This window comes from Gorilla gorilla, chromosome 16 (genome assembly GCF_029281585.2).
Source record: "Gorilla gorilla gorilla isolate KB3781 chromosome 16, NHGRI_mGorGor1-v2.1_pri, whole genome shotgun sequence".
NCBI lineage: Eukaryota > Metazoa > Chordata > Mammalia > Primates > Hominidae > Gorilla > Gorilla gorilla.
Genome location: NC_073240.2, coordinates 15,895,016 through 15,956,201, shown reverse-complemented (window position 1 = coordinate 15,956,201; position 61,186 = coordinate 15,895,016). Strand labels below are relative to the sequence as shown.

Below are 61,186 nucleotides of genomic sequence, written 5' to 3'. Positions count from 1 at the left end.
ACCTGTAATCCCAGCTACTTGGGGGGCTGAGGCAGCAGAATTGCTTGAACCCAGGAGGAGGCAGAGGTTGCAGTGAGCTGAGATCACACCACTGCACTTCTGCCTGGGCAACAGAGTGTGACTCTGTCTCAAAAAACAGAAAAAAACTAAAGACACAAATAAATATAACGATATCCCCAAGTTTGTGGATTGGAAGAATATTGTTAAAATGTCCATACTATCCAAAGTGATCTACAGATTCAATGCAATCCCTATCAAATTTCCAAAGGCATTTTTCACAAAAATAGAAAACACAATTCTAAAATTTGTATTAAATCATAAAAGACGCTGAATAGCCAAAAGAATCTTGAGAAAGAAAAACAAAGTAGGAGGTATCACACTACCTGATTTCAACTTATATTACAAAGTGATAGTTATCAAAACAGTATGGTACTGGCACAAAAACAGACACATGGAACAATGGAACTGAATACAGAGCCCAAAAATAAACCCAAGCATATATTATGAGCTAATTTTTGACAAGTCCAACAAGATACAATAGGGAAAAGATGGTGTCTTCAATAAGTAGTGGTAAGAAAACTAGATATCTATATGCAAAAGAATGAAACTGGACCTGATGCCTATCTTACACATCATACATAAAAAGCAACTCAAAATAGATTAAATACCTAACACCTGAAACCATAAACCTCCTTGAAGGAAATTTAGGAGAAAAATTTCTTAATATCCTCCTTGACAATGATTTTTTGGATATCCCATCAAAAGCTCAGGTAGCAAAAGCAAAAATAAGCAAGTGGGACTACATCAAGCAAATAAGCTTCTGCATAGCAGTAAAAAAAAAAAAAAACAAAACAGGGGTAAAAAGGTAGCACAGGGATTAGGGGAAAATATTGGCAAACCACACATCTGATAAGGGGTTAAAATCCAAAACATATAAGGAACTCACACAACTCAGTAGCAAAAAAAAAAAAAAAACCCAAATAACTGGATTTTAAAATAGGCAAGGACCTGAATAGCCATTTTTCCAAAGTCACACTAATGGTCAAATGGTATATGAAAAGATGCTCAACATCATAATCATGAGGAAAATGAAAATTAAAACCACAATAGATATCATCTCATGTCTCTTAGAATGACTATTATCAAAAAGGCAAAGACATAAGTGTTGGTGAGGATGTGTAGAAAACGAAACCTTTGTACATGGTTGATAGGAATGTAAATTAGTATAGCCATTATTGAAAACAGTATAGAGTTTCCTTCAAAAAAATACAACTACCATAAGATCCAACAATGCCTCTGTTGGGCATATATTCAAAGGTAATAAAATCAGCATCTGAGAGAGACATCTGCACTCCCACGTTTATGGCGGCATTACTTCCAATAGCCAAGATATGGAAACAAACTAAGTGTCCTGATGGACAATTTACTTACCCATTCAAGGACAGATGAATGGATAAAGAAATTGTGACGTTTGTATATACATATATTAAGTCCTCCCTTAATGTCATCAATAGGTTCTTGGGAACTGAGACGTTAAGCTAAATGAACATACAGCAGCTCCTCAAGTAACACTGTTTCCTTCAATCTAATTTTGGCATAATGCAAAATGAAAAAAAAAATCAGTTTTGTCATACTTTTTTTCCCCTCTTAACCACAGTTTCTAAGAACTTACTGATGACAATGAGGACTTTATACAATGGAATAGTTAGCTTTAAGAAAGGAGATACTGCCATTTGTGACAACATGGATGAACCGGGAGGAAAGTATACTAAATAAAGTAAGCCAGACACAGAAAAATACTGTATGATCTCACTGAAGAAGCAGAATGGGAGGCAGCGGGGTGAGAAGCTGAACGTATAGAGAGTAGAATGGTGGTTTTCAAGGGTCTGGAGGTAGGGGATGGGTGGGATGGGCAGAAGTAGGTCGGAGGGTACAAATCTGCAGTTAGGTAAGATGAATAATTCTAGAGATCAAATTAATACACAGCATGAGAACCATAGTTAATAATATTGTGTACAGAAAATTTGCTGAAAGAGATTTTAGGTGTACACACACAGAAACTATGGAAGGTGAAGGATACAGACATTTGTTTGACCATAGTAATCATTTCACTATGTATACAAAGCATGTTGTATGCCTCAGATATGTATAATAAAAAAATGAAAAAAAAACAAAAAACTGTATCCTACCTTCCAAAACCAGTTTCATATGCATTATGTCTTTGGATTTAGCAAGGAATTCACCTTTGCAGGCCCACTTACATACAACATTATAAATATACCAGGTGATTCATTGTACTATTCACAGTAAAAGATTGAAAGAAAGCCGGGCACGGTGGCTCACGCCTGTAATCCCAGCACTTTGGGAGGCCGAAGCAGGCAGATCATGAGGTCAGGAGATCGAGACCATCCTGACTAACATGGTGAAACCCCGTCTCTACTAAAAATACAAAAAAATTAGGCGGGCATGGTGGCGGGCGCCTGTAGTCCCAGCTACTCAGGAGGCTGAGGCAGGAGAATGGCGTGAACCCAGGAGGTGGAGCTTGCAGTGAGCGAAGATCGTGCCACTGCACTCCAGCCTGGGTGACAGAGCAAGACTCTGTCTCAAAAAAAAAAAAAAAAAAAGATTGAAAGACACCCAAAGGTCTATCAACAGGGGAAAGAACATGTAAATTAAATTGCTTATATTTCCATACAAAGGAATATTTGCAGCCATAAAAAAATGAAGGACAGTAAAAAGTAGTAAGACAAAAGGAATAAAATATATATATACACACACACACAAAAATATATATATATATATATATATACACACACATTTCCTTGTACATGCATAAAACACATCTGGAAGGTTACACGAGAAACCTCTGAGGTTTCTGGAGATGTAAACTGGGGGCATGAAGGCATGGGAAAGGGAGAGACTTCACTGTTTACCTTTTTATTATTTTCCAATTTTAAATCATTTGAATGTATAACTTGTCTAAAAATCAAATTTTAAAAGTTGAGGGAATTAACATTACAGAAAGTAACAAACCTCAAGGAAGCAGCCACCTTCACCAGATGGACAGTCTACCTCACTCTTCCCACGCTCCAGTAGTTACTGAATGCCACTCCCCTCCCTCCATTCAGTCTGCCCCACCTGCTGGCCTTCTAGAGCCTCAGTGCAGTCCTATTCCCACACCTCCAAACACATCCATACACTGTGATGGTCGATCTGGGACCACCAGTTGAGAGGAAATGTGTTGTGTTTCCACTCTTGAGACAAACAGAGTGTTATTTTATTGAGGTTTGGGATTTTTTTCTTGCATTAACAGGGTTTCTAGATCCCAGTAGGTGAATGAGAATGAAGTATGCTTTTATTGCATAAGGAATTTGTTTCTGATACACCAAAGTGATGATGTATGACTTTTCTTAAAGAAGTGGTTATTAGAAGAGTTAAAAATCAATAGAAACAAAAAGTCATAGGTATTGTTCCAACACTCCAGGAACATCACAATTTGGATTCTGTAGATGTGTGTAATATAATGTGTAATATTACATTCTGACAACCTCAAGTTGAAAACTGCACAGCTGAAGATCACTTATAGTCAGTAACACTTTTCAAACTTTAATTTTAAATTCATCAAGTCTCTCCCTAATATATCACACTTTTTAATAAAGGAAACTGTCAGATACGCTATAATACAGAGGAAAACGTTTATATACTCTTTCATTATAATTTTTCCACAACTTCCAAAATGAAGAAAAAGACATGGAAACATTAAGTTCAGAGAATAATTGTGGCAGACAATTCCCTCCTCCTGAAAGTTCAATTACCCCAACACAGGCATAATTTCTTACTAACTCAAAAGGAACTGAATTCACATATAAAGACAAACGTGGGATTCTGTTGAGTTCTGTTGGACAGAGAACACAATTGCTCAAGCACTGGTTGGGCACTTGTATTCTAATAGCTCATGGTTACTGAGCACTCCATGTTTGGGAAGAGCCAGTGCTGGGTGCCTGGCATGCATCCTTGCACCTCATCAGCACAACTATCCTATGGGCTCATCCTGGTTAACCTATTTTATAAATGAGAACACTAGCATCAGAGAAGTTAAAAAATTTGCCTAAAAACATCCAGAGTAGGTTTCATCGTTGCCCACTACTTTATAATGCTTTCCCAAGGGTACTGAGACGTTATCAAAACATGTTAGTGAAACAGTCTAAAACATCACAAATTGTAGGTTAATAAAAAATACCCAGAAAAGGGCAGCGTTATTAGAAATCTCAGCATAACGTAATAATAAGAACTTATGATGATTGTATTCTTTTCCTATTTTTTCTCCCATACAGGCATATGAAATACCATAAAATTTATTTTAGGGGTGTGTGTGTACATGTAGTTTCAGGATAATATAGTAATCTAAAACATTTTTAATATGGCAAAGTGTGGCAATACTAAATTTTTAAAAAGGATTTTTATTTAGCAAACAGAAAGCAAAAATGTTGTCCAAGTAACATGCATTTATTTTATCCCTAGGAATGTACCTTTCCTTCTGCAAAGGATGTGAGATCCTGGCATGTAAATGAACATGAGGGACTAGTCATGAAAATACTGTATATTCAATTCCTTAAATTCTAAAATTGTCGTAGCATTTAACATCCAACACACTAAACAATCTTTTTTCATATTCAATAAAAATAAGGACAAATTCAGTAAACTCAGATGGGCTATTTTATCACGTAAATTTTAAAAAAGCAAGGGCAATTTTTCAACTGATTTTCTTTTACCCTGATATGAGTCAATGAGAAAATATGAAATTGAAACATATCACCATTTCTCAGTGTTTACAAGTGGTAAGTCACAAGGAAAACCTTCCAAGGTCTTCTGTGTTGTTTTAAAAAGGTATTATAATCACATAATTTGGGAAACAATGTGTACTATTATCAAGAAACCTTTCATATTTTGTGAAATGGAGCACTTCCCAAATTTAAGAGACTATGGAAACCTTTTTCAGACATTTTTTAACATCCTCAGAAATGGAAATTCTTGTTAATGCTGATCTGATCAATTCCTCCAAGTATATGGACTACTTCTTTGCAAACTCCAAGCCCCCAAATCAAATTACCTGTTCAACTGTATCTGAAAATCAGTTACATACAAGCATCAGAAAGTGTTTCTCCCAGCAACATAGACCCAAAACACACTAAAAAACAAAAATTATCAAGAACATACAAAAGACATATCTTTTCATGTATTTATTTATTTTTTGAGATGGAGTCTCACTCTGTCACCAGGCTGGAGTGCAGTGGCTCGATCTTGGCTCACTGCAACTTCTGCCTCCTGGGTTCAAGCAATCCTCTGCCTCTGCCTCCCAAATAGCTGGGATTACAGGTGTCTGCCACCACGCCCAGCTAATTTTTGTATTTTTAGTAAAGACAAGGTTTCACCATGTTGGCCAGGATGGTCTTGATCTCCTGACCTCAGGTGATCCACCTGTCTTGGCCTCCCAAAGTGCTGGGATTACAGGCATGAGCCACCGAGCCCGGCCACAAAAGACATACCTTTTCAAAGCCACAATTACCTCTCACCTGGACCATTGTTTCTCACTGATCTACCTGTCATAACTCTTGCACCTAATCATCTACTTATATCATAGGAGAGTGTTCCTCTTAAAATATAAATAAGATCATGGTGTTCTTTTCAGGAACATTCAGTGGCCTCCTATTCCATTGCTATTAAGCACAAACTACTGACACATCACCTTATGGTTGTGTGAGATATACTGAGCCGTCCTTCTTGTCCTCACATCTCTAATCTTCTCACCTTCTGACTGTCCCCTCTGCTCACTCTGTTGGTCTCCACAACACTCTTCAAACATGCTCAGCACACTCTCACCCAGAGACTTTACACTGGCTTCCTCACTGTCTGGGATGCTCTTCTCTCAGGTAATCAAGTGGCTCACTCACTCACCTCTTTAAAATCTGTGCTCAAATACTGCTTTCTGTTCATATGGACCCTAAACACCTGTCTGTACTTCCAATTCCTGTTTTTTTTTTTTTTTTTTTTTTTTTTTTTTTTGGAGACGGAGTCTTGCTCTGTTACCCACGCTGGAGTGCAGTGGTGCAATCTCGGCTCACTGTAACCTCCGCCTCCCAGGTTCAAGCAATTCTCCTGCCTTGGCCTCCCAAGTAGCTGTGATTACAGGTGCATGCCACTGAGCCTGGCTAATTTTTGTATTTTTAGCAGAGAACGGGTTTCACCATGTTGGCCAGTCTGGTCTCGAACTCCTGACCTCAAGTGATCTACCTACCTTGGCCTCCCAAAGTGCTGAGATTACAGGCATAAGCCACTGTGCCTGGCCAGGCAATTCCTCTTTATCAAACTTAATTTTTACCATGGGACTTGCCAAACACATTATAATTAACTGATTTTTTTTAAGAGTTGAGTTACCTAACATTAAAATATAAACTCTATGCAGAGAATTCTACCTGTTTTGTACACTGATATGATTTCCAACATCTGACATACAGTAGGTATTCAATAAATTCTATTGTCTCAAAGCCGGCTGCAGTGGCACATGCCTATAGTACCTGCTACTTGAGAGGCTGAGGCAGGAGGATCACTTGAGCCCAGGAGTTGGAAACCAGCCTGGGCAATGTAACAAGACACTGCCCCTTAAAAAAAAAAAAAAACTATGAAATAAAATGTAATGGAACAGAAATAATTATCGCTTCAATTCTGAATCAGTTGAAAATAAATAACCACCCCAAAAATGAGGAAACCTACAGTAATCGTCTTTAATTCATATTGGATTTTAGGTTACTATTAAAATATTTTGCTATCTCAAGAATTCAGCAGGCTGAGCAGAGCAGATGGCTTGAGCCCAGGAGTTCAAGACCAGTCTTGGCAAAATGGCAAAACCCCATCTCTACAAAAAAATACAAAAATTAGCCAGGCGTGGTGGCCCGCATCCATGGTCCCAGCTACTCAGGAGGCTGAGGTAGGAGGGTCGCATGAACCCAGTAGGCAGAGGTTGTAGTAAGCCAAGATCATGCCACTGCACTCTAACCTGGGCAACAGAGCAAGACCCTGTCTCCCAACCAAAAAAAAAAAAAAAAAAGAATTCAGCTAGAAAAACCTTATATTTACTTTGATTAAGAAAATGTTTATAAACCAATACTTTATGATGCACACTGGTGAATATGAAGTTATACCTGAAGTAATATTAAATGACAGCTTTTCCATTTCTAGAATGTATGCATCAACTACCTTCACTTAAACATGGTATTATCCAAGCTCACAGTATCTGAGAAGGTTTGTGTCGTTATCTAGCAAACTAAAGTCAAGTCCTCTGTATTTCCCCACCTGTGATCTTCAAAGATATGGTGCTCCTTGAGATTGCTGTAAGGTAGGTCTGTTCTAAAACGTGTGAAAGGAAGAGAACCTGAAAAGGCAAGGTCTAAGAAGATCACTCATTTGGAGATGGCAAGGGTCACATCGGGGTTATCTAAGTCAGTGTGATTTACCCTTTGGTAAATCATACACATATTTCAAAAGTTACTTTATATGCTGTAATTCTTGCACACATATTTCATGGAAAATAAATTAGTATTACCTTGACTATCATCCATATCACCATCCCTTGAATGTTCTGATTGGATGTCTGGAGGGGTCTGAAGGATGGCCACGCTATTCTGATTTATAATCTTCAATTTCAGTTTTGGTTTTGACAGTTTTCTTCTTGGAACTGCAACTGTGAGGCTCTGTAACTGAGTCATCCCTGATTCAGTCAAACACACACCATCCTGGGTCTTGGGTGGGTCTAAAATTACAAAATCCCAAGAATACAAATTTAAACTTTCATTTTAAATTTGACTGATTACTGATTACTGATTACTGATACCCATGTCAAGGGAATGTGACTGTAGTTCTAGAAAGCAATTACGTATCTATGAAATGCATGAATAATTAACTTCATGAAACCCAATAAAAACTAGGAAAAATAGGTCAAACTTCCTTGGATTATAGGCAGAAATGTTACATGTTTTTAAAAAATGGTCTTCCTGGGCCGGGTGCGGGGGCTCATGCCTGTAATCCCAGCACTCTGGGAGGCCGAGGCGGCAGGCAGATCACGAGGTCAGGAGATTGAGACCATCCTGGCTAACACAGTGAAACCCTGTCTCTTCTAAAAATACAAAAAATTAGCCGGGCGTGGTGGCGGGCACCTGTAATCCCAGCTATGCGGGAGGCTGAGGCAGGAGAATCGCTTCAACCCGGGAGGCGGAGGTTGCAGTGAGCCGAGATCATGCCACTGCACTCCAGCCTGGGTGACAGGGCGAGACTCCGTCTCAAAAAAGTCTTCCTGGCATTTCTGTTTTCATGTCCCAATAAAAAGAGTTAGAAGCACTGCAAAGAAATGCAATGCTCAGCTAATCCACTATGAGCTTTTTCCTGGAAAAGATCAAAAGGCAGGGATCTATTTACACAAGAAAAGAGAGAATACTCCAGAAGCTCATCTGGAAAAATCAGAGTATCAACATAATTACTAATAGGGAGAAGTAATAAATAAGTACAAATCCTGCAGATTTAATTTTAAATGTACAAAACTGTTGTTCCTTAGAACAATTCCTGTACTATCCAAATGTTTTTGTATCAGGTGCTATTAAATACAAGTATTCAAAAGAATGACTGTTTAATAAGAATATCATATTAATCAGCATACTAGGCTTATTAATTATTTTAAAAAATTAAGAGATTGAATTAATTCTAAAAGAAATCTGCTTGCTAACTAGGCCGTATTTTCTGCTAACTGATAATTAAGCACAGTAATATATCAATGAAACCAAAGTAAGTATGGCATTAATGGTTATTCTAAGAGCTGTTATTTTTGTTGCCAACTTGCTGAAATTTATAGGAATACTGCCCCAGTAAAGCTGGATGACATTTTATATATCATTGTGGAAATGATTACCAACATTATGGAATTTGGATAGAACACCCATATGATTGAAGCAGATTTTACAAGTGGTAAGCCAATTATGTAAAAATTAAGCAAAGTAAATTAATTAAATTAAGTAAAGCATTTCAAATTTTACCTAGCTCTTTTACTTTTGTGACAATTTGTGCTACAAGTGAAGATCCACAGCAGTCTGAGGAAGGCACTGAAATGAAAAAAAAAAAATCCAGGTAATTCTTTTCAGAAAAGGTAAAGTGTATTTACATACTTATATATGATTAAATTTTCTGTTTCTATACTCATTTTATTAAAATAAATGTTTGAACACTAAAGTTAAAAGCACTTTTTAAAGCAACAACAAAACAAGAAGTGATGAAGGAAATACTCAAGTCATGGAGGAAAACCTGGCTAAGAAAGAATCAACACATTGGATTTTGACATATTGTCAATAACTACAAGATCATGTTCCTTGGAAGCAAAATTATAGTTTACATCTAAAGTATGTGCTTTTTATTGTTTCATGTAAATTGTTTTATAACAAGTTGTGATAAGTCATGTATAACCAACAATAATATTTTTCATAAAATACTTGTCAAAGTAAGTTTCACAAAGATAAAATAGAGTAGAGCTAAGCTAATTCATTGGTTATGGACAGTAAGGTGCAAATGAGTGGTACAAGAGTGCAGACTCACAGTTTAAATTATTCTCTTACCATTAGACGCAGGCATATAGGGTCTGCACATGTTACAATCAAAACCAATGTCTGCTACATTTTCCACTTCTTCCTCAGTATTTAAGTTCTGACGAACTGCATGCATCCATCTAAAAAGACCATATTTGTACATTTTTTAAAAAAATGGAATATACTGAGAACTGCTACCTTTTAAACCTGTAACACTGAGTCTTCAAACTTAAAAGCCCTAAGCCTCACATGCTCCTCCTACCTTGCCCTTTTCTCCTAACTATCCCTATTAACAGAAAAACTTTCATAGAGCTAAGGAGGAAATAAAAAGGAATGAGAACAACTATTAGAGAGGAAGCAAAGCACATTACATAAGGAAGCTAATTATTTTATAATCATATATTAAATATTTCAAAGACAGCAAGAAAGCTAGTTAGGGCAAACACAAAGGTATTCAGAAAACTGCAAATGGCAGTGCTAGCGTATATGGGCTCCAGGCAATGCATCTAACTTGAAGTAGACATATCTCATGGAAAGCGATGTTGAATGGTAATTGGGAAATAAAGCAAAAAGTTGTCTTGCAATGGAACAGATAATTAGTAGCCAGAATCCCAAGAATACTGTACTACTGATAAAATAATACTATCAATATATGTTCACTGCTTAACTTCTGAAGAGTACAACAATATACCAATGAAAGCAAGGAAACATTCTTGATTTTGAAATTCCACATAATTATGTAGGGAGGGCAGAAGGTGCTATCTACTACCTAGATATCTAGTATCTAGAGCTTTAAGAGAAAGTGGTTTAAGGAGAACAGAAAGCGTTAGATATTTTTTACAATCTATTAAAAGATTCAGAAACCCTTCATAAGAAACGGCATAGATGAAGGCAATAATTCTCCATCTAATTTCAAGGGATTCCTAAACCCTCAAAAAGGCCTAAATTAAAAATCTTTAGTCTTGGGTGGACACAGTGGCTCACGCCTATAATCATAAAACTTTGGGAGGCTGAGGTGGGCAGATCACAAGGTCAAAAGATGGAGACCATCCTGGCCAACATGGTGAAACCGTCTCTACTAAAAATACAAAAATTAGCTGGGCGTGGTGGCATGCACCTGTAGTCCCAGCTACTCCGGAGGCTGAGGCAGGAGAATCGCTTGAACCCAGGAGGCGGAGGTGGAGTTTGCAGTGAGCCAAGATAGCGCCCCTGCACTCCAGCCTGGCGACAGAGCAAGACTCTGTCTCTAAATTTAAAAACAAAACAAAACAAAACTTTAGTCTGGAGTTGAGAATTCAAAACAGGAAATCAATTCTGTAAGTTTCTAGGTGACTAAAAATCTACAAGGCAAAAAGTTCTGTACCTAAAACTTGTGATTAAGGAAAAGCTATTTTCCATTTTTTTTGCTACATTTCAAAGAGAAAAGCTTTAAAAAGATGAAAAAATAGCACAATACCTATCACATTGTCTACATTGCAGAATAAGATCTTCTTCTCTATAGTTTCAATAGCAGACTGGACAGGAAGATAAGCTTGCACAAGGAGCGCACTGTGTGTAATTGTTCTGCCATTCACATCTTAGACCTGCAGATGTTGCTCCACAGTGTCTGCACCAAACATACCTGAAATCCAAATCCCCCCGAAAAGTCTCAATTTTATTTTCTTATTCAGTTACTGTAATTCAGGAAGCTACATACGAACATAATGGGGCTAATGATTTAATGTGTATGTGAAAATTTTTCTGATTAGTGGTATCTATCATAGAATATGTGTATTATTCAATTAAATAGGTATGGCTAATTTTTAAAAACTAAAGTGGTATGAAAAAGCTCTGAACTTGAAAGACTAACAAGGCAAACAAACCCTAGAGAACCATTTGCACTTCCAGCCTCCTTTGGGAACTGTCTGCAATGGAGGGTCTAGGCACTAGGTGTGATAACTTATGTCACAATCATCTCACAGCAGGAGTCTTCCTGGGTCAGTTGCCTTCCCACAGGCCTCACACACAGTGCACTCAAGACACCTCCAACCTTTGCTAAGAACCACTTTAGTGATCTGTAAAAGAAACAACCAATCCATGTGATTTATGCATTAACCTAACATAATCAAATATACTATATAAATTAATATGGTGCTTATGTACCTAGAAGCAGAAAGGGGCAATCAACTAACATTTATTGAGCACCTACGGAGGCCTAATACTGGGTTGGCCATGTTCATACATGCTTTTAGGAGCCTACTGAGCAGAATAATAGAAAATGGCACATATTTTAATGCCTTTTTAAAGTCCACATAATTACCTTATGCTGTACATTTAATGTCCACTATATTTATAGATATAGTGACCAGATTTTAAAGAAATCAAGTAAGCTTCACTATTATTGATACATAATTTGAAAATACATCAACAAAATCTCCATCTACATTTCCATGCTTAGAATCAATAGAAAAAATACCAAAAAAATTAATGTAAAGCATGAGTTCTTAGGGACATTTTATGATCTTAGAGGATTTCTATTTAGACTATGAAGCTAGGAATTCTGAAGTTCACATTCACTCCTCTGTTTATTCTCCCCTCTCTCAAGGGTATAAGTTAGCAGAACATTTGGGAATCTCCAAATCCCTAACAAACTCCTGAAGGAAACCACACCATGTAATATTAAGATTGTGGAACTTCTTTAACATCTCAAAAGACTAGGATCCTCAGACAGAACCAATCAAGTGCCCACATTATAATGAAACAGCAAGTAATGAGGGTACAGAATAAAAATTCAGATCATGAGGTACATGAAAGCCTAAAAGCTACCAGAGAAGAAAATAAAAGAGTTAAATTCAAAGGAACATCCATCAGAATGGCACAAAACTTCCCAACTCCAGATGCTAGAAGAGTATAAGTTTCCAATTCTACAGGAAAATACTTTTCAAAGTACAATTCTCAACCTAGCTACACAAGCAACTATGTGTGAAGACAGAATACGTTGTAGACACAGGAAGACTCAAAATTCAGCTCCTTCATTCTCCTTCTAATAAAGTTACTTAGAGATATGCGGAACAGAATGAGGATGTATTACAAAGAAAAGGAAGACTTGGGATCTATAAATCAACAGATCCAACAAAGAACATCAGGCCAGGGAAGTTTAAGGATGAGAACAACACACCCAGAAGCCACTGGCACATATCAGAGCAGGAGAAGGGAATGTCTAGAAGGAGGGTAGGACTTCTCCCAGAAAAAAACAGTACTTTAAAAAATAATCTTATATGATAGTTCTATAGTAGGCAAAAACAAAGAACGAATGGAAAGTCACTATTACTTTCTTGTTATTAAAAACTCCATGAAAGACAAAAGAAACTCATAGTATACTGTTTAGATCTGCAGTGAACATTTACTGAGTCATAACCAACACCTTATTAATTGAACTAAACATAGTAATACAACTATATTGGGAGAAGGAAGGAGGTGTATTTTAAGACCTAAATCAGAATTTATTTATTCATAGCAGAAAGTCAACAAAATCTAGCATTGATAAAGCAGTAAACCAGTTGATTATTTAGAGCTGTAACATTAACCACAAGAAAAAAGACCTGAAAAGATTAAAAGTGATTGCCTCAGATTTAGAGGTAGAGTAAGACAAGAGTTGGTTGTTCATTACAAGGCCTTTTTTTTTTTTTTTTTTTTTTTTTGAGATGGAGTCTTGCTCTGTTGCCTGGGCTGGAGTGCAGTGGTGTGATCTCAGCTCACTGCAACCTCCGGCTCCCATGTTCAAATAATTCTCCTGGCTCAGCCTCCTGAGTAGCTAGGACTAGAGGAATGAGCCACCACACTCGGCTAATTTTTGTATTTTTAGTAGAGATGGGGTTTTACTGTGTTGGCCAGGATGGCTTGAACTCCTGCCCTCAAGTGATCCACCCACCTCGGCCTCCCAAAGTGCTGGGATGACAGGTGTGAGGCACCACACCCGGACCGTTACAAGGCTTTTAATGTCATTTGATTTTTAAACATGTATATTTATTATTTTGATTAGCTTATTGATTTTTAAGAATTTGTCTTAGATTACCAAGTTAGTATATTATTTGCCCAAATGAAGGAAATGGCCTGGGGTAAGATCAGGGTGGCTTAGAGCAGTAGCCAGCAAACATTTCCAATAAAGGGCCAGAGAGTAAACACAAAGTTTTGAGGGCCATATGATCTGTTGCAACTTTATAAAAACTCTGCCAGTGTAATGCAAAAACCGCTACAAATATATGTAAACAAAAGAACATGGCCATATTTCAATAAAAGTTTATTTGCAAACACAGGAAATGGGCCAGATTTAGTCTATGGGCCAGTCTGCCTGACCCTGGCTTAAACAATGACCTGAAGACAAAGTGGCAGACAGATCTGAGGTGTTTAGTGGCAGAATTTTTAAAATATTTATCTTCATTCCTATTAAGTTTTCTTCACAGATACCTGTGGTCCCTTTTACAACCAAACTCTCAAGTTTCTCCGCTTATATTCACTCTTCAAAACACTGCAGTCTGGTCTCTACACCCACATCCACTCATAACTGCTTAAGCCAGGCTTGTCAAGACTTTCTTATTCTCAAATCTAATGGAAATATTAGTGTTTGTGTTTCTTGACTTCTAGTACTTCAACACTTCAACAATTTCTCCCTCTTTGAAATTTGCTTTTAACTTAGGTACTGGGGTTGTACTATCATTTTTTTCTTCTGTTGAACCAGTTTAGCATTAGTTTTAAAAGTTTTTTCAAATAAGATGTCATCCAGGATTCCATCCATGGTACCATGTCCAAAGTTGTTACAGATATGTTTTATAATCTAATACGGACACATGCTTCAACGATAATGGAGTAGATGGGACCAGCCTGTTCTCCCATAAGATAGTAGAAAATTGGACAAAGTGTATGAAACAACTGTTTTCAGATATTGGACAACACATAGTAAAGGAGACAGTGGTCTCTGAGAGGAAGGAAACACTCAGGGAGTCCTATGATATTCTGCCTAGAAACATTTTCCAGAACGCTGCCCAGGGAGGGAGAACCTCAGCAGAGTATAATCAATGGCCTCGCTGAGGTTAGGGAAGGTGAGGCAGTGGAATTTGCAGGACACAGTACTCAAAATGAAGAAGCAATAAGGACTAAGAGCTCCAGAAATCTACAAAGGATCCCCTGAAGTCTTTGGTGGAACACCAAGCCGTACTTCTAGAAGCCCAAAGACCCACAACCAGGGGAAAGTACATCTACTGGGAATTTGTAAGCTGCACAATTACCAGAGCTTGCAAAAGGCTCAAAGACAAGTGAAGCACAACCAGTCAGAGTACAAAGACACTGGTGAACAGGGGGTAGAATTCAGTAGTGATCCCAGAAAGGCCAAGTCTTAAGTATAGGGTTAAACTAATGCTAGGACTGCAGCTACCAAAATGTGGACTAGGGAACCCCAGTGGGTCTGTAAAGTTAAAACAAGTTTAAATAATACTAAGATTTAATTTGCCTTTTTTCACTTTATTCACAATTATACAGTGGTGTTTATAGAAGCTACATGTTGTATCATAATATTACACTGACATTGTACAGGTTGTGCTTCTGTAGTCTTGTGTTACAAAATGTTCCTAGTTTTAATTTCTAAAATGCTGATTAGTCCATAGTTAAAATCCTCATGAACAAAAACTATGGCATCCCCAGTAATTTTAAAGAGTGTTAAGGTTCTAAAACCATAAAGTTTGAAAATATCCACCTTAGAGTGAAGGCTTTCTAGACTTGCCCCAGCAAGCTTAAAAAGAAGCTTCAAAGGTATCAAACTTATCCGCAAACAATTGCCTCCTGCAATAAAAATGCAAGCTGAGCCAATTCACATATCCCTAGTATATTTCTAGATACTGCTGTATTTCTCAATGAGACTGCAGTATTCTATACTGTCCAAAACAGTGTTGTCTAAAAGGAACCACACATAATTTTTAAAAACAGGAATAACTAGGTGTCTGATAGTGCACTAATTGTCCAATCTTAACTTATGTAAGTCGTATTCATCTGTAAAATGGGAATTCGGTAATTGTTGGATGGGTTAAAAGAAATATATTACTATCTTGAAAGGGATCTTATTCAATTTCCTTAGGTCCAAAACATTAAGTATTCTAAAAAACAAAATCTAATGATAGCAGCTACTTTTATACAGAATATAAAGCACAAAGAAGAAAAGAAACATGTTTTATGCATATATAACTCCATTTTTAATTGGCTTTATATACTCTGTGTTTTTCAGTCACATACCATGAGCAACTAATTTTTAAAAACTACATAAATTAACCGTACTAGTCTTCTATTTTGGATAGTATTAATTACAATCTTTCATTTTGATTCCTAAATTCACAAAAACCTGTATTACCCTATAAAATAAATACTAGTGTAGTTATCAACAAAGAATTCTGAAGGAGATAATGTTGATTTGCTTACTATACTGACATTTTACTGACAATGATATAACACAGTGATGTCTGAAGGGCAGGGAGAATGGTATAAAAATCACTCATGATTCACAACCTATTATTGAAACTGAGGTTAGTATTTATATTACAAGGTATGGCAATACTAGAAAAGATTTCCTTGTGGAGTATACAGTTTAAGACCTCTGCTGTACAGCTATACCTCCATGCTTGCTTCCAGTGGCCATGACACTTTATTCAAATATGTAAGTTTTATGAAGACTGAGTTCTTAAAAAGAAAAAACCAAGAACCTTAGATACAACTAGTGAAGTATTGAGACCTGTCCATATTTAAAACCAAGCACACGATACCACTTAAAAGGTTCCCCAGAAAGCCTCTATCCTGAAATGCTTGAAAGTGAGCAGTGCTGACTCTCGATTATTATCAATTGCATTAAATATGACACTTGTTTTGTTTCTTTTGGCCGTAAGGAGAAAATGTCATTTTGTGTATGAGTGAGCACAGAGGAGAGAGAATGTGGGAAAGAACAGAATGGGCTAATAATTTTTTACTAAATACTCCAGTTCTCAGCTTTATAAATCAACAGACAAAATGAATCAGCTAAACCTAAAATCTTTGTGAATAGTATAAATTGTCTTTTAAATTAAATGCATATATTTTTATGTTTTACTTTTTCAAGACAAAAGCAGGATATTAGTACAATATAAGATTTACAGAGAAGCAAATTTCTTGAGATAGGAAACCCTTAAAAGCAGTATTTAAAGTACTTAAATACTGTCACATATGTTTAATAATCATAATACTTAATTGTGAGAACTGGGAGCTCATGTTACTACTAAAACCAAATAAAAATTCAATACATATTTGTTAACTCAACTTAAGGATGTTTACCTTAATACTGACACAGTATGGATGGTAACACTGACCACACTGAGAACAGGCAAGTAATCTTCCTTCTGCTCCTTGGCCAAAACTGCCACAAACTACACACATATCCTGAAGTTAAGAAAACAGAACATATTTTAAATGGAGACTAAGCTAAAAACCTACAAATTTTACTTTAAAAATACCTTCTTAACTAATACAGCTCTATAGCTAAATATTGGATCACTTCTGTGTATATGAGATAAAGCAGAAATGTACAAGGAGGAATTCAATGAGGAAGACAGTAAATTGTCAAGTTCAAACCTGATTCAAAGTGAATTTGTCACTGCTGGAAAACAACACAACCGTAGTGTGCATAGAGTTTTCTTCATCATCCTTATTTGATGAAATATCTGCAGTAGACACCTATAAAAAGCAAAATACACAAAATACAAAGTTATATTTTTCACTTGTTTTACACTTAACTGGAAAGCTTCAGAAAATTCATAATCAAAACATATATTTTTGCTAAGGTCTAGAATAACAATTCCAAATATTAATGCTAAGATACTACAGTAAAATGGAGTCATGACATTTTATTATTCAACTCATTCTCTCTTTAGAGGTAGAATTCCTTTAGACCAAGAAGTAATGAGAAAATATAATAAACCTGTCTTAGTAAGACTTGATTATGCAGAATTCTAATCAAGAAACTATAAATGATAATATTATAAGTATGTACACACACAAATCTATCACTATTTTAATGACACACACTTGGGATCTGCAATGTAGTTAGTCTGAACTGAGATGTCCTGCAAACATAAAATACAGCACGTAATTACATATTACATGTTGAAATGGTAATATTTTAGATATATCGGTCAAAATGGAAGGCATTAAAATTAATTTCCCCTGTTCACTATAACCTTTATTTTGTTTCGAGATGAGTTTCACTCTTGTTGCCCAGGCTGGAGTGTAATGGCGCGATCTCGGCTCGTTGCAACCTCTGCCTCCTGGTTCAAGCTGTTCTCCCTGCCTCAGCCTCCCAAGTAGCTGGGATTACAGTTGTCCACCACCATGCCCAGCTAATTTCTGTATTTTTAGTAGAGACGGGGTTTCACCATATTGGTCAGGCTGGTCTCTTAACTCCTGACCTCAAACGATCCACTGCACCCAGCTCACTGTAACTTTTTAATGTGGCTACTACGAAGTTTTAAATTGCATATGTGGTTCTCATTATATTTCTATAATGATCCCTCCGCGACTGCCGCCACGTTTCCCTCCCCCTCCAGCGGCCGTTCCGCGGCCGCGGCCCCCAGCGCTCCCCAGGCTGCGACGCCGCGCCCGCGGCCCGGGGTAACGGTCGGCCTGGGGCCCACAGTGACAGACTCTGCGGCGCGGGGGGAGATGGGGGCGGCCGCCTTCCAGGCGACGACGACGACAACGACGAGGAGCAGCCGCCGCTGCTGCCGCTCACCGGCCGCTGCTGGGCACGGGCACGGGCACGGGCGCGGGTAAGGCGCCTCCCCGTGAGCGGCGGGCCCAAGACCGCTCGTCATCCCCGGCCGCCGCGGGTCTCCCCCCGGCGCCCCGCGCGCGCCCGCCCGCCGGCCCCTGACGGGAGCCTTGCCCGGCCCCGGTTCCCGCCCCGGCGCCCGCCCGGTCCGCGGCGCCCGCGCGCCTTCGCCCGGACCCGACCCCGGCCCGCGCGCCCCCGGTCCTGGCGCGCCCGGGCCCCGGCCCCCGGCGCCCCCCGGCCTCCCCCGCGCGGGCCCCGGGTCGCGGCGCGGCGCGGGCGGCAGCATGGTGGAGAAGCGCTGCCCGCTGCAGAGGGACGGCGTGTACCGCTGGTTCTCGGAACTGCCGTCGCCGCAGCGCGTGGAGTTCCTATGCGGCCTGCTGGACCTGTGCATGCCGCTCGAGCTCCGCTTCTTCGGCTCCTGCCTGGAGGAACTGGCCCGCAAGGACTACCACTCGCTGCGCGACTCGGAGATCAAGGCCAACAACCCGGCCGACCTGGGCAGCTTCACCAACCTGACGGACGAGGTGGTGCGCAGCAAGCTGCTGGTGTCGCTGGCGCTGCTGGACTCGGAGCAGCGCGAGGCGGCGGGCGTGCTCTACCGCAAGCTCACGCACATGACTCCATCATCCGCATCTACGGGCTGCAGCTCAACGAGGGCCGCACGGGCGATGAGTTCCTGCTGCCGTTCACCATGTCCTCCAACCACCGGGCCTTCAGCTTCCACCAGAAGCAGATGCTGCGCCAGGAGCTCACGCAGATCCAGAGCAGCCTGAACGGCAGCGGGGGCCACCTGCCCGGCCTGCCACAAGGTGCGTGCCCGCCCCGAGTTCTGCTCTGTACCCCAACCCTGCATCCCCAACTCTGTACGTCAAGCCTCCAGCCTGCGCTGCGAGCCCCCACCCAGGCCTCCAAGCCTGCACCGCGACCCCCCCACCCACGCCTCCAGCCTGCACCACGAGCCCCCAGCCCGTGGCCCAAGCCCCATCCTAAGCCTCTGTGTCGCACCCCAAATGTGTGCCCCACCTCTCCAAGCCTCCACCGTACATCCCAAGTCCCCACCCCGTGTCCCAAGCCCCCATCCTAAGCCCGCACTCGTCACCCTAAGTCTGCATTTCAAGCCCCAAGACCGCACCGCGGCCCTGAGCCCACACCCTCAGACTCCTCTGCGTGCCCCAAAGCCTCCAGATCTCCGCCTCGCGCCCCTTGGGCAGGAGCGGCTGCAGGGGCCCTGGGTCCGAGGATCCGCGGGAGCGGTGCGGGAGACGTCCGCGGTCAGAGCTCACAGTCCCAAGTGCCCTCCTTTCACTTAGCCGGCTGCAAACGCGATAAGGCCTTTGTCCCCTTAATGAGACCCTTGGGTGACAGATAACACACATTGCGGCGCCTTGGTTTCCCCAAATCTGGTATTTATTACTAGAAAAGGAAGGAGCCGTGGCCATGCCAGAAGCCGCCGGTGAGGTGAACATTGCAAGGCGCTGGGCTTCGCCTTCTGAGCCGCTCACTCCATACAGGTGGAGGCCCTGCTTGGGGCCTGTGTCGCTGGGGGCCTGCGCGCGGGACGTGGCTGTCCGTGTGAGCTCATTTATGGACACGTGCATGCTGTATGATGTACGCGTGTGTCGCATGTGGGCATGTATGTGTGCACACGTGTGTATGAATGTGCACATGCCTGTGAGCATTGTGTGTGATCGTTTTTAAGAACCGGGCTACCTGTAACAGACAGAAAAAGACTCCCAGAGCCTTAAATGCCCGTGAAACCTATTTATTGGCGACCCTTAGAAACAAAACCCAAGCTGACGTTTGAGTAGGAGGGCACTGGTGCCTTAAAGAATGATAGGTTAGGTTAAAGATTTCCCGTCTCCAAATTGAACCGGAAGGGCATCCTGGCCATCCACTTAGCCATATGAACTTTTGTCTAAGTGTTTCAGAACTGAAAACGCAAAGTGTTTGGGGCTCCAGCTATTTTGAACAGGCCCCTGCAATCCAGTGCCAAAATTTTGCTGCCAGAAGAGATTACTTTGACTTGGTGTGATGTGTATTTAGATTACAAACTGATTATTTTTTTGGAAGGGAATAGGTTGCAGTCGGGACCAGTCTTGCTGAGTGCCTCTTTGCAGTGTCTTTAAGCTCTTTAAAGTTAAAACTTTGATAAGACTTTGCTTTTATGAGTGGCTGAGAACACCGTCTGGTTTGCTAGGTTTTGTGTGTGTGTGTTTTTAAAGCTGTCTTTCAATCCTGGGTTGTGGCTTTTCCTTTTTAATGTCTTCCTCTAAGAAGTGGTTGTGGTACATTGGTTTTTTTGTGTGTGACATTTATCTCCAAGACTATAGTTTTCTTTTTAAGTTCAGCTCCCACCCTACATTTCAGGCTGTGTGCTGCGCAGAGGGTCCTAGGAAATGTAGTTGTTTCTAGTAATCTATGTAAGCCTTAACATGCCAGCAAATTGTCGCCTATTCATGGAATCTCAGTCATTTATGGTCAGTTTCATGTGCTGTTTGTTACTCCTTTGTGTAGATTCCACCCACTAATAATTTCTATGGCTGTTGCTACAGTAAAGTCATCTCTTTAAGGGGATTCTTAATGTGTGAGCACGGGTGCATCACTTTATGCAGACAGTGGTGATTATTATTTTGGTTGGGCAGTGAGCTAAATCTGGAACAAAAATGTCTTTTATAGGAGAGCCTTTCTGTCAAGCAGAAATCCCTTTGATGAGATGAAGGAGCTAATCTATTCGTCTCAGCTCACCCCTGCACTGCCCCCCCTCCCCCCCAGCCCCAAGGCCATGGGCACTGAATTTACCAGCTGTGCAACCTTGGCCAGGATCCTTCTACCTCTCAGTGTTGTCCCTATTGCAGTGGAGGGGATGTAACCTACCTCACAGGCTTGTGTTGAGGATTACATAGGTAACATACGTGAGCTTCCAGCAGAGGTGCAGTAAATGCTGCTTTCTCCTTTATGGCCTCTCCGGCTTTTAACATTTATTTTTATAGAGGTATGCTAACTTAAAGCAAGGCATGTTTTATAGATTGAATTATTTACATCTTGGCTATGAGCGTTTATGTGTTCTAAATTGGTTTTTGAATAGTTACTTGGAGCTGACAATTTTTTTGTTTCATCTTTGGAAAACTGGAGATTCTGTGACCCTTAATGAGAGGATTATTATAAGGAGTAACCTTGGGCTGTCATTTCTGTATTTCAAAACAACCGTGGTTTCTAGTTTTCCCTACATCCCTGGTGTCACTGCTAAGCTAATTTCAGCCCCATTCATTTAACTTTCGTTTCTGTTGCTGCTTCAAAGCTAAGGCTGACGTTGATGAACCCTTTATTGCTTGGAGCAGGCAACTCAGATGAAATCTAGCATTTAAGTATTTTGCTTTCTTAGTTTCTAAATATTCCTGAAAAAGCAGCCCCATTAAAGCTGTCTGCATTCTTTTGTAAGCCTGTTGTATTTTGTTTTGAACTCTTTGAGCTTAGAGATTTTGTGTTTTTCTTTTAGCGATACAAATGTTAATTGCTTTTTAAATTCTTTATCCAATTTGAATTTTTATTTCTTAGCCTGGCAAGGTGGCTTATGCCTGTAGTCCCAGAAGTTTGGGAGGCCAAGATGGGCAGATCGCTTGAGCCCAGGAGTTCAACACCAGCCTGGGCAACACAGCAAAACCCTGTCTCTACAAAAAATACAAAAATTAGCCAGGAGTGGTGGCACACACTTGTAGTCCCTGCTACTTGGGAGGCTGAGGTGGGATGATTACCTGATCCCAGGAGGTAGAAGCTGTAGGTGAGGTATGATCATGCCACTGCACTCCAGCCTGGGTAACAGAATGAGACCCTGTCTCAAAAAATTTTTTTAAATTTATTTTAACTGTATTTTCCAAAATAGTCATTATTTGCAATTCCTTATCCAAACCCTGTGTTTTTATTTAAACATTCTTATTATTCTGAGGACTTCTAGAGGTGTAAAAGTGGGGGGAGTATAAAGTAGACATACCTGTGTTTTACTTTCAGAAAGAAAAATGCTTCCAGTAGCCACACTGATGATAGGCTGAATTAGTTGTACTCTGCCTAGTGGCCGGTAATGCTGCTGCTTGCTGCTCCTGCAGTCGCCTGTTCCAGGGTGCCAACTGTGGGGGATAGTTGGCTTAGACTTTCCAATGCCTATTTTACATAAATAAAAGACCATAGTTTTGGAAATAGTTAAATCCTTTGCAGTTTTTTCTTTTTGTCAGTGGTAATAAATATGCTATGGTATGTGCACATGCTTATTCTTATTTTAAAAATAACAGCTTTATTGAAAGAGAATTCATATACTATACATACTTCACCCTTTTAAAGTGAAGTCAGTGGTTTTTAGTATAGTCACATAGCTGTGCAAGCACGACCACTGCCACTGAATGTTTCCATCACCCCAAAAAGAAACCCAGTGCCTATTAGCAGTCGCTCCCCATTCCCCCTCCCCCCAACCCTTGACCACCCCTTTTTGTCTCTGTGGGTGTCTTTTTTGGACGTAGCATGTAAGGGACCACACACCGTGTGGCCCTTTGTGACTGGCTTCCTTCACTCTGTGTGGTGATGTCAGGGCCCCTCCATGCTGTGGGTGTGTCAGCACTTCCTCCTCTTTCGAGACCGAGTGGCATTCCCATGTGAAGAGGCCAAGCTGTGCTCACACGTTCTTCAGCGGGTGGACCTTGGGGTTGCTTCACATGCTTGCTTGTAGACTTTTGTCTTCATGGTTAATAGGCTCTTTATCTTCATCCCTGTGCACTGTGCCTAACACTTAGAGCATCCTCTGTGGACCGCTGGCGTACGTGTCGGTGCAGGGCTGTCCTGAGGGTTCCTGTTCCACCTGGTAGATTGCTAGGTGTGGTGTGCAGAGCTGTGTAGGTGTGGCCTCAGCCAGCCTGGGGAGCTGCAGTTGGAGGTGGCAGGGAACTCTGTGCTGTCAGTACAGAGCCTCTGGGCTGGTGCATTTGGTCAGTGACAGGTATGGGGGAGCAGAGCCTGGTGGGCAGAGGCCTGAGCTCCAGCTGTGAGGGCCCTGCTGTTTGTGTTTCAGCATCCTCAGGGTATGGATAATGAACTGCTTCATGGGGCTGATTTTTTTAAGGGGGCACTAAAAAAATGATGTTTTTAAAGTTTTTGGTGCAGGGGTGTGGTGGGGGTGGTGGTCTTTCTTTAGGGATATGTTCTGTGGAACAGTTCTGGAACTCTCTGTGGCTTGCATTGTGAGTACCTGAGGGTAAGCACTGTAGAAACTTCAGATAGACACAAATACTCTGAATAAACCTGCTGAAAATGTCTGTCTAAAGATCAGCAACAGCTTTTGCTTTGTTGCTTTTTGTAAGCTGTTGAAAATCATTGCAGTTCAGAGGTGAAACATGGGATAGTTCATCGTCTGGTTATCAGGCAAAGTGGTTTCTCCCTTAGCCCTAAACTCTGGGCCTAGCAGCCAAGAGTCATCTAGCATTCCATAAGAACGGGCTGTCCCTGGAGCAGCTGTTGTCACTGATGGTTAAAGGAATTGCTGTGACCTAAAAGCACTGTTTTGTCTCCATCTTTAACACTCGTTCTCCTGGGCAGCTGGGAACCGCCTGGTCTATGAACTTGTCTGTGAACTAAGTCTTCTGGCTGTCTTTGTATACGTTGCTTTTTTTTTATTATTGCATTACAGGAGATACAGGAGATAATATTCTAGCACATAGTGGATCTTTTTTTATTTTTATTTTTTGGCCAGCTGTTACAGGTCTAAAACACTGTGCTCTTTCATAGTACAGTACAGTACATGATATGAGAATTGAGTCATGTGCTGCTTAAGGACACAGATACGTTCTGAGAAAAGCGTCCTCAGCTGATCTTGTTGTGTGAACACCACAGAGTGCACACACCTGGGTGGCAGAACCCGCTACACCCCTGGGCCACATTGTAGAGCCTGTTGCTCCTCGGCTATAAACCTGTACAGCGTGTTACTGTACTGAATACCGTAGGCAGTTGTAACCCAGTGGTATTTGTGTATCTAAACACAGAATAGGTACAGTAAAAATGCATTATTAGAATCTTAGAGGATCCCTGGTCCATGTGGTCTGTCAGTGGTGGAAGCATCCTTATGCAGTGCGTGGCCGTGCTGGGATGCAGTTCTGATTGCTTTCTTGGTGGTAGTATTTTTGTTGATGCCATGATGGAGCTGCAGTAGCACTGCCACCTACTGTGTAATGGCTTGGATTATGTGGTACTTTAATTACTGTCCTTTGCCCTCACATTAAATGAAGGCCATTTACTTTGATATGAGCTAGTTCACACTTGCCTCATTTAGTTGAACACACATTTGAGTTTTGCTGTTTTCTACTGTGTTCTGGAGCACAGTTGTAGAAACTGGAAATTCTGTGTCATATTTGGGTATGATGAGTAATATGATGGTATATCATTTGTTCAAGTGCGAAGATAATTGGAGATAAGCATCTGCGTTAGTCTTGTCACTGCGGGTGAAGCGTACCATTTACTTAGGCTTTAGTTTACCCATTTTCTCTTTAGTCCTGTAAACTTCATCTACCTTTTGGATTAACATGCTTTTCCAACAAATCTACATGAGTCTTAAAACTTCAGAGTCCAACTAGTAGAATAGAATAGTAAGAGGTACTTGCGCCGGGGCATCTTTTTTTGTTGAATTGATGACGAAGAAATTTTTGTTATGCTAGGAAAAATTTCTACTTTAGTATTCTCCCCTGCTCCCCACCTTAGAGGGATTAGATTTTAGAAAAAGATCCTTCTTTTTTTTTTTTTTTTTTTTTTTTTGAAAAACTGCCAGTTGGAACAGTAGTTATCTTGTTAGTTTAAGTAAGAAGTGTAGCTGCAAGTTACCTAATTAGGGTACATTATTGAAGGGCTTTTGGTTTTGGACTTCAGTCTTAACATACTCAGTTTAGAAATTAGTTTTAGCAAGGTAATTTTTTTCTCCAGTCTCTGTAGATGTTTTTATTGTAGAGACACCTGACACATTGTAGAAACATTTCCTGTCAAAGGTAAAAAGAGATCATCCAGAACTAACAAAATAGGTTAATTCTTAGCAGTTTCTGTTTTGTTCTGGGTTAAAAGACCTGAAGCTACTTAAAGTGAGAAGACAGAAGCAAGACAGAGTTGCTCTTCTAGCAGCCGTGTGTCATGTCTGATCAGGGCATGATTAAGCAGGACAGGATTTCACATGCCGGCCACAAAGCCCTGGACCTGGCCGCTCACCCTGAGAGGGGCACTGTGGACCCCGCCCGCCATTCACTACCAAGCTTGCCAGTGGGGCGGGTGCTTTGCAGGCTCACAGAAAAATCACTCGCCCTTGAAATGTCTTATCTGGGCCTGGACACCTCCTTAGTTTCTCTTGTGTTTCCTTTCTGTGTAAGGCTGGTCCCTCACCGCTGGTTTGGTCACAGCCCTCTGTTTCCTCAGAGTCACTGGTAGGTCAGCGTTTGAACTTTGTGATTTCTGTCTCCCTCCTTCAGTCCAATCTTTGACCTCTAGCCTCACCTGACCCATAAACCATAATGGTTCTCTGATTTGTATTTTCAACAAAACCCCACCTTTAACACCACTCACCTCTACCAGCCAACAAAACCCCACCTTTAACACCACTCACCTCTACCAGGCAACAAAACCCCACCTTTAACACCACTCACCTCTACCAGCCAACAAAACCCCGGCTTTAACACCACTCACCTCTACCAGCCAACAAAACCCCACCTTTAACACCACTCACCTCTACCAGCCAACAAAACCCCACCTTTAACACCACTCACCTCTACCAGCCAACAAAACCCCGGCTTTAACACCACTCATCTCTACCAGTCAACAAAACCCCGGCTTTAACACCACTCATCTCTACCAGTCAACAAAACCCCGCCTTTAACACCACTCACCTCTACCAGCCCCTCTTCTCTTGGTCGCTTCACCACCGAGGCCTCCCTGAGCAGCTAGCAGAAAAGGCCTTCCATCCCGCTGGGTGGTGCTGGTCCCTGCGAATAGGTTGCTGTGTGTCTTTCCAGACGTGTTTGTGCACATATATGTTCACACGTTCTTTCAAGAAACCATACACATGCTTAGATACACGTAAGATCTTACATACACGCTGTTCTTCATGCTGTAACATGGCCACGCTTCGTGAAGTCACTCCTGCTGTCTCTAGTTCCTCACCTTCAGTTATTCCTCAGCCTCCTGTGACCTGCCTTTTGCCTTGAACCTCTTTGACAAAAACAATTTTTACAGAAGAGTATTCAGCAGTCTCTTCAGTGAAGAAAGATTTTAAATCGGTAATGTAACCAGGGGTAGGAAATGGAAAAGTGCCAGAGGCCGCTGCGTGGAAAGTCCCTTCTCCCACAGATGGCAGGGAAGGGCACCCAGGATGTTTTAAGGGTAAGGCAAGGTTCTCCTTTCCCTGGGTGTTGATAACTTTTATTTCACGTGTAAAAAACATGTTTCTTACCCTCTTCCCAGCCATCCAGTTCCCCTCTTTGCAGACAGCACACTTCCTCGTAGAACCTTCCAGATAAACCATATGTATTTACAAGTAGGTACCTGATGTCCCACTGCACAGACAGGTGCCTCCTGGACTTCTCTTGGCAGTCTTTCCAGATGAGGCTTCTCTGTCAGTCCATAAAGAGCTTGTTCAGTGGCACAAATGTGTTATTTAATCAGGCCCTGTTGATAACATTTTGTTCCATCGTATTATTACAAACCAGTGCAGTGTCATTTACATATTATATACATATCACCTACATGTTACGGACAACAGATGGGACCTTTCACATTCAGGTAAGTCTACCTGTGAAGTAGAAATCTGGAAGTGGAGTTAGGTCAAACGGTCTGTGCTTTTGTAATTATTTTACCTGTTGCCAAGATCTGCTTTTAGAATTCCCACAGCCACGTACAAGGCCTGTTTCCCTAACCTTTAACGAGCCCAGTGAGTTAGCCACTTGCTGGTTGCGGCCATTCAGTTAGGTGGAGACTTACCCTGGTGTGGTGTAGTTTTATCTTAGGAGTGAGGTTGAATATTGTTTCAAGTAAACGATTTCATTGATATTTGGTGAGCTGTTTGTCTCCTTTGCTCATCTCTGTTGAGTTGTTGGTCTTTTCTTTTTTTAATTTTTACTTTATTTGAGACGGAGTCTCACTCTGTCACCCAGGCTGGAGTGCACTGGTGTGATCTTGGTTCACTGCAACCTTTGCCTCCCGGGTTCAAGCAATTCTCCTGCCTCAGCCACCCAAGTAGCTGGGATTACAGGCACGTGCCACCAAGCCTGGCTAATTTTTTTTTTTTTTTGTATTTTTAGTAGAGATGGGGTTTCACCATGTTGACCAGGCTGGTCTCAAGCTCCTGACTTCAAGGGATCCACCCACCTCGGCCTCCCAAAGTGCTGGGATTCCAGGCGTGAGCCACTGCGCCTGGCTGGGTTCTTAGTTTTTAGAAACTCCATAAGTTTCAAGGAATCGTCTTTAGTAGGAATTGCATGTATTTGTTTTCTGGGTTTTTAATCTTGTCTTTTGACTTTGCCATGCAATTGTTTTCTTTTCTTTTTTTTTAAATGCTATATTAGTCCTTTTTGGTGTGGCTTCTGGGTTTCATGTCATAATTCATAATGTATAATGCATTTTTCATCATACGTATTGTACATATGCATGTATTGTGCATACATAATACACATGACACCCTGTACATTCTAAAGACAGCCCCCTGCAGTGTCGCCTGGTGTGGAACTTGTGTCATTCTCTTTTTATATCAGACGGATCCATCTGGAATTGATTTGGTATAAGGTACAAAGTTAGTTTTATATTATCCAGATGACAGCCCATTTGTCCCAGTGCCATCTGTTAAATAGCCTCTGCTCTCCCTCCCAGATCTGAGCTGTCTCTCGTTTACTCCCACATCTATTTGGGTTCACTTCTGGACCCTGCGTTCTGCTTCATGGATGTCTCCATCCAGATGACCTCATGTTGGCCAGGTTCATTGGATACTCTTGGTTTTGTTTCTTACCTCTCGTTTGTTCTTGTGGGTTTCCTACACAGAGGAATCCCCAGGAAGGGTTTTTTCGGGGGGGTTTTGTTTGGAATAAATATGGCTGCGAGGCGCCTGCCCCAGATGGTGGCTTCTGCAGCCTGGGTGTGCCGGGCCGGCTGGGATCTCGCTGCCTCCACCAGTTCTGGCACTGCTGGTTTTCCTCTTCTCTGGACATTTGTTTTCAGTTTCTCCTCTGCTTTCCTGCACTTTTGATGTTGTTATTCCTCAGACTTCTCTCCTTTTTCTTCTTTCTTTTTGCTTTATAATTCGTGACCTTTTCAGCTGTGGTTTTACCAGTCTCACTGATGAGTCCAAAAAACCTAAAGGCTCAACCAGACCTCCAGCTGCCAGTGAAGGTTCCCAGTAGCTCAGTGTGGCAAAGGCGGGTTTTTGTCTTCCAACCTGCCATGGTTCCCATGTTTCCCCCAAAGTTTGCATCTTAGAAACTTAATCCCCAGTGCAGCAGTGTTGGGATGTCGGTAGGTCACGAGGGCTCTGCCACTGCCATTACAATGAGGTAATATCCTTGTCACCTGAGAGTGGTTTTTGTGAAGGCCGGTGTGGGGCTCCTCTTGCTGGCTTGCTCTCTGGCTCTCTCGCCCTTTCCCCTTCTGCCTTCCACCATGGGATGTCCCAGCAGGAAGGCCCTCAGCAGATGCAGGCTCTTACTGTTGGGCTTTGCAGCCTCCAGAACTGTAAGAAATACATTTCTTTTCTTTATAAATTACCTGCTCTGTGGTATTCTGTTACAGGAACACAAAACAGACGAAGACATCAACCCTGACCTGCTCTGTCCTTCCCTTCTAGTCCCCTCCAGCCAGAGGCCGAGGCCTGTCATAGAGATGCCCTTTTTTATCCCCTCCAGCTGGTTTATGACCAAGTCCTAAATATCTTTAGATTTGTCTCCAGTGACACCGTTACAGCCCCGGTTCAGTGTTCCCTCAGGGTTTCCCTTTCTTTCCCCCTGTACTTTCCTTTCTTCCTCTCCTTCCTTTCCCCTCCCACTTCCCCTTTCTCCCCTGTTTCTCTCCCTACCACACTTGCCATTGTGGTCACATACATGGCACACTTCTCTGGACGCAGGCTTAGATTTGAGGCAGTATGCCAGGGAAGCAGGACGTAGATTAGAATAGTCTTCAGGAAACCAGCATGGCCCCAGCCTAGCCTAACTCCACTTTGCTTTTGATCAGAAATCCATGTTAGAATGCAAGTCAGTTGATGTCATTGTTTAAAGTCTACAAGAAACAACTTCGTAGCTGCTCCATTTTATTTTCTAATTAAATAGTTTAGAAGCATTGGTACCTTAATTCTTTTTAGAAATAACACTAATGTGCCCAACTCTGATCGTGACCTAGGTCTAGCCTCATTAACATTCTAGTCTCCTGGCCTGGGTCTGCCCACTGTAACCCTTTTTGGTCTCCCTGGCCTGGGTCTGCTTCCATAACCCCCTCTGGTCTCACTGGCCCCCTCTTAGTCTCTAACATCAGTTCCCTTGTGTCACTGAAATGGTCCTGGTCAAATGCGTGCAGGAGCCTCATTTCTGGCTTACGGGTCTTAGCATGATGTGCCATGGCCTTTGTGATCTGCCCCCTGCCTGTCCGTACACACCTCTGTCTGTGGGCGCAGTTCCTTCTACTCACTGTGTTTTCTCTCTCTTGTGTCCTTGGAGAGGCTGTTCTCTCAGACTGGACACTGGTTACCTGTGATACCCCCATCCCCATTATTGGTTCATAGATACCAGTCATTTTGTTGTTGCATCCTTATCCTAGACCTTATGTGCTGTGTTCTATTTCTGCCCAAGACTTTGACTTTGGCAGAGACTGACTTTTTAAATCACTAGAGCCTAGCAGTTCCTGCCACCTACTAGGGGCTCACCTGTAGAGCATCCGTTAAACCTAGGGGCAGGAGGTGTTGGGTGGATGAAAAGCCGCCATAGTACAAGTGCTTTTTTCCCTTTTGGTTTTTCTTTTCAATGGCCACAGTAGTAACTCCTGTTACCAACTCATACTTTTTATCTTTTTAATTTTTTCCTTTATCCAATGACTACCTCTCATATATTATGTAGCTGTAGATTCTAGTGAAGTTTAACTTGAATTTTAACATCTGTATTCTACTTTCTTATTTTTATTTATTTTTTTGAGACACTGTCTCGCTCTGTCGCCCAGGCTGGAGTGCAGTGGCGCGATCTCGGCTCACTGCAAGCTCTGCCTCCCGGGTTCACGCCATTGTCCTGCCTCAGCCTCCCGAGTAGCTGGGACTACATGTGCCTGCCACCACGCCAGGCTAATTTTTTGTATTTTTAGTAGAGACAAGGTTTCACTGTTATTAGCCAGGATGGTCTCGATCTCCTGACCTTGTGATCCGCCTGCCTCAGCCTCCCAAAGCACTGGGATTACAGGCGTGAGCCACCGTGACTGGCCCTACTTTCTTATTTTTAACTTTATATTTTTCAAAAGCTGGCATGCAAGGCCAGGTGTGCACTGGCTCACACCTGTAACCCCAGCACTTTGGGATGCCAAGGCAGGTGGATCACTTGAGGCCAGGAGTTCAAGACCAGCCTGGCAACAGGGCGAAACCCCATCTCTATTTAAAAAAAAAAAAAAGAAGAAGAAAAAACTGGCCTACAAAAGCTTTCATTGGGAAAAACTCTCTGACATGAGAGTTGGGCTTTAGGTTACCTGGGTTGCATGCATACAAGGTTGTGAATGCGTTAGCTGAGAGCTAGGAAGAAGCTGTGTGGCATCATGATGCTTTGGTGGCCTCGTCTCCTGTGGAGCCTGTGGAGGCATGTGTGTGGATGAGTTGATTTCCATGGAGTAACATTTTTAGTTCTGCATGTAAGTTTGTCTGGATTATATTTATTTAATGCTTTTAAAACTTTAAATCATGGTAAGCCTCGATGTTTTAGTTTGCTATGTAATGTCTGTTTTAGTTTGCTACATAATGTCAATAAATTGAAAAAGTGTTACTCATTCTAATTAAGGTTTCATTTGTATTTCTTTTATACTTTGAACAGTGACATTAGATTAACTCTTAAGAAGGGAGCATTATGGAATCATTTGTTTAATTATTTGGGACATTTGCATAAAAGCATCAATAGAATCACCAGAAAGAAATTATATCCTTAGGTTTCTTTTTTTTTTTTTTTGAGACAGAGTCTCACATTGTCGCCCAGGCTGGAGTGCAATGGTGCGATCTCAGCTCACTGCAACCTCTGTCTCCCGGGTTCAAGCGACTCTCCTGCCTCAGCCTCCTGAGTAGCTGGGATTACAGTCACCTGCCACCACACCCGGCTAATTTTTGTATTTTTAGTAGAGACAGGGTTTCACCATGTTGGTCAGGGTGGTCTTGAACTCCTGACCTCAGGTGATCTGCCCACCTCGGCCTCCCACAGTGCTGGGATTCCAGGTGTGAGGCACCACGCCCAGCCTATCCTTAGGTTTCTTACTGACTCTAATTAAAACATGTATATGTAGGAACTAGTGCTAGAAGGATTATAGTCTAGACTTGAAAAAAGATTAAACTGTTTGAAATAGGAAGAGATTTAGTGTATGGGGAAGAGGAACAACCCTCACCCCTACTCTGTTTTGGGCATTTTAATAAAATTTAGAAGCTTGCGAATAATGCTAACAACCTAGTTATAGTAAAATTAGTAAAATTGGCCAGGCGCTATGGCTCACACCTGTAATCCCAGCACTTTGGGAGGCCGAGGCGGGCAGATCACAAGGTCAGGAATTTGAGTCCAGCCTGACCAATATGGTGAAACCCCATCTCTACTAAAAATATAAAAATTAGCCAGGTGTGGTGGCGGGCGCCTGTAATCCCAGCTACTCGGGAGGCTGAGGCAGGAGAATCGTTTGAACCCGGGAGGCAGAGGTTGCAGTGAGCCAAGATGGCGCCACTGCACTCCAACCTGGGCAACAGCAAGACTCCGTCTCAAAAAAAAAAAAAAAAAAAAGTAAAATTAATGAGATACTTTGAAAGCACGGAGTATTTAGGTTGTGCGGGAAGCACTGTGTGGTGTGTAAACTCTACCCAGACACAAATAGATACTCACAGAACTTGCACGCCACCTCTGGGAGATTCTCCTGACTCCAGGTTCCTGGTAGAGTATCTTTCATATGTGAGAACTCAGGCCATTTTCCAGTCGGTTCCCGCCTTCACTGCACCCCGACTCCCAGGCCTTTTTTCTATTCTTTTCCTCGATTCTGTTTCTTTTCCACCACTGATCAGTTTCGCCTATTCTAAAACTTCATTTAAGCAGAATCATGGAATTCCTGTTGGCTTCCTTCGTTGCGTGATTTTAGTGGCTGGTCTGGGGATGACAGTGTAGATTATGAACTTTCCACGCTGCGTTGTGCCACACGTCGTGAAGTGTGTCATTTCTCAAAACACTTATATGTGTGGGTTGTTTTTTAAATAGGTGGAAGGCTTTTAAACCAGCATACCATTAATATTGTATTGAGGAAGTTAATTTATCATTGTTATTTTTCCTTTTACAATTGCTAATAAAGATATGAGGTGAGGAGCAGCAGGCTACAGAGAGGAGCGATGCCTGGGGGCGTGTCAGTGTTTTAGGCACGTGCAGTGATGGGCAGCAGACTTGGGAGCGATGCGGTGGAGGCGTGTCATTGTTCCCCAGGTGTGATGCGATGAGGGGCAGCAGGCTCAGGGGGATGCGGTGGGGGCATGTCGGTGTTACCCAGATGTGATGCGGTGAGGGGCAGCAGGCTCAGGGGGATGCGGTGGGGCGTGTCAGTGTTCTTCAGGTGTGTGGGGTGAGGGGCAGCAGACTCAGGGGAGCCATGTGGTGGAGGCATGTGAGTGTTCCCCAGGTGTGTGCGGTGAGGGGCAGCAGGCTGCAGGGGGATGCGGTGGGGGCGTGTCGGTGTTCCCCAGGTGCAGGAGGCTGCTCTGAGGGTGTCGCATGTATTTCATTTAATCCTCATAACAGCTCCATGAGTCAGGTTCTATTTTTGTCCCTATTTTAGCAATAAGAAAACAGACACAGAGAGGTTAAGTATAAATAATTTGGCAAAGGTGACATTAGTGAGTGGCTATTTTTATTATATGAAGTTAAAATTGTTTACGTGTTGACTTCATCATTTAAAGTGAGAGGAAGAACCTGAGGAATATGAAATGAGACGAGGAAGAGAGCCCCAGACTCTGCGGCTGGTAGAAGTAGGGAGTGTGACCTCATCCCCAGCTTCTGCCAGCTCTGCTGATGCCCGGGGCTGCCCCAAGTGCGCGGCCGGCCCTGGGAGGGATCCATGCTCTTGGTGACAAAGCTCCTCTCCCTGCCTTCGCCCCAGCGGCTCGTTTTTATTCATTCAGCACAGAGTGTGTAACTGATAGTCCTCAGTACCACAGTCTAATATTTTGTTGGGGTTCCTTTTTTTCTTTTCATTTAAAGGTAAAACCTACATTTAGTGAAATGCACATATTTTAAGTGTGTCATCTGAGTGTTTTCACCACTTCAGTTTTTTTTGGTTTAGTTTTTTTTTGTTTTTTTTTTTTTTTTTGAGACGGAGTCTCGCTCTGTCAGGCTAGAGTGCAATGCAGCGATCTTGGCTCACTGCAACCTCTGCCTCCCAGGTTCAAGCAATTCTCCTGCCTCAGCCTCCTGAGTAGCTGGGATTAGAGGCACGCACCACCATGCCCTGCTAATTTTTGTATTTTTATTAGAGACAAGGTTTCACTGTGTTGGTCAGTTTGGTCTCAAACTCCTGACCTTGTGATCTGCCCTCCTCAGCCTCGCAAAGTGCTGGGATTACAGGCGTGAGCCACTACGCCCAGCCACCACTTCAGTTTTGACAGAAGCAATAAGCCTTGATGGGGGTTTGTGCAGTATGACCGTTGCTCAGAGAATTCCCTCCCGCCATTTTCCAGTCAGTTCCCACCTTCTCCCACTCCCCACCCCTAGGCCTTAAAAACTCTTTCTCCCTCTGTTCTGTTTCTTTTCCTCCATTGATTAGTTTTGCCATTTCTAAAACTTCATTTAAGCAGATTCATGGAATTCCGTTTTTTATCTGTTGGCTTCCTTTGTTGCTTGATTTTAGTGGCTGGTCTAGAGATGACACTGTAGATACTGAATTTTCCACAGTCTGCTTAGAGTTAATACTGTACCCCGCCTTGTGCAGTGTAAGAAGCTGGTCACTGTCATGCAACCAGGTGCCTTCCCGGTCCTTGCTGTGGCAAGTGTACATATTACATCTATGCTATAGACATCACAATATATATAGTATTGTTGTTTGCTTCAGTATGAATGTACCTTTAAAAAATTACGAGGAAAATATTGTCTTTTATATATACTCACATATTTACCTTTTTTTCCCCAACCCCTAAGAGTGGGGGTACTCTTGCCTCACCTCCCTCTTCTCTCACTCCTTGTGCCTACTGCCCCCTTGGTGTCCTCTCTGGTTGACTCCAGCCGCCCCTCCCTCCACAAGGCCTGCAGCATCTCCAGGTCCCTGACCCTTGGGTGGCATCCCCTGCCTCTTCCTCAGGGCCCTGCAAACCTCTCCTCTCATTTCACCAGGAGCGTCTTTCCTTCCCATATTTGTGTAAATGAATTCACATATTTTGACTTAATTGTCTCAGAATGGCCCAATTTGTAGTTGGACTTTTCTGATGCTCATGAAATTCAGGAGGCGGTTTTTAATCAGTTAGTTCTGCTATGGCTGCCTCCTCAGAGAAGGGAACAGTTTCTTGTTCTTCTATTTTTTGTTTTTTAATGTTGTTGCTGAGGACAATTTAATTTGGTCTCTGAATCATCCATGTATCCATCCATCCACCACCCCCACACCCATCCTATCCACACACCCCCATACCCATCCTATCCACCCACCCACCATCCCCCATCCTATCCACCCACCCATCATCCACTATCCTATCCACGCCCATCCTATCCACCCACCTGTCTATCCACCATCCATCCACCACTCCCACACCCATCCTATCCACCCACCTACCCATCCACCCACCCACCTATCCTATCCATCCACCCACCCACCCTCTCTATCCACACACCCACCCACCCTGTCTATCCACCCACCCACCCACACTGTCCATCCACCCACCCACCCATCCACCCACCCACCTATCCTATCATCCATCCATCCACCCACCCACCTATCCTATCATCCATCCACCCACCCACGCACCTATCCTATTCATCCATCCACTCACCCACCCTGTCTATCCACCCACCCACCCACACTGTCCATCCACCCACCCACCCATCCACCCACCCACCTATCCTATCATCCATCCACCCACCCACCTATCCTATTCATCCATCCACTCACCCACCCTATCCACCCACCCACCCACACTGTCCATCCACCCACCCACCTATCCTATCCTGTCATCCATCCACCCACCCACCCACCTATCCTATTCATCCATCCACCCACCCACCCTATCTATCTACCCACCCACACACCCACACTATCCACCCACCCACACACCCACCCTATCTACCCACCCAATCTATCCACCCACCCACCCTATCTATCCACCCATCCACCTATCCTATTCATCCATCCACCCACCCACCCTATCTATCCACCCATCCACCCACACTATCCATCCACCCACCCACCCACCCATCCACCCACTCACCTATCCTATTCATCCACCCACCCACCCATGCAGTCTATCCACCCACATGCCCACCCTATCTATCCACCCACCCACCCTATCTATCCACCCATCCACCTATCCTATTCATCCATCCACCCACCCACCCTATCTATCCACCCACCCACCCTATCTATCCACCCATCCACCTATCCTATTCATCCATCCACCCACCCACCCTATCTATCCACCCACCCACCCTATCTATCCACCCATCCACCTATCCTATTCATCCATCCACCCACCCACCCACCCTATCTATCCACCCATCCACCCACACTATCCATCCACTCACTCACCCACCCATCCACCCACTCACCTATCCTATTCATCCACCCACCCACCCACGCAGTCTATCCACCCACCTGCCCACCCTATCTATCCACCCACCCACCCTATCTATCCACCCATCCGCATACCCACCCACACTATCCATCCACCCACCCACCCACCCATCCTGTTCACCCACCCCCCACCCATACTATTCATCCCCCCACCCACACTATCCACCCAGCCACCCACCCAATCCACCCACCCACCAGTTCTATCCATCTACCCATCCATTCTACCTAACCACCCACTCACCACCCATCCATCCATTTATCCATCCTTCCATTCATGCACCCACTCATCCATCATCCATCCCTGCTTCCATCGTTTTATCCACACATCCATCCATCCATCCATCCATTCTTGTGTTGGGTGCTCCATCTTAAAGTTATCAGAAGTGTTTCTGTCCGAAACTGCAGTTGCAGTGGAGAGGTTTTCAGCCCAAGCTTTTCATTCTTTTTGGACTCCCAGTAGACACTGATGAGTTTTCAGGGTCAAAGAGGAACATTTTAATAATGGTATTAGCTGATCATTTTTTGTTTGTTTGTTTTTTATTTTGAGACAGAGTCTCGCTCTGTCTCCCAGGCTGGAGTGCAATGGCACAATCTCGGCTCATTGCAACCTCCGCTTCCTGGGTTCAAACGATTTTCCTGCCTCAGCCTCCTGAGTAGCTGGGATTACAGGTGCCCACCACTGCACCCAGCTGATTTTTGTATTTTTAGTAGAGACAGGATTTCACCATGGTGGCCAGGATGGCTTCGAACTCCTGACCTCAGGTGATCTGCCCGCTTCAGCCTCCCAAAGTGCTGGGATGACAGGCATGAGCCACTGCCCCTGGCCTGATAATTTTCTTTCTTTCAAGATTGGCTTGTTCATGCTCTAAACTTAAGACTCGTCGAGGAAGTAGTATGTCTCTGTATTTTCAGTTGCTAGCACTAGTAGCCTACCAGGACTTGGGAGTTCATGAATATCTGTTTAGCAGACAGTTCATCTGGGCAAAACTTTTGTAGGCAGTGATAATTTTTCCTTTTCTTGAAATATGTTTAGAAAATGGAAATCCTATTTGAAAGCATGTTTCTTACATAGAAGGAAGTAATCTAGTTTTGTGCTACATGCGTTCCTTCTTCTAATGTAGCTTATGATGTATGATTGCTCCTTCATCACCTATCTCCCAAAGACTAAACACTTTCTATTTTGCTGAATGTCTAAGGATATTTGAGATGCTTATGAGGAGGTCTTTTCTGGTATGAGGTTTGACCTAAGAGCTCTGCAGAGAATATATGGTAATTGTTACAGATTTAGCATGATCAAAGAGAATTTTCTTTTTTCTTTCTTTCTTTTTTTTTTTTTTTTTTTTTGAGATGGAGTCTCATTGCCCAGGCTGGAGTGCAGTGGCGTGATCTCAGCTCACTGCAACCTCTGCCGCCTGGGTTCAAGTGGTTCTCCTAACTCAGCCTCCCGAGTAGCTGGGACTACAGGTGCCCACCACCACGCCCGGATAATTTTTTGTATTTTTGGTAAAGATGGGGTTTCACCGTGTTAGCCAGGATGGTCTCGATCTCCTGACCTCTTGATCCGCCCACCTCGGCCTCCCAAAGTGCTGGGATTACAGGTATGAGCCACCATGCCTGGCTGACTAAAGAGAATTTTCTCTGCATCTGAAGCATATAACTGCAAACCGATTTGTTTGTGGTTGTTAAGTAAAGAGGACCAATCTTTTGTTTGTTTATATGCACTGTTTCCTTTCTCGCCCTAGTTGCATGAGAAACAGAAGCTTCTTAGATTGATCAGTTGCCTCCTTTTGTTGCATTTGAGCATTGAGAACAAGGACCATGAGTTTTCTCCTCCATTGTGGTTTTAGTTTTAACATCTGGCACATAGTATTTAGTAAAGATTTGTGGAATAAGTGAGATAGGGTATTGGGGAAGATCATAAGAAAAACAAAAGATGAATTATTTATTTATAAATTTATTGTTAGGTCTATTCCAAAACTGACTTAGAAAGACAAAATTTTTTCCTGCTATAAAATATTTGTAAGAACTGTGTTGGGTTGGAGTTTGGGATTCACTTTTCCCATTACAGATGCTTAAAACCTCAGACTTTTCTTGTTGGGTTTCTTTTTGGGGAGGACTTTATTAGGGATACCATTTATAGTAGAAATTTGGAAGACTGTAAAAACCACTTAATATTCCCGAAAGATGGAAGGTTGTTTCTGGAAGCTGTTAGGATTTGTTAAGGCAGAGATAATACATTTTCTTTTCTTTTTTGAGATGGAGTCTTTCGCCCAAACTGGAGTGCAGTGGTGTGATCTCGGCTCACTGCAACCTCTGCCTCCTAGGTTCAAGCGATTCTCCTGCCTCAGCCTCCCCAAGTAGCCAGGACTATAGGTGTGTGCCACCGTGCCCAGCTACTTTTTGTGTTTAGTGGAGACAGGGTTTCACCACGTTGGCCAGGCTGGTCTCGAACCTCTGACCTCACGTGATTCCCCCCGCCTTGGCCTCCCAAAGTGCTGTGATTACAGGTGTGAGCCACCATGCCTGGCCAGTAATACATCTTTAGAGAGATCATTTTCCTTGGAACATAACTGAAAATGGTAGGATGAAAAGATGTGTAAAATGTAACTGAAGGTGGAAAAATCTTGTTCTGAATCTCTCACTTTCGTTTGAGTTAAATATTATTTTTATTCTTGAAGGAAGTTCTGGGAGTTTGTAGAAGTAGCCAGAAAATATCTTTAGAATATAGTGCTCTATGCGATATCCTGAGACTTTTTTTTCTTTTTTTCTTTTTTTTTTTTGAGACGGAGTCTCTCGCTCTGTCGCCCAGGCTGAAGTGCAATGGTGCAATCTCAGCTCACTACAAGCTCCGTCTCCTGGGTTCACACCATTCTCCTGCCTCAGCCTCCTGAGTGGCTGGGACTACAGGCGCACACCACCACACCCAGCTAATTTTTGTTGTATTTTTTAGTAGAGACAGGATTTCACCATGTTAGCCAGGGTGATCTCGATCTCCTGACCTCGTGATCCACCTGCCTTGGCCTCCCAAAGTGCTGGGATTACAGGCGTGAGCCACTGTGCCTGGCCTATCCTGAGACATTTTTGACAGTGCTGCAAACTATTACTATTTTTTCAGGTAGAAATATTTTATTTTATGTTGGAGATGGGCTCTCGCTTTGTTGCCAAGGTTGGTCTTGAACTCCTGGCTTCAAGTGGTCCTTCTGGCTTGGCTTCTCAAAATGCTGGGATTACAAGGCATGAACCACAGTGCCTGGCCTGGAAATAATTTTTACTACAGATTCTTTCCTCTTTAAATTAATATTATGGGTTATGAAGCTCCTTTTGTATAATAATATCCAATGTATGTTGTCAACCAGGGTATTGCTTTGCTTTTTCTTTAAAAAGGAGAAAACATGTAAGGTAGAGGAAGTGTAGTTTACTCTTAGGCATTCAGACAGTTTTTATTATTGGTGTCTTAGAAAACCCCAAACCATTTGCTGAAACCAAAAACTGTATTTTTAAAATTTTAACACTTAATTTTTCTCCTGTGGCTTCTGCGAAGTTTTTAGGTGTAAAGCATGCATAAGTAAGAGATTCATTTAACAAACCATTATTTTAGGAAACAAATATGAAAAAGGGTTAAAACCATTCTTTTTTCTCTCCTAGCATTTTTGAAACATTGGGGTGGTTGGAGTGGTTGGATTTTCCCTGGAATTGAGTGAGAAATTCAGAAGACTGAAGCCCAGGCTTACTGTCTACCTTTCATGGAGGCTTAGCCGTGAGAGGACAGAAGAAGGCACGTGGTGAATCATGACAGCAGACAAAGACAAAGAGAAGGACCAGGACCAAGACTGGGACTGAGAGAGAGAGAAAAGAGACAAAGCAAGAGAGAGTGAGAATTCAAGGCCACGCCGGAGCTGTACCTTGGAAGGAGGAGCCAAAAATTATGCTGAGAGTGATCACAGTGAAGACGAGGACAATGACAACAATAGTGCCACCACAGAGGAGTCCACGAAGAAGAACAAGAAGAAACCACTGAAAAAAAAGTCTTGTTATGAAAGGACAGATACCGGCGAGATAACATCCTACATCACTGAAGATGATGTTGCCTACAGACCAGGAGGTAAGGAGGCTTATTACGTTTGGGTCTTGCCTGTGTTTACAGTGGGGGAATGATCTTAGCATTATGGTGAAATAAATACGCTTTGTACACTTTAAGGAAGGCTTGGAATCTAGAAGAGTAGGAAACTTAATTTGGTAAACATGTGACCCACTTTTGGTCAGTTAGGTTTACCCACTTCTTGCTTGTGTCTGCCTTAATTTGGTCTTGTGTCCTGGTTTATGCATTCACGAGTTCTTTTCTTATTTTCCTATGCTGCTTGTTCTCTAACTTGACCATCTGCTTAGTATTTTTTTGTCTTTTGAATTCATGCTTGGTTTTTAATCTTCAATCATAAATGAGACTGTGGTGACCCTGCAGAATTGACTGCTTGGTGGAGACAAGTAAACCTTAAGATTCTTGGAAACAGGAAATTTTACCTTGGGACAGGATCGACCAGACTCTAGAGAGGTACTTTTTAAAAATGGCCTTTAGGCCAGGCATGGTGGCTCATGCCTGCAATTCTAGCACTTTGGGAGGCTGAGGCGGGTGGATGACCTGAGGTCAGGAGTTCGAGACCAGCCTGACCAACATGATGAAACCCTGTCTCTACTAAAAATACAAAAATTAGCTGGGCTCGGTGGTGTGCACCTCTAATCCCAGCTACTTGGGAGGCTGAGACAGGAGAATTGCTTGAACCCAGGAGGTGGAGGTTGCAGTGAGCCGAGATCATGCCACTGCACTCCAGCCTGGGTGACAGAGCGAGTCTCTGTCTCAAAAAAGAAAAAAAAAAGGCCTGAAGATCAGAGATTTATTGCTCCTGCTAACTTCCTTTTCCAAAAATTTGAGCTTCAGGCTCTCTAATCAACGATAATAGAAGAAGTCATCTAACCTGCTTGGTTTTCCAGAAAATGTATTATGGTCATGCCAGTATATTGTGGCTTACAGCATTGCTCAAAAAAAGACAGACTCAACTTTTAGATGAGATCAGGGAAACAAGTGAGTCAAAACCTGTTGAACACTAGCAAAGCCTTTCCTTTTCATTTGATGTATTGTGTGTATTAAGACACCTTTTTTAGGCTGGGCACAGTGTAATCCCAGCACTTTGGGAGGCGGAGACAGAAGGATTGCTTGAGCCCAGGAGTTCAAGACCAGCCTGGGTAACATAGTGAGACCTCATCTCTACAAAAAATTTTTACAAATTAGCTGGGCCTGGTGGCATACTCCTGTAGTCCCAACTACTCAGGAGGCTGAGGCAGGAGCATCACTTGAGTCTGGGAGGTCGAGGCGGTAGTGAGCCATGATTGCACCACTGCATTCTAGCCTGGGCGACAGAGCAAGACCCTGTCTCAAAAAAAAAAAAAAAAAAAAAAAACAAGATATTTTCTTACAGAAGCCAGTAAAACCTAGGTGAAATCATTTTGTTTGAGTTACTTTTACTGTTGAAGAGTGAAATGAATTTCGTATGAGATGTAATTAGCAGATTAAAGCTGCCCATTTTTATGTTTTTCTGAGAAAGAGATTAAAATACTTTACTGTGTTATGTCCATAATCTGGAACAATCATTTTACTGAGGAATGTTGTTACTGTTCTGAACTTCACATCAAGTTCCAGATTTTCATTCTCCCACATAGGAGTTTTTTAAATTTCAAAAGATGTCAGTGGGGCTGAGCACATTGGCTCATGACTGTAATCCCGGCATTTTGAGAGGCTGAGGCAGCGGGAGGATTGCTTGAGCAATGTGGAGACCTGCCTGGGCAACACAGTGAGACCGTATCTCTACAAAACAGTAAAAAATTAGCTGGGAGTGTGATGAGACTGTAGTCCCGGCTACTCAGGAGGCTGAGGTAGAAGACTCTCTTGAGCTCAGGAGGGCAAGGCTGCAGTAAGCCCCATTCACATCATAGCACTCCAGCCTGTCCAGCAGAGCAAAACCCTATCTCCACCCCTCTCCCCACCCCCACACAAAAAAGTCAGTGCTAGAACTTAATACAGACAAATTTGCATTCACAAGTACAATTTCTTGGTTGAAGATTAACTGAGAAGGTATTCGTGTGATACAAATTGATCAGAGTGGAGGTTTTAGAGCAGTTAGAAATCTGCTGTGAGGATTAAATGATGTGTGTAGGTTACAGTACTGTCTGTATTTATCTTTGATTTAGACTCAGCTATTGGGCAGTACGAATTTCTTAGTGACTGAAGAATCTCTCAGAGTTACCACAGATTGCTTGTTTAGGGCGTATGCACATCTAAATCATGGGAAAGGAACAAAATATGTTAACTCTTTTTTTATTATTATTATACTTTAAGTTTTAGGGTACATGTGCACAATGTGCAGGTTTGTTACATATGTATCAATGTGCCATGTTGGTATGCTGCACCCATTAACTCGTCATTTAGCATTAGGTAGATCAGCACTTTGGGAGGCCGAGGCAGGGGGATAGCTTGAGCCCAAGAGTTTGAGACTAGCCTGGGCAACATAGTGAGGCCCTGTCTATGCAAAATGAATGAATGAATGAGGCATTATGGTCACCGTTACTAGATTTGATTGACTGTGCCTTTACTTTTCAGTAAATAATACATAGACTTTCCTGACCTAAGCTTTATGATGATCTCAGGTTGTGATATGGGGGTAGGAGGACGTTAACTCTCTCTATAGCCACTGCTTTCCTTAAAATCATTGCTTTTTATTTAAGTGTCTTAACATGGCATTTTAAAAAGCAACCTTGGCCAAGCATGGTGGCTCATGCCTGTAATCCTGACACTTTGGGTGGCTGAGGTGGGAGGATTGCTTGAGCCCAGGAGTTGGAGACCAGCCAAAAAAAAAAAAAAAGCAATGCTTTACACTCCAGTCATTGAGAGCATCAAAAATTATTTTCCAACCACTGCCATGTCAAATGTAATTTAAGAAAGCACACTTCTTCCCTGAAGAAAATGCAATTTGGTTTACTTTATTCCATCTCTGATTAGTGGCATTGGTTTTGTTTACAATTAGAAAATAAAATGTGTTTAGAGTACAATTTAATGGCAAATTGTCTATAAGAGATTAGTTTTCTTTCTCTTTTTGATTAGCTGAAAAGGTCATGGTAGTAGCATGTTCAAGCTAGTCATCTTTGCGTATTTAATTTATTTCCTCACAAAATATTTATTACAAATATAGTAGCAATTTCTCTTTTTTGAAGACATGTGAGCATCTATCTGAATAAGATATTCAAGATTTCATCTTGATGTGTGATCTTGAGCAAGCGGTTTCTTTTATCTAAATGTCTTCATCTGAATATAGATAATCCCCTGGAATCCTCTCCTTCTTCTTCAGGGACTCTGAAGAAAATAATTTAGGCTTCATCAGATTCTTTAAATTATTAGAAAAATAATCAGAAAGAACCAAAGGGCTGTTTTCCTTTAGCCTAAAGATATTTGCAATTTAATATCATCTTTTGGAAAAAAATTTACAATAAAAGATATATGCTTTGTCGCATATTTATGCAGTGGCTTTATGGGCCCTGTCTTTGTTCCTTAAAGGTAAATGCCATTGTTTTAAAATTTCTTTTTCTTTTAAAGACTGTGTGTATATCGAGAGTTGGAGGCCAGACACACCGTATTTCATCTGTAGCATTCAAGACTTCAGACTGGTAAGCATTTTTAACGTGCTGTTCGCTCTGCTCTGTATTCTCTCTTTTTCCAGTTCCATTGGCTATCTCTTATTGTTACTCCATCGCTGTTGACATGGTTACCAGTTCACCTTTTGAGTGCTAACTGCCTCGTGGCAGTAGCACTGAAATGAGGGTTACTAGTTCCATCTTTTCAGCTTTGTAACACTTACTCTCATAATGCTTATATTGTAAACAATATTTCTGAAGTTTTTATCCCTTTAGTAACTGTTTTGACAATTTCAGATAGTCCCTTGAATTTCTGAAGTAGGTTGTTTCTTCTCAGCCATTGTTAAGAGCCTAAAGTAAAGTAAATTCAGTAAATTGATGAGTAGGGGAAATAATATAAAGAGAATAGTTTCCAGTGGAAATCTGTCACTTCCTTCAATATTTCGGCAGGTGTAGAGTATATGTTGAAATTTTTGTGGGTGTTTCCCAGGGTAGCGGTTGAAAGAAGACTGGCTTGGGCGTGGTAAAGCTGTTATACTTTCCTTCCAGTTTTAGTGCATGTGTTGCAGAAGTGAGGACATAGCTGCTGTACTTTCTCATTAAAGATTCTTCCTGAATATATAAGTGTTGATGTTCCTCATTATGAAATCGCTTTTTTAGGGCCAGTGGTTCTCATACTTTAGGCTTTGGATCGCTGGATGTCTGCAGAGATTTGGCAGAGGTCTGCAAATAAACATGCTAAGCTTTATATAAATAAATTGATCTCACATGTCTGGACAACGATTTTTCAGCCTGTTTTCAGTATGCTTTTATGATTTTTAAAAATTTCACTTATTTAAAAGCAATACACAGTTAAGAACCACTATTTGTTGTTGTTGTTGCTGTTTGAGACAGAGTCTTGCTCTGTCACCCAGGCTGGAATGCAGTGGTGCAGTCTTGGCTCACCGCAGCCTCTGCCTCCCAGAAACAAATGATTGTCCTGCCTCAGCCTCCCGAGTAGCTGGGATTACAGGTGCATGCCAGTACAACCAGCTGTTATTTTTATATTTGTATTTTCAGCAGAGAACAGGGTTTGTATTTCTAGCAGAGAACAGGGTTTCACCATGTTGGCCAGGTTCGTCTCCAACTTCTGACCTCAAGTGATTTGCCTGCTTTGGCCTCCCAATGTGCTGGGATTACAAATGTGAGCTGCCATGCCTGGCAGGAACCACCGTTTGTTTGTTATTTTCCTCAAACAATTGATATTTGAAATACTACTGAAGTAGTATCATTTGGGAATCTTTTGAAACATTTTGATCTTACAAGGGACCCTAGTACTTTGAAGATTGTGAACCACTGTCTGTACTCTTAAGGGTAGAGAATTCTTAATTCCTTAGCTTTGTAGAGATGTGTATCACTATCTGTGAATGCTGTTATTTCCAACACGCTTTCTAATTCAACAATATTTGTGTTCTGACATATGTTGGATGTGATATTTCAGTCTAAAGAAATGTAGTTTGAAAAGATCTTTCTCTGCATCTCCTTTGTTTTTTATCATTTTTAATGGCCCAAGTACCAAATTAGTATATTCAGTAAAAAAAAAGTCACATTATTTTTCTTTGTTAAAAAGTTATTGCTTAAGTTATTGCATGCTTACTTTTTTAAGATGAAGTCAGATGTGCTATTTACTTCTGAGATGGGTCTATTCTTGATAAGTGGCTTTTACCTTTCCTGGTTGCATTGCAAGGTGGCCTTGCGGTTTAATCTTGTAAATCAAATGCTTTCTATCCAATTTTTATGTCTATATGAATTTTTAAAAACCATTTTTAGAGGTCTTTGCTACTTATTGTATCTTTCCTTCCAAAGTTTTTTTGTTTTGTTTTTTTTCTTGTTTTTTTTTTTTTTTTTTTTAACAGCTACAGCACTGACACCTGAAATACGGGTATAGCCTTATTCCTGAAGAGTTTTGTTTTGGTAGTGGCTGCTGCTACTGCCCTTTTCCTGCCCATTGTCGTTGTGTGTGATTTTTACTAAACCAAACATCAGTGCACCATGAAAAATATATAGCTGCGAAATAAAATTGTAAATATTTTTATTTTACCTATTAGATCTTGAGCCCCCTTTGTACAGTTTTTGCACATTAGCAGGTGCCTTCATGTTTGAACAGGCATCTCCTATGAAATGCTGATTACAATGTGATAGTTGCTGTTCTGGGCAGAGGTTCCTGCTGAGTTATGGTAATTGCTCAGGGTGTTAACAGCAATAAAAGCTAAAGCTTCTGTTGTCAGTATTGGTCTAATACAACACATTAAAGCTATCTACAAAAATATGTGAGAAGTAGGGTGCAGTATGTTTAAATACCTTTTTCTAAATCACACACTGCTGTGTCTCATGTTTTTGTTTGAGGTTCTGTATTCAGCACATCCTCATAGTTGTTGTGTAAGAACAACAGATGATGAAATATTTGCTCTGGGAATAAATATAGTTATTTCCACTGTCTTATTTTCTTACTTCTCTGTACTTATTAAAAGATAATCAAATAGATGAGAATGATCAAGATTTTTTTCTCCTTCAGTTTACTGAAGCTATAAGGGAAAAAGATGAGCAGAAGGAAATAAGCTTTGTTTCTCTGTGAGATTTTAAAAAGAAGAAGAAATTGAATTTGATTTTGCTCACAGCAAATAACATGACTAGTGGAGCAATGAAAGAAACAAAAACCCGATAGCTTTGAAATGTTGAGTAATTAGGTATTTTATCTTTTTAATAATCACAAAATAAAAAGTTGGTTTGGGGTTATAACTGAGAGACGTGTTTCACTGTTTATACTATAAATGAGAATCCCTTTGCCGTGGTGAAATTTTGTGTATAAAGTATGTTTGGGCACTGTAAAAATAACTGGGTGAATGCCCGTTATGATACACATTAGTAGGTATGATTACGATGTTAAAGACAACAAAAGCTAATGAGGTGAGGCGTGGGGAGGAGGAGACATGTACCGCCAGTCACTGAGACTAGAATAATGGCAGTTTATTGAACCGAGGGCCTTAGGTCACATTTCATGAAATAGCTCTATATGAGATAAGGAGAAGGGTCTTTGTATTTTATGTGGGGACCTGGGTCGTCTTCTCAATTCTGCTGCTGCATTCCCTTAGAATCAAGTCTGTGGTATAGAACACAGCTGCCTCTATGTCCTGATCCCTGTCTGTTGTCCTGCCAGACTATTAAACAGCCTCCCCTTTCACTCTCAAAAATGTCTGAGTGTGGATGATAGGTTGTGTGGTTATCTTGCCTATGGGGGATAGGATCCATGGCTTCTGCTTTATTAATATTCAACCATCAAAACACATAGGGACACCACCATCCTACACTAGTAGGTGTATTTCGAGCCCATGCTTCCACAGGGTAGGTGGAGGCTATGATAGTATCAAGCAATTAAGTTCCTAACTGAGCTGAGGTTTTAAAGGTAGGAATTATGTATTCTGTTAGGAAGCTTTCTTTCTCTTAGGAAGTATTCATTTGATTGGGCTTATTTACAAAGGGAGATGTCTGATTTTGTTTGAATGCGCTGACCAAAGTATTTATGGAACAAGTAGTCAAAAGCAGGAGCTCAGGTGAGCATAAGAGGCAGGGTAGAATTATGGACAATGCATACTTAGAAGCAGGAGAAAGAAGTATTGTTGATTAAAAAGGTCACTTCGCACCATAGATTTCTGAACTAATTAGTAAAATAGCTGGCAAAGTCTTTATTTAGCTTTTTGAAGGACTAGTAATTCGGAATGACAGTCTGTGTTCCTTGTGGCCTGGCATGAAAAGATTAATTGAGCCAAATTTCATTTTTAGAATTTAGAGTTGAGAAACTGAGAGACTGAGGCAGTTAGTAGAGGGGAAAGGTGAATGGATAATTCAAGAATTACCCCTAATATATCTGTAAAAATTAAAAATAAAAAAAGAATTACCTGAATGACAAGAGCAAGGTTAGGGCTGACATAGGCAATCTCGCTTGCTAGGGTAGGAAACTGGGAAAAGCAGAGGACAGGGAAGCTGTGGGAAGAGCAGCAGACTACCAAGGGAAGTGTGTGCACAGCCGTCTCTTCCTTGACTCTCCTGGGTCCCACTGCACTGATGTTCTTCCCACAGGATTCTTAGATTATCCTGTTCCCTCTGAGTAGAGAGCTCTCATCTGGGCTAGCTTGAGTGGATCTTCATGAATTGCAATGGAAAGAGGCTAGGTTAACATCTCCAACCCTTCTGCTGCCCTCCCATAGCTTTTAGAGGTCACCATGTGACTTAGTTACTTTGAGGGTTTTGTTCTGAATGAGTCAATATCATTGAGGAGCATTATATCACAGAGTGCAAATAGGAATGTTTTGGGCTATGATCAGGGCCTTCCACAGGCATTTACTGAATACCTGCTTTGTGTTCTTTATGGAACTCAGCACTTAAAGGGAGACTGAAGAAGTATAAAATATTGTTCATTCCCTCAGTGATCTTAGATTCTAAGTGACAGACAACTTGTGGCATTATTGGATGTCAGTCTTCTTTGGAGAACATTCTGAATAGGATAGACAAGAAGGGCATTCACTTTTAGATCTAAAAGAAATGATTTCTTTTGTGCATTTATGAAAAACAAATCATATTTTTATGGAAACCCAGGCATTAAGAAGTATAATGCAAATAATTTGCCATCTGGAAATAATCATGGAGTCTGAGAATGCTAACAAGGTCATGGAGACAGTAATTTTCATTCAGTATAACACTGAGGAGTTCCTTGTATAGTAAGTAGTTCCTTGTAGCAGTTATTACCTTTCTTTATTCACAGATATGTCAGCAAACTCACTCCTGTAATATTCTCCATGGAAATTCAGTGTGGATTCTTGCATTGCCATCATTCATACAGTAGAGGAAAACATCTTTTGGTTTCCTAAAGTTACATAGGTGTTTCAGCTGTTATTTATACCAAATGAGTTTCTAGGTAGTATATGTAGCTATAAGTACTATTTTGGGTTAATAACATTGATTCATTTTGGTTCCTTAACTGTTTATTAAAACTTGGAAAATTGTCCTTAAAGTTAAGCCAGATACAGAGATTCCTTAGAGTTGGGGGTGATAGTTAGGGATGTTAAAGTGTTTCAGGTGATGGTTAGCTGGGCTCGACATATTGTTACGGCTCTGCATAGATGATAATGCCACTGTATCATTTGTGTCCCCAACAGCCTACTTTCTAAGTGCTAGTTCTGAATGTGGAATAGCTAAGGATGCATACTACTAGTTACCTTGGAGAATGCACATTTCCATTATTGCTGTGAATGTGGGGGCCAAGTTATTTATCGTTTAATACCGTATCCCTCTCGTTGTTTCATTGTCAAATGTTTCATTGTCAAATGTGAGCAGCTGGAGGAAAAACACTTGGAATTTCTCTCTGATCCCTGGTCTGTACTCATAAGTTGTTTGCTACTCACTACCCTTTATTCATGCCTTCCCCGACAGTACAGCAGCAAAAGGGCTGCAGAGAAATTAACTTCATCTTAGGTTCCACTTGCCATTGAGATTGCCCACCTTCCACCAAATTTATTTTCTTAAAAATGGATTAAAAGTAACAAGAAGCTATTTCTCCTCCTTTGTAATAAAAACTTACTGAGGATGAGTAATTATGTCTTCTTTTCTTATTAGAACCATAGATGATGCTGGGAGATATCAGATAGTGACTTAATTACCCATACTTTTTGTGCACACATTCAAGTATATACACAGTGACTTAATTATCAGACTTACACATTATCTACCACATTTCTTTAATCCCAGCTTGGCTATTACCACTTAGCACAGAAGGTGTAGTGTATGGACATTCATGGAATGGGCATTCGTTTAAAAGGAGGTAAATCTTGCATTAGAGCCCTTTATTGGTTGGGGCGGGGGTGGGCAGGAAGGTCCACATAATTTGAACATGGCTAATTCAGAATTTAGGATCTGTTATTCTGGGATTGAGATGAGGGACGGTAGATTGCCCAGGTTCAGAGCTCGGACTTTGACATCAGGTTGTCTGAGTTCACGTACTCCGTCCATCAGTTGCCATCTTTCCTGACCTTGGGAAATACACTTAACCCTCTTAACTTTCTTTAGTTACCTGTGAAGTTGGGATATAAAGTACCTACCTTGCCAAGTAGATTGTTTTTAGATTAAAAGGTCAAACTTGCAAAGTGTCCAGTGCCCCATAGAGTGACACTGATTGTGATGTTGTTGTTTAGTTGGTACCTTAGGTTTATGGTTTTTATTCACTGATATATATATTGTGTGCTTATCACATTGGCTGGCTGTATTGTCCACAGTAAGTATTTATTGAATACTGAATGAAGTAACATTTAAGTGGAATAAATTCACTGGATAAGTATTTTTAAAAAACTTTAGTAGTAGTTGTTTGATACAGTGCATACATCAACACAAATTAACATTCTCTTAAACAAGCCAAAGAAGTCTACTCACTTACTTTTGGTTAGCCTGCAGTGCATAATGTATATAAATAATAAAACTTTATTTCTTTTAAAATACTTGAAGAAAATTCAGTTTCTTCTTTTCTTCACGAATTTGAATGAATGTAGCCTAAGTCATAACATTTTTTAGGCATCATTATATTGTTTTGGGTTTTCCATATGGCTGACTTTCAGCAAAGATAAATGAGGGCCTAGTATACGTGAGAACCTCCCAGAAAAGGCCAACTGTTATGAAAAATGCCTCACGCTATGATGATTTGTTTCTGTGTGACACATCAGTTGTTTCTGTTTTTCTTTTTGACAGTCCTTCAAGGTAGGCCTGCAAAATTGAGTATTTCTTTCTATAGCTCCTTCTTCTCTTTACTTTCTTGGCTTGTACCATACAAAAAGGTCAGTATCACCCAGTTACGCCTTTGTGACTTGTTGTGTAGTGTTGGATAATGAAGTAAAAACTTTACATTAAAGTTCATTATCAAGTATTTTCAGCTATTGTATCCTAGGACCAAGTGGCCTTTTCACATATAAATTTGTGATTTCTAATTTTGTTTAATTCTTTAACAAGGCAAGAGGCAGGATGGAATTCTTTTTTGGAGACAGAGTTTCCCTCTTGTCACCCAGGCTGGAGTTCAGTGGCGTGATCTCAGCTCTTTCCAACCTCCGCCTCTGGGTTCAAGCGATTCTCCTGCCTCAGTCTCCCAAGTAGCTGGAATTACGGGCACCTGCCACCACCCCCAGCTATGTTTTTGTATTCTTAGTAGAGACAGGGTTTCATTATGTTGGCCAGGCTGGTCTTGAACTCCTGACCTCGTGATCCACCCGCCTCGACCTCCCAAAGTGTCAGGATTACAGGTATGAGCCACTGCATCAAGCAAGATGGCATTCTTTAGCCCTGAGTTTGGTGGACTCAGTCAGAGGAGGTTGTATATCTATACTCCCCTCCCACCACAATTATAGAGTAATGGTGTTGAAAGTTTTTTGAACGACCACATCCTTTTTGCATGATATTGATGTCAACCTCTAAATGGACAGGGTGATATTAACATAAGTGGAAATCAAAATGAGGCCTTGGGAATAAATAATCCCAGCATTTTATTGGCCCCATTTTCTGAGCTTCCCAGCAATTTGCCTTCACTCATGGCTGCCAGTCAGCGTAGGGCACTTGGGATTTTAAGTTTTAGTGTTTAACTACTATTGTGAGGTTGGGTAATTCATTTTCTTCTAATTTACTTGGGTCAAGGGACTCTAAGAAACTATTGAAAAAGTTTTGTTTAATTATATGTATTTCCATAAACTATATTTCTGAAAATGTTATTTACTAAAATTGTTAACTATATGTGAAATTGTTTTCAATGCAGAAAACTCATCTGGTGGCCAATATAGTGGCCAAATATAAAGGCCAATTTATATGGCTGTTGGCAACTGAAATGGGGAAAAAAGGGGGTAAGTTTGAGTTCAAGTGTGGAATGTGAGTTTCCCCAGGCTCATTGGGACTCATGACCCACCAATCTAAACTATTTTGGGTGTTGTCCTCTTGGGTGCCATTTTGTAGGGTATTGCTCAGAAATAGCGAGGCTTTTCTCCAGTGCTAGATGCAGAATAAGCCCTTCACGAGGCTTGGGTCGGGCTGTAGCTATACTTCCTAATAGCTATCCCTTGGTTACTCCTCTGTTACTAGTGGTGGTCCTGAGGGATGTGTAAGAGGCAGCAGGATGAAGTACCTGTAGTGCTTTATCCCTTAAAGCACAGGGACCCGTGTGGGTGATCATAGGGATTATTATCGTGTAGTGCATCTCCCTTTTTAGGAACGTTCACACTTGTCTTCCTTTTTTTCCCTGTAATGGTAAGACTTAATGGAGGATTTAATGGTAATGTTTTCTGAAAGTCGAGTATTTATTATTCTGAGTGACTACTGGGTTAATATGAAAGAAGTGTGGTTTCAGTTAAGCATTGACGTCAGTGTGAAGAAGTGACTGTGGCACCCCAGTTCATACTGAATTAGCAAATAATACAAGAGGATATCAAGCTCTCTCACACTTAGACACACACAATGCAGGATACTGTCAATATACAGTGAGTTGTTCAGTTGCAGTGTAGAGTATTAATATCTTGGGGTGAAGAAAAGAAAGTGCTCCAGATGCGATGTGACACTTGGGGAAGTTCTGTGAAGGTGGGTAGGTTTTGAGGAGCTGGGTATGTTTTTCACACATCAATAACAAGTGGATAGGCAGAGTATAGGAGCCTTGCAGGTGTACATGGCAGCCTGTCCTTATAAGCAACACACGCAGTGAGGCTGACGAGTCTGGGAGTCGTGAGAAGATGACCCGCAGGACGTCACTGAAGAGCACAGGTTAGTGGATTTTGGGAGGCAGATGTGGAGATATAAAATGGGGCTAGATTATAGAGAATCTTCAAAGTTAGCAAAGTTAAGATTTTGTGTAATAGGCAGTAGAGAGCTTGTGTAAGCTTTTTTATTTGAGACGATCCACCTTGCAGACCACTGCTTAAGAAGATTGACTGTAGCAGTTTGCAGTGTGGAACGGGAAAGATGGTGAAAGTTCCAAGTAGGAGGCTAGGGCCGCCATTCATGGGTAAGATGAAGAGGACCAAGACAGTAGAGATAATATATTGATAATTGTAACCAAGTCAGCAGTAATTGTTGGAACAGCATAACATGTTTACATATTTGCTGATGTAATTACTCAAGGGTCATACCATAAAAAGGGGTGGGGATTTCACATTATGGAAACCTTGGAATTCTCTGTCTTACGGTGGAAGACAGAACCCAATGTAGTGTAGATAAAAGTCTAAATTTAATTCCCAGAGAAAGACTGATGTCTTATGGGACAAATTAGTAGATTCCCAATGTGACTACCTACTTTTAAAGCTTCAGCCTTTACCAATGACCAATATGTCTTATTTACCGATATGTCTTATTTCCACATATATCTAAAAAGTGGGTTTTACTTTCAGGCTGATATTTTCTTAATCAATGTGGATGCTATTATTAATACTTTTATTTACTGTAATACTCAACAGGATTTGCTGAATGGATTTTAAGTCTTCCCCATAATAACATTAATTTTTTTGTAAACTTTTTATATTACAATTAATGATGACTAGTATTTATTTTTTAGCAATAAAAATATTTGTGTCTACTGATGATTTAAATAAGTTCATGACTGGTGGAGCACTTGGGTACATTATATGTAGGTGTGAGAGATTCTGTAGTGAGAGGATAAATCTTCTTTCAGTCAAGATGATGGTACATAAAGCTAACTGTGTTGATTGTTCTTTAATGATGCTTTGTGCTGCCAAAGTCATTTGAGCTGGATCTGAATCAGATCCAGTTGGCAAAGCTTCGCCATATGTGGAGCTCTCATAAATCCTGCAGGCACACAGATCTAATACAGAGTAATGAGAGAGCTGCTGGGAGAAAAAATTGATTACAGGGTTGCAGACAATATCATTAGCATTTCTTACCATGATACACCAGGTGTCTTCCCTAATAGACTATTTTTGTTAATTTGGTTTTTATAGGATAGCATTGATTGCATCATAATTTAACTTCCTTTGCATATTCAGGTATATGTGATCTGTGTTTCTACACTAATGATGGAATAAACTCATCAGATTTAATTTTGTAAGTTTTAACTTATCCGTTCATTTTTCTATCTGCTGGAGAGGCAACATTTTTACTTGTACTGAGAATCCGTTAGCTTGGATGTTTTCTAGTAAAAGTTACTGTGTTCAGTGGTGGGGAGGGAGTAGTGAGGGAGGTAGGAAGGCAAAGATAACATTGCCCAGAACCTCCCTAAACTGGTCAGAAATGATTCTACCCGTCAGCTGATTTACACAGAAACCAGGTGGCACCATGGCAGAGGCTCTAGCCAAAGCGGGAAAGGTGCAACCTTTCAAGGGGACATACATGCACATTTATCTCCATTGTCAAGGGTGTGGCTCTGCAGGAGAGGACTCATGTTGGCTGCACCTATCCTCTTCCTCACTAGAAGATCAAGGACTAAAGAGGATATTAGTTAGTTAGCATTTTAATTCTTTTAGCCATATCTTTTTGTGTGTTTGACCTCTTTTGAGTGGTTAACACACATAATGGGACAGTATTGTAGGGGTGGTTTGAACTGTTTTATTTGAGTAGTGTTTTTTTTGTTGTTGTTGTTTTTGTTTTGAGACAGAGTCTCACTGTGTTGTGCAGGCTGGAGTGCAGTGGGATGATCTCGGCTCACTGCAACCTCCATCTCTTGGGTTTAAGTGATTCTCCTGCCGCAGCCTCCTGAGTAGCTGGGATTACAGGTGTGGGCTACCACACCTGGCTAGTTTTTGTATTTTTAGTAGAGAGAGTGTTTTGTCTTATTGGCCAGGCTGGTCTTGAACTCCTGACCTCAAGTGATCCTCTCAACTTGGCTTCCCAAAGTGTTGGGATTACAGGCGTGAGCCACTGTACCTGGCTGTGTATGTTTTGTTGTTGTTGTTTTTTGAGACAGAGTCTTGCTCTGTCACCCAGGCTGGAGTGCAGTGGCATGATCTCAGCTCACTGCAACCTGTGCCTCCCGGGTTCTAGCAATTCTCCTGCCTCAGCTTCCCAAGTAGCTGGGACTACAGGTGCATTCCACCACACCCGGCTAATTTTTTTTGTATTTTTAGTAGACATGGGGTTTCACTGTGTTAGCCAGTATGATCTTGACCTCCTGACCTCATGATCCACCCACCTAGGCCTCTCAAAGTTTTGGGATTACGGGTGTGAGCCACCACACCCGGTGTATTTTTTTTTAATCATTATTTTTGTTGTGCATTTTCCTTTAGGGAACTTTTTTTCTTTTGACATGTTTCTTGGTAACATAGGATATGTTAATTAACCTTTCTAACTCTTAGTTTTCTCACTTGTAGTATGGGTATAATACTACTACTATCTATGACAAAGACTTGTTGCAAAAATTAAATAAAATAATTCATTAAATTTCTTAGCACCATACTTAGCATATAGCAAGCATACATTAAGCATTGTCTATTATCCCATAAGACTCGAATTATACAAATTCTGGTCATTCTTTATATATTTATTTATTTGAGATGGAGTCTTGCTCTGTCGCCCAGACTGGAGTGAAGTGGCACGGTCTCGGCTCATTGCACCTCTGCCTCCCGGGTTCAAGCAATTCTCCTGCCTCAGCCTCTGGAGTAGCTGGGATTACAGGTGTCCACAACCATGCCTGGCTAATTTTTGTATTTTTAGTAGAGACAGGGTTTCACCATGTTGGCCAGGCTGGTCCTTGTTAAAAATCAGTTAATCATATTTGTTTTGTTCTATGTCTGTGTTCTCTTTCCTTGATTTATGTGTATCTTTTAACTGTATCATGTAATCTTTATTATTATAGCTATACTGTAAGTTCTGAAGTTGGGTAGTTTGTGTCTCCACATTGTACTTTTTTTTTTTTTTTGGCTATCTTTTGCCTTTCTATTTAAACTTTAGAATAAGTTTGTCTATATCTACAAAGTAGTTTGATGGAATTTTAATTGAGATTGAATGAAATCTGTAGATCAATTTGGGAGAAAAGGGTGTCAATAATGTTGGGATTTTCAGTCAATGGCATAGAATGTTTTCCATATAATTAGATCTTTAACATGTTCCATCTGTGTCTTAACTTTGCATACAGATCTGCACATGTTTTGTTAAATTTATACATATATGTTTTATTTTCTGCTACTATTGAAAATAATATTGCTTTCTAAATTTCAAATACCAAAATTTCATTGTTGGTATGTAGAAAAAGAATTGAGTTTTGTACATGAACTTTGTGCCCTGAAGACTAGCTGTGCTTGCTTATACACTCCAGAAGATTTTTCCTTGTAGGTTTTTGAGGATTTTACATATAGACTATCATATAATTGGCAAATAAAGACAGGTATTTTTCTTTCCAATAAGAGTACCTTTTATTTTTTTTCTTATTGAATTAGGTAGAATTTCCAGTGAGATGTTCAAAAGTGTGGCAACAGAAGTTATAATTGCCTTTCCCTACTTTAAAGATATAACATTCAGCCTCTGACCATTATGTATGATGTTAGCTTTAGGTTTTATGAGTGTACTTTATCAAGTTGAGAAAGCTCCCATTTATTCCTAGTTTATGAGATATTTTTGTTTGTGTGGTCAATGAATTGATGAATTTCTGCCAAAAGGTTTTGCTGCATCTATTGATACAATCACATATTTTTTCTTTTTTTTTTTTAGCCTGTTGAAATGGTAAATTACATTGATTGGTTTGTGTGTTCAGTCATTTTTGAATATTTGAATAAATTCTGTTTTGTTATGGTTATAATTGTCTTTATATACTATTGAATTCTGTTTGCTAAGATTTTGTTGAGGAATTTTGCATTTGTGTTCTTCAGATATATTATTTTTTCCTTTTTAGTTTATTTTTAATCGACAAATAATAATTGTATACATATGTGAGTACAAAGTGATGTTTTCCTATATGTATACATTGTGAAATTATTAAATCAATATCTATCACCTCACATACTTATTTTTTTGTGGTGAGAACATTTAAAATCTGCTCTCTTAGCAGTTTTCAAACATACCATACGTTATTGTTAACTACAGTCACTATGCTGTACAATATGTCTCCAGAATTTATTCTTCCTGTCTATCTGAAACTTTATACCCTTTAACCAGTATCTTCCCATCTCCCCCAATCCCTTTTAACTACCATTCTGCTTTTATTTCTGTAAGTTTGACTATTTTAGATTCCACATATATGTGGGAACATGCTGTATTTATCCTTCTGTGCCTGGCTTATTTTATTTGTCATAATGTCCTCCAGATTCATCTATAGGTTTACTTATTTTTCAAGGCTGAATAGTATTTCATTGTGTATATATACCACATTCTTTTTAGTCATTCTTCTGTTGATGGACACTTAGGTTGATTCCATATCTCGGCCATTGTGAACAACACTGCAGTGAACATGGGAATGCAGATATCTCTTCAACATGCTGATTTCATTTTATTTGATATATACCCAGAAATTGAATTACTGAATTATATGGGAGTTCTACATTTTTAGATTTTAGAGAAAACTCCATAATATTTTCCAAAATGCCTGTACTAATTTACCTTCCTACCAACAATGTACAATGGTTCCCTTTTATCCACACCCTCACCAACACTTGTCAGCTTTTGCCTTTTTGATAAAAGCTACTTGAGCAGCTGCGAGGTGATATCTCATTGTGGTTATAATTTGCATTTCCCTGATGATTGGGCATTTTTAAACATTCCTGTTGCCTATTTGTATGCCTTCTGTTTTGAGAAGTGTCTACAGGAGGTCCTAGTGACAGGCATTAGGCATAAGCAAGAAATTACATGCATCCAAATCAGAAAGGAAGAAGTTAAATTGTCTCTGCATATGATAAGATCTTATATATAAAAACTCTAAAGACTCCACCAAAAAAACTGTTAAAATTAATAAATGAATTTAATAAGGTTGCAGGATACAAAATAAGCATTCAATAATCAGTAGTGTTTCTATTTACTAACAGTGAAATATCTGAAAGAGAAAGAAAAAACATTTATGATCGCATCAAAAATAGAAAAACAAGGAGTGGCAAGATCTGTACATTGAAAAACTATTGAAAATATTAATGACAAAAATTAAAGAAGATACAAATAAATGGAAAGATATCATGTGTTTATGGGTTGGAAGAATTAGTATTATTAAAATGCCCATAATACCTAAAGATATCTGCAGATTCAGTGCAATCTCTATTAAAATTCTCAAGACATTTCTCACAAAAATGGAAAGAAAAAAAGTAATTCTAGGATTTGCATGGAGCCACAAAAGACTCAAATATCCAAAGCAATTCCAAGCAAAAGGAACAAAGTTGGAGACATCACACAACCTGATCTCAAAATTTACTACGAATATTTCCAATTCAGAAGAGTGTGGAATTGGCACAAAACAGGCATATAGATCAATGGCACAAAACAGAGATCCAAGAAATAAGGTAATGTGTCTTCAGCCAATTGATCTTTGACAAAGGTGCCAATAACCTGCAATGGGGAAACGGCAGTCTCTTCCATAAATGATGTTAGAAAAACTGGCTATCCACATGAATCCTTAATTTCACCCCATATACAAAAATCAACTCAAAATGGGTAAAATAAACATTAATAAAAAGATAAAATTACTAGAAGAGAACATATGAAAAGCTTCTTGACATTATTCTTGAAAAAGGTATTTGGATACAATCCCCAAAGCACAGGCAAAAAAGGTTTGTACATTTTATGTATTGCAAGGGCTTTATATGAGTTTTAGTATTGGATAATGATTGACTCAGAGAGTGAATTAGGAAAAATCTTCCCTGTTTCCATATGCTGGAATAAATTGTGGAAAATTGATATTATTTATTTCTTAAATATTAGGTAGAATTCACCAGTGAAATTATGTGGGTCTCAGGCTTTCTTTTTGGAATATTCTTAATTATTCAATTATATATGTATATCCAAATAGATAATATATCCAAATTATCTATTTTTTGTGTGTGAGTTTTGGTAGCTTGGATCTTTCAAAGAATTGACCTATTTCATTTATATTACAAAATATATGGGCATATGATTTATTTATTTTCTCAGTTTTAAATTTATATGTGGCATTTTTTGAATCAATTTTTAAATTTTCAATAAACTTTTTGCTTTCTCATATATTTATATTTTATTTCTTTAAATATTTTAATAATGATGTTAATCAGTTTCTAATTCAAAACTCTGGTGGCTTTTGGTTATCTAAAACTATTGGTTATTTTAATTTATTTTGTTTGCTTTTATCTTATTTTTTGAAAATAGTTTGCCTACTTTAAATAATACTTAATATAAATTTAAATATAAGGTCTCCCTTTCTTGATGTGTCAAAATCCTTGAAGCCTAAATTGGCTATAACTCATAAGAAGAAGTCCCAAATTTTACTCTTTTTTAGTGTACCTAGATTAATTGAACCTGGATTTTCAGTAAATTAGCTACCCTAGCTTATGGACATCTAAAGGCTGAATTCCCAGATCATTATGCTGATATAGGCAATTGTTTTCAGTCTAATTCCCTAATTTCATATATCCTTACTTCTCACTCTAGTTTCTGCTTATAATTATCTTCAGCTGTCTAGAGAATCCATTTATTTCTTGCAAGCTAAAAATATGCATCATAAATATTTGTTTAGGCTGTCTCAAAATAGATTTTCTTAAATAATTGATAAGCAAAATCTTACCTTCATTAAAATGTAAACTACAGAAAATAAAACTAAGTAATACATAGTAGGAGGTAGGGACTAAACAAATACATTTAGAAAACAGATAGAACTGAGAGAAAAATTTATAAAGATGGCATGTTTACTACAGCCATGTCATATATATTTTGTTGTCCATACAGAGAAAATAGCTAAAAAACGAATTATAGATCTTCTTATAATTGCATGTCACAAGCTAGATATTACTTACACACTGAAATATATGAACTTTATTGCTACTAAAATATCTTTCAAAAATGGAATTTCTGAATATTTCTTTGTTAGTTTTGTTCTTGCAGCTAGTTTATTTTTACTTTTTTGAGAAGTTCAGTATGACCATGCAAAGTAAAAGCTGATTTTACGATCAATCACCTATATTTTATCATGAAATAATTAGTCAATATCACACACACAAATTATTTAGAGTGATGAATCTCCACATATGTCAAGCAGTGACATCATGTGACCTTCTCAGCTTGAAAGACATTTGTGTTAAGTATCAAGCAAATGTTATTAAAAATAAAAGTGGAGATTTTATGCTAGGTAAAATTTCTATAGCAAAGGAGATTACATAAATAAAATTATTTCAAAGGCTGTGATAGAGTCCTAAATAATAAGTAACCTTACATCAATTAGGAAACTGGTAAATTTTGTATTTTTTGTGTTACCAAAATTCCCTGGAAAAGAAAATGAGACTTTCAGTAAAATTAATTTTCCCAATTTCAGTGTAAATTATAAAGTTTATGATCTAAATGAATATATTAAATTTCATGTTTGAAAAACTTTAAAAATATGTTTGTAATAAAACTATACCTAAAAGAAATTGTTTATTTACATAAAATACACTATATTAAAAATATTATTTTATCATAATCGGGTGGCTACTGCATGCCAACTTGGAAATTGTGTCCCAGTTGTTTTCAAGTAAATGGCTGGAATTAGAAGGGCAAAACTGACTATAAAAGGATGATGCTTTTGTAATTGGAGAATTATTATCTTCAATAGGAACAATTTTGTGTAAAGGGTTTATCACTTTGTAAAGAGAATTACACCTCAGTGCTTTATAAAATACTTGCTTAGTTAGGAAAATGAAGAGGACAACAGAGCTTTATCTTCCATATTCTCTAGGGTAGAAAACATGATAAAAGTATTTATGTTTAACTCTCCAATTAATAAAATGTGATCAATCATAAATATATATATATGAACATGTTCTTTGTAAAATTTCATTACATGTATTTCTTGCCAATATTTATTTTTCAATTTGACTTCTAAGTAAAATTTATATTTTTATTT

General features: G+C 40.5%; 2 protein-coding genes and 1 long non-coding RNA gene across 3 annotated transcripts; 1 reads left to right on the top strand and 2 right to left on the bottom strand.

Moving 5' to 3' along the window:
• Positions 1-11,336: 11,336 nt before the first annotated feature.
• On the bottom strand, positions 11,337-18,475 carry LOC134757222 (histone-lysine N-methyltransferase 2C-like). Its single transcript, XM_063698385.1, has 4 exons — positions 18,403-18,475; positions 17,247-17,348; positions 16,950-17,054; positions 11,337-11,677 (listed from the first exon to the last, which is right to left on the bottom strand). Exons 2-4 carry the CDS (start codon positions 17,298-17,300, stop codon positions 11,579-11,581), a joined length of 258 nt encoding a protein of 85 aa, XP_063554455.1. The 5' UTR covers positions 17,301-17,348; positions 18,403-18,475; the 3' UTR covers positions 11,337-11,578.
• Positions 18,476-18,674: 199 nt separating this feature from the next.
• On the top strand, positions 18,675-44,186 carry LOC134757221 (zinc finger CCHC domain-containing protein 2-like). Its single transcript, XM_063698383.1, has 3 exons — positions 18,675-19,256; positions 40,111-40,567; positions 44,105-44,186. Exon 1 carries the CDS (start codon positions 18,729-18,731, stop codon positions 19,218-19,220), a length of 492 nt encoding a protein of 163 aa, XP_063554453.1. The 5' UTR covers positions 18,675-18,728; the 3' UTR covers positions 19,221-19,256; positions 40,111-40,567; positions 44,105-44,186.
• LOC134757321 (uncharacterized) lies at positions 22,197-29,169 on the bottom strand. The gene is made up of 3 exons (XR_010131183.1): positions 29,014-29,169; positions 22,436-22,602; positions 22,197-22,256 (listed from the first exon to the last, which is right to left on the bottom strand). It is a non-coding gene; the product is annotated as an uncharacterized lncRNA (long non-coding RNA).
• Positions 44,187-61,186: the final 17,000 nt, after the last annotated feature.

Coding starts and splice junctions, on each gene's coding strand:
- LOC134757222 (XM_063698385.1), bottom strand. CDS start 17,300: ATGCACACTACGGTTGTGTTGTTTTCCAGCAGTGACAAATTCACTTTG. Junction 17,055..17,246: donor ACAAATTCACTTTGAATCAG/GTTTGAACTTGA, acceptor TCTTAACTTCAG/GATATGTGTGTAGTTTGTGG. Junction 11,678..16,949: donor CATACTGTGTCAGTATTAAG/GTAAACATCCTT, acceptor TTTCTTTTACAG/ATCACTAAAGTGGTTCTTAG.
- LOC134757221 (XM_063698383.1), top strand. CDS start 18,729: ATGGTGGAGAAGCGCTGCCCGCTGCAGAGGGACGGCGTGTACCGCTGG.